This window comes from Triticum aestivum, chromosome 6D, assembly GCF_018294505.1.
Source record: "Triticum aestivum cultivar Chinese Spring chromosome 6D, IWGSC CS RefSeq v2.1, whole genome shotgun sequence".
NCBI lineage: Eukaryota > Viridiplantae > Streptophyta > Magnoliopsida > Poales > Poaceae > Triticum > Triticum aestivum.
The window spans coordinates 316,069,353-316,141,441 of NC_057811.1; the positions used below are offsets into that span (position 1 = coordinate 316,069,353).

A 72,089-nucleotide genomic window follows, 5' to 3' on the forward strand; every position below is an offset into this window, starting at 1 on the left:
CCGTTCCTAAATACTCCCTCCGTCCGGAAATACTTGTCATCAAAATCAATAAAAAGAGATGTATCTAAAACTAAAATACGTCTAGATACATTTCCTTTTATCCATTTTGATGACAAGTATTTCCGGACGGAGTGAGTATTTGTCTTTTTAGAGATTTCAACAAGTGACTATGACCGGACCTTACCAACATACTCAAAAAAGTAGTCCATAATTTTGATGTTACCCTCTTTTCTTGGCGGTGTAGTGCCATCTAGATACCTCATAAATAAATCAAGGAGAAATCTGACCCCTTCCTAAAAAGACATACGGAGCAAAATGAATGAATCTACACTCTAAAATATGTCTACATACACATTCGTATGTGGTAGTCCATTTGAAATCTGAAAAAGACAAATATTTAGGAACGAATGGAGTATAAGAGTAGACATGGAGATATATCTCCAGCATGGTCTACAACAAAAATGTGCTGGACTGGTTAGCGCCGGATGCTCGCAACGCGATGACATGAGTTTGAATTCTGTCTTTTAACTTTAGATTTTTTATATATTATATATTACTTATTTAATATATACTTCTTTTGCTACTGTACTGACAGTGGAACCCACAGAGTACTTAGAATACAAGATTAAGGATGGACTTGTTTCTTTTTAACTTTCTGTACGAAGATGTAGCCACCCTGCAAGTCACGTGTACACTGTACATGCAATTAACTTTTTATAGAGGGACAATCATACAGGCAATTAACTCAAATGGATTGGATGTCACTCTATTATTTCCAGCATAAGAGCATCTCCAACGGCAGCCGGAAAATTTCCTCCCGCTTCCTTCCGCGGAGGACGACATCAAACGCCAGCGGCATACATTTTCACAACTCTAACCAACCAGATGAAATTTGTGCAAACACTGACTGATTTCATATAAGCATGAAGGATTTCGTATAAAAAAGCCGGATCTTCATATAAACATGATGGATTTCATTACATTTACATGAACTAAGCGGTGCCAATCCGGCTCTCTTGGTATAATTAATACTCCCTCCGTCCGGAAATACTTGTCCTAGAAATGGATGTATCTAGACTTATTTTAGTTATAGATGTATACAATTTATCCATTCTTAGAACAAATATTTCCCGCCAGCTGCAGAGGGAGTACATAATCTAAATGGCCGCCCGCGGATCCCTTTGTCTTCCTCATGTCCGTCAGACACTTGCGGGGTCGACGAAGGTCCTCGGAAGAGACAAAGCAACAAAGAAACCACCTGAATGCGCAGTCATCGCCTCGGCGGTGGCCTTCATGGGTCCCAAGTGGCGGCGGTCTCCCGTGTTCTACTTCTCCTCGATGATGGCGGCGGACACGGAGAAGCTGGCCACCGACTCGTCGCTCTCCAGGCACCTGGCTTCTGTCTCTGCTTGCATGGCGCTGCCGCGGGCATGGGAGGCGCGCCCACAGACACGGGAGGCGCAGCCACCGCAGACAATAGTGGCGCGGTACGACGCGGCAGCGACGACGCCCGTACCGGCGTGCTCGCCGCCGTGCCGGTGTGGAGCAACTCGCCACTCCTCATCGAGCTGAACAGGAGCGGCGAGTTGCTGAACCACGCGCCTGCTTGGGGCGGCAACTGGCTCCGTCGGGCCAAGCGAGGTTGGTGAAGCACCGAGCGGCCTCGCCCGTATCCGGAGGGCTCGGCGGGCCACCCAGCCGGGTAATATGCCGGAGAACGGCTCCTCAGAAGCCATCGGAAGAGTGGAGAAAATGGTGAAGGAGGAGATGAGGGAGCGGCGGAGGGGTGCGATTCTTGCCCGCTGTCTGTCTGGCCTCGTGTAAATAGAGGGCGGACGGTAGGAGCTTGGCCGGCGTCTGGCCTTATTTAAACTGAGGGCGGACGGGAGGAGCTCGGCCGGTGGTGCGTTTAATTCCGGCCCGCTCATGAACGGACGTGTGGCCGGAGTAGGATTCTCGGTTTGCATGCGGGTTTAACGGAGGGGTTTAATGGAGGAGAGCAGGCGTGTTTAGCCGGGCGTGCAGCGGGCGGCGCAGTACTATTCGATTTGACAGCAGTAATGATCCGTCAAATCACAAAGGCCCTCGCCTCTCGTGAAACCGACCAAGCTAGACTGCCCCGCCCTCTAGCCTTTTAAAAAATGTATATACTCCACTTTTGTACAGTGGCAGTATCGATGGATTGCTCCATGGAGCAAAACTTGAAATTAGAAAAAAAGGTGGTACGTATAGAGAGCGCTCGTCGCCAAATTATGCATATAGTACTATTAAAAATGCTAGTCACAATAATGGTGTCCAGCACAACCCACCCCTCAAATAAAACTAAGCACCCTGGAATTCTTTGACAAAACTAAGCACCCTGAAATTCTTTGACAACTAAACTGCTGGCTACATGATGTTGGCCATATATATTGTACGTATATAATGTGAAGAAACGAGTGGTAGTACTATACCAACTAAAAGATGAAATGTAAGAAATACTAGTATGTACGTACTGAAGAGTTAAAGTAACGAGAAGAAACATAACATAGTTCTGTTGGGGGCTCAGCACAACACACCCCTCAAATTAAACTAAGCACACCTGAAATTAAACTTTGCAACTATTCCGGTAGACACTGCATTAGAACCACCATGAGCAACGACACTGCCACCTTACTCGGAGTCCTCGTCCACGTCCTCGACTTCGTCCTTGTCCCTCTTCCTCTTGGCCGATACTTCTTTGCTTGAACCGCACACTTGGCTCTTGCTCTTCATCCAACCCTTGTAGATATTGAAACAAAGGTAGCCATCCATTGCAGCGTAGTGGATGTGGTCTACATCTAGTACATTCCACTGGCATGCATGACGATGAAATGTGTAATGAGGTTTCTCCAGTTTACCGTACGAAGGATGAACCATGGCTCCTGCCAGGGTCAACATTGAAGGCTGGCCACCGGAGGGCAGCAGCCGATTCTTCTGGAGGTCGAAGGGGTTGCCTACAACGAGGCCTATCCGACCCAAGACTTCTTTGTCGTTCGTAAAGTCTACAGTAACGAATTTGACTAGGTTGCTCCCGGGGAAGTTCTTAAAATCCAGGCATTCAACGTCGGCATGGCATATGTGGTAGACCAAGCATAAGTCATGCACGCAAACCTGGATCACGGCGGGCTTCTTCCTCTCTTCGTACTTTAGATCCTTCTCTCGTCCCAGGACTGTGGTGTACTCAACATCTAGCCCAGCGACCCACTCATCATCTGAGTTTTCGAACATGCGTCTGAAGCGAGAAAGGCATCCTTTCACCGTCACGGAAGAACGGGTGTAGATGACGTCGAACTCATCGCCGGTGATGGTTCTAACCTTGTACTCACCGCCGATCATGGAGATTTGGGACGCCATGGATTTCGGAGGAGGGTTAGGATTAGTGGAACTGCCGTAATGTGAAAGGATGGGACGACTAGGAGCGAACCGCCGTAATATTAAAGGACGTGCGGGGACGAGTAGGAGCGAACTGTCAGCGTGCGAACGGCAGGGTAGTGGCTTTCCATTCTCCCATGATACGGGCTTCCGAGAGCCCTTGGATCTGAGATCGAACGGTTGCATGGCATGATTCTAGACCTATAGGTGAATATCCTATCCTGGAGGGTTATTCTGCAAATTTTCAGCAACTTAGCATGCGACCGTTCGATCTCAGATCCAAGGGCTGCCAGCAGCCCGTATCATGGTCGCGCCTACCACGACCGTCGCGTCGCTCGCGCCCTTGGAGATTTAACACGGTGCGTTAGGCTATCTAATGTTGGCATGTCACCACTTAGTCACTCATACTACAACAAGGTTAGCTATAAGGTTGGCTATAAGTGTATATTTTTTTAACTTCTCTCTATCTCTTTCTTCGTACTCCCTCCGTCCCATAATATAAGAACGTTTTTTACACTAGTGTAGTGCCAAAAACGTTCTTATATTATGGGACAGAGGGAGTAGTATTTATTGCATTTGCCAAGGAGTGACCTCTTCCAATGAAATGGTGCTTAGATGAGGTGCTAAGGGCATTAAATGGCTTAGCAATCAAGTCCCCAATGCATAGGTGCTTATTAGTAGTTTTTTGTTGCTAAGTTTGCTTCATTTAATTAGCTATAGACTCAAAATTGTCCTTTCACCTAGGTACACGCGCTTAGCACCGTTTCTTCCTTGGGTCACCAAACTAGTCTCTCTCTTCTTAATTAACTTGCCACATCAGACTTTATGCCTATGTGGCAAGCTTAGCACCTATAGGAGCAAGTAAGTACAATAGTGCGCTTTACATGGCATTTTTGCATATGTGGAGGAAAGAGAGGCAAAGAAAAAATGGAGAAGTGGGCTCTCATGCAAGAGCCAGCCTCAACTACATGGTGGAGCATTGGGAGAGGCACCTGTATGGAGGTGGTCAGGAATCGGGAGACTCACGCCGGTCGTAGCGCCGCAGTTAAAATGATAATGGCAAGTCAAATCACGGGGCCCCACATGTCCAGCAGTAACTTGCTGTCAAATCACACAGCCCTACGTTTGCAGCAGCCTACTCCCTCATCTTCTCGCGTCTCTGTCGAACCGACTAGGCGGAACTGCCCCGCCTACCGCGCAGGAAAAGCCCCACCCTTGACTTTAAAATAGTACAGTATACTCCCTCCGTCTAGGTGACCAAGGTGGAGAGGAAAACGAGAGAACTTAATGTTTATTTGCTAAGGCTGGTTGTAATGGTAGTATCATAGCTATATCATGCATGCCACCTAGGCAATTTTGATGAGGTGCCATAGAATTAAATGAAGAAAGAGAGAGTTGAGTATCATATCATGATATCGTATCATAATAAATGTTATGCTACTATGTGTCATACATGGCAATAAATAAAGTACTACTACCTCCGTCCTGGTTTATAGGTCCCCTTTGTAGTTTGTGCCAAATTTTGACTAAAGATTTAACTAACAAAATGTTAATGCATGTCAAGAAAAATTATCTCGTTGGATTCATATTTCAACATAGTTTTCAAAAATATAATGTTTGGTGACATGCGTGAACATTTTGTTAGTTTAATCGATGGTCAAAATTTGGCACAAAATACAATGGGGACCAATAAACCCGGACGGAGGTCAAAATACAATGATACTAATATATGATACTAAGCATTATTAATATCATTGCGTGCAACGAACTGACCACTGCATGTCATGTTTGATAGTCTCAAGTCATTAAAAGCATACACGCCCCACATCTTTGGTTGATTCCTCTATTTATGTCAAAAAATAAGAAACAACGTGAGAGTTAATGCACCGCGCCTATGTGTTTACTATTTGGTTTTCGTAAGATGACTTACTCACCTAGACGATGGGAGTATTCGATTTGACAGCGGGCGGCGCAGTTCCCGATACGGCTTTAATGCAGACGAGGGAGGGAGTAGCGGTTCCCGAAATGTTGAACGGCCAATGCATCCTCCTTCAATTAATGCATGAGGGAAGTAATGGGAGGAGGTTCAGGAAAAGAGGCTGCACGATGTGAATGCAACGCAGTTTGCCCTCATTGCCCTCATATAAAGGCGCCCCTCCATTCCAATGCATCTACCACATCGTACGCACCTAAGCATTTGCCTAAGCACCTACACTAAGCGCAAAAGAGCTCACTCCAGACCCATGGCGGCGATGCGCGTGAGCGGCCAGCGTCTGTGCCAGATGGTCCACGACGCCGGCCTGCGGCATGGCGCCGAGGATGGTCTCCAGACGGTGTTGGAGACCGGCTGATGGATGGTCGCCGTCGACGCCAACTACGACTCTCAGTTGGACCAGATGATCATTGCCACCAGCAATAAGTTCACCGTCCTCAAGAAGCTCGCGGACGACATCGCCGTACTCCTCCAGCCCGCGCACCCGGGCTCCTCATTGCCTGCCACCCTAATCGGCCTCCATGGCCGGAACCTCTTTCAAGCACTGGTGGCCCTGCGACTGCCCGCCGACGCCACGAAGAATGTCCACCTGGAGGTCGCGCTCGCCGTGAGGCGCCTCGCCCTGCAAGAATTCATCGATCTACACATCCACGTGTACGAGGAAATCGTGTACATAGGTATCTACAAGGCCAGTGAGGATGCTACGACGTTGGCTTTCCTCAACCGGCTGGAAGCCTTGGATGCCTTTGCTGAGAAGCACCTCGACCTTGCCACAAAAGCCGCCGCTCCTTAGCTGCCGGTCGGTGGCCCGGCGCACTAAGTTGAGGAGGAGGAGGTCGTACGTTCATGGATCCATCTTTCTTCTTGCCTTCTGTAACCACCACTGCGATCGCATCATCGTGGCCTTAATTCTTATTGTGATGTTGCATTCTTGTTCCAGTCAATACCGACATGTGCGATCCCTTTGCTTAATTATATGCATCACTGTTACTAGTACTCCATCCGTCAATTTATAAGTTGTGCTTACCTTTTCCATCAACTTCGTGCAACACGCGGGCATCTTGCTAGAAACACTAGAACATGTCGGACCGCGTGTGACCAAACCGACGATGCGCCAACCTAGTACTAGGTACCCTGCTTATCTGGCGGAAATAACCCCTCTCTAGCGTTTCCAATCGTTATTTCTATCTATCGATCGTGCCAAGGAGCGGAACCAAATGTTACAATTTATCCATGTTTCTCTACTCCTACTTTTTTCCTTATAAAAGACTCGGTTGGTGATGGTGGTGTGTCTGTCATCCATCGTTTCTGACCATTAGATCTGCATCTAACGGTTGTGAGGTAAGTTGTGGCATTCTTGCAACAATACCCACTTCTCTGCTCCAATTTGCAGAAAACCCCTTATTATCTTGAAAGCAACCACATCCCTCCCTCACCTCAACAAAACAGCCTGAGAAATATATTTTGAGTGAAAAGTACTCCCTCCGCTCCTAAATATTTGTCTTTCTAGAGATTTCAATAAGTGACTACATACGGAGCAAAATGAGTGAATCTACACTTCAAAATATGTCTATATAATCCGTATGTGACAGTCCATTTGAAATCTCTAAAAAGACAAATATTTAGGTACGGAGAGAGTAATATATTAGGAGTATATCAAAACAAGAGTGATTTCTTTCAAGTTTGTGAACAAGTACTACTATTCTACTACTTTGGATCCGTCGCAACGCACGGGCACATTGCTAGTAAAAGGAAAAGGTCTGCCGCGTTCGCGTCGCACCCCCACACGCCCGGGAATCGGGAGTACTCCATGGCCCGTCCGGCACGACACATAGCTTAGGGAAGGTGTGTTGCCTAGCATTTTCACTTTCATGTGGGACCGCCGTTGAGCAAACCGACTATTGGCAAACCGCACCCCGCCCGCCGCCGGGTTGGAAAACAGAAACGAGGGGAAGATCTAGCTGTAGCACGGAAGCCAAGAAATTTGGTGTCAGATGGGGCTCGTTGATAGAGTAGGAGCATTCCGTACTAGTACTACTCCTACTAGTACCAAGTTTGTACTCCTAAGAGCATCTCCAGCCGCGCCCCCAGGGAGGCCTCCCCAGGCGATTTATTGGCGCCGGTGCCAAAAAAAGGGCCCAGTCGCGCCCCCAGGAGCCCGATTTTCGCCGGCCTGGGCCGAAATCAGCGTCGGCGGACCCAGGCCGAACCCGGCGCGCTGGGGGGCGTCCGGGGGTGCCGGGGCGAGCGGTTTTGGCGCGAAAGAGCCGCGGGCCAGCCGCGTCAGCGACACCGCGTCTCGTCTTCCCCCAACTCCTCGGTTTCCCGCGGGGAATCAATGGCAAGGCTGCCGCCGGTCAGCCTTGCCATTGATTCTGATTCCTCACAGGCGGCGCGTCACGGGGCGGCGCGCCGACGCCTCCCCTCCCGCGCACGCGTACACACGGGCGCGGCGCGGCTATATAAGCCGGTGGCCTCCCTCGCCTCTGGCCACACCAGCCCTAGCCGCCCTAGCCACCGAGCTCTCCCTCTCGTGCGCCGCCGCCGAGCCCTCCCTCTCCCTCTCCAATTCGTACGCCGCCCAGCCCTCCCTCTCCCCCTCCCTGGCGCGGTTCGAGCGGCGCCGCCGGGGCCGCGACGAAGGAGGAGTCGTCGTCATCGGGGACAGCGACGACGACGACGCGCCGCCGCCACCCGTCCGCATTGGGGACGCCGGTCAGGGGTCCACCAGGGACGGCCGCGTCAAGGAGGAGAAGGCCGACGACGGCGGCGGCGGCGAGGATGGCGGCGACGACGGCGACTACTCGGCGTTCAGCGATTTTTTGTTTTAGTTTTAGTTATACTTGCTATGTAACCGCCGAACATGTCAATATATGCCAATTTGGCCGAAATTTAGCTGTGTTTAAACGAATTCGCCAAACTTTTTTTAAAAAAAATATTGCGCATCTGGGGGCGGCCCTGGGGCCGGCGACTGGGGAGCAACTCGCCCCCAGGCCCTTTTTTTGCGCCGGCTCGCTCTCAGGCGGCGATTTTAGGCGCCCCTAGGGGGCCAACGGCTGGAGATGCTCTTAGCTCAACAGCTCAACACGGCGCACGCCGCATGCCCTCAAGACGCTACACGACGGACGGCGTGCGCAACTGTAGCCGCGAACGGACGGACGAGGACCAGGGCGCACGGCCATGGCATCGGCACCGGCACCGGCAACGGGCCAGAGGCAGTAAAATCTTGCCGCTGCGTCGACCGTGCCCGTGCACGTAAGATTTGTGACCAGGAGACATGTGCATTAGCAAATTTGACACGGCACGGCGCGCGCAGGCTTGGAGCTTGGAGGCATTCTCCAAGTTTTTCCAGCGTGAAGCTGAAGATTTTTTAGTGAGCTAGCACACACGGATGATCGTTTAGTATGTTGACGTGGGATAGTGAATGGGTGATTCCCATGGAGGTTACGAAATAAATCAGCACACTGCAGGCCCGTGTGTTACGCACGCTACACTTTTGGTGTCGGCGAAAGAGAGAGGGTGGTGGATGGTGACCTGTTTTGAGGCCATGCCGCTAAGCAATCTAGATACAACCAAAAGTTCCGAATCCTAATCTCTTGGTATCAGAGTAAACTAGTGCTACTGTTAGGGACTGGGCTAGAGGATAGAAACTCGACTGTACAGAGACCAAAATCAGACAACATTGGGCACAATTCCTTTGTCGCTTTGTCCCCTTCGGGTCATGATCTTTCCGACCTTGAGGAGCCCATCACGAAGGATGAGGTCAAGGATGCAATCTCGACCCTTTCCGGAGACAAGGCTCCGGGACCCGACGGTTTCACCGGGAAAATTTTTAAGGTTTGTTGGGACATTATCAAAGATGATGTCATGCTCGTGATCAACAAGTTCTCCAAATTGCATGAGAAAAACTTTCACTGGCTCAACTCGGCGAATATTGCCCTCATCCCCAAGAAAGACGGTGCCGAAGACATATCGGACTTCCGACCCATCAGCCTGATTCATGCCATTGCAAAGCTCATTGCCAAAATCTTTGCAACTCGGCTAGCCCCTCACATGAACAATATCGTCTCCGTTGCGCAGAGTGCCCTCATCAAAACAAGGAGTATACACGACAACTTCCTGTATGTTCGCAATTTGGCCAGAAAGTTTCACCGTAAAAAAAAACCATGCTCCTCTTCAAGCTTGATATTCAGAAGGCATTTGACTCGGTAAAATGGGATTATCTAATGGAGCTGCTGGCACATCATGGCTTCCCGAGTAGGTTTCGAGGGTGGGTGTCGGCTCTCCTCTCCTCGGCCTCCTCCAGAGTCTTGCTAAATGGTGTTGCCGGCGACCCAATCAAGCATGGATGTGGCCTCCGACAGGGCGAACCTCTTTCACCGCTGCTCTTCGTGCTTGCCATTGACCCGCTGCATCGCATCCTGGAGAAGGCCACCTCTCAAGGTCTGCTACATCTGCTTGGCAGCCGCTTCACGGGCATTAGGGCTTCTCTGTACGCTGATGACGCGGCGATCTTTTGTGCCCCCATTAAGGAAGATGTCAGCTTCATTGCCAGCACGCTTACATCCTTCGGCCAGTCAACTGGGTTGGTCACCAATTGTGCAAAGAGTTTGGTTGCTCCCATCCAGTGCGCCAACCTGGACCTTGATGACATTCTGCAACACTTCCCAGTGGGGCGATCTTCCTTCCCAATTCGTTACTTAGGCCTTCCGCTTGTGATTCGGTGACTCAAAAGGATTCATTTGCAGCACCTTCTGGACAAAGCGGCCGGGAAGCTTGCACCATGGAGAGGGAGGCATGTGGCTATTGCGGGCCGAATGGCCTTGGTCAAGGCGGTTCTCACGGTGGTGGCCATCTATCATATAACTCCACTGGACCTTCCAGTGGAGGTGCTACAGAAGCTTGACAGGCTGAGGAAAGCTTACCTTTAGGCTGGCACTGACACCGTGTCCGACGGCAAATGCAAAATTAACTGGGAGCAAGTTTGTAGGCCAAAACAGTTTGGGGGCCTCAGAATCCTCAATCTGAAGAAGTTCGCCACCGCTCTCCGCCTTAGGTGGCTTTGGCTGGAGTGGGATGACCCGCCAAGAACATGGTGTGGTTCTGAGATCCCTTGTGGCAAGGAAGATCGGGACATTTTCACGGCTGCCACCAAGGTCACACTTGGCGACGGCACCAAGGCCAAATTCTGGGAATTCTCGTGGCTAGATGGCATCTGCCCCAAAGACATTGCCCCAAAAATCTTCGAGCTATCAAGAAAGAAGTGTGACACTGTTGCTTCGGCCATCAGAGATAACAACTGGATAAATTTGATTGACACAAGTACAGGACTCTCTCCTGTTCACCTTGAACAATTTGTTGATCTTTGGAACAGGCTCTCGAATGTCAATATCCAACCGGGAGTTCCGGACACCATTCTCTGGAAGCTATCCAATGATGGGCTCTACTCTGCCAAGACAGCCTACTTGATGCAATTTGTTGGCCATGTTCAATCCAACCTGCAAACCATTGTCTGGAAGGCTTGGGCACCCCCCAAATATTTTTTTTTTGCATGCTTGGTCACACAGAATAGGATCTGGACGGCGGACAGGCTTCAACGTCGAGGGTGGCCAAATTGCGATCGTTGCCCTCTTTGCAATCAAGTGCAAGAGTCCGCGGCGCACCTTCTGTTCAAGTGCCGCTACTCCATTCGGGTCTGGAAGGAGATCCTTACGTGGCTGCACCTAGATGTCGATATCACACATTGGATGATCTACGACAAGGTGGGTTCTTGGTGGGATGGGGTCCTCACCAACAATGTGTTGCCAACAAAAGCCCTCGCCTCCCTTCTTCATCTTGTAAGCTGGGTGGTTTGGAATGAGCGAAATGCACGCATGTTCAGGAACAAGGCGGCGCCGGTGATGGTGATCGTGCGATCTACTAAAGAGGAGGCTTCTCTATGGGCTCTGGCGAGCGCTAAACATTTGTGTAATTTGATGCCGGGAGAGTAGATCTTTGTAAATTTTCTCAGTTTTCACGGCGCGGGGATGTCGTTAAAACTCTCTCTTCTCCTTATTCAATGAAAATGGCAAATCTTTTGTCTCGTTTAAAAAAAACTCTACCTGTCCTTGTCAGTGCGTACAAGTAGAACAACCGCACATGCACCGGAAACATCACAAGCTGTATAGCAAATACTCCCAGGGGCGGCGCCAACGTGGGGTCGTGTAGGGGCGGCCGCCCCGGGTAAATTTTTGATACCTAGCACACACCTACTGCTTTGGCCTGGCCAATGGCCACCATGGGAGGCGAGAGAAGCTCTCCTGTACGTTCCGTCGGTGACGAAGTCAAGAGGAAGATAAATTGAGGAAAGAGAACGATTCGATAAGGTCAGATGGGCCAATCAGCCAGGCCCAGTAGAAGATGAGAAGAGCCCATTTATTTTCTGTACGCAGCCTTCGATCGCAATCCCGCTATTGATCGGGAGAACTTCTCTCCCAAGCTAATAAATATTCTTTTTTGCAAAATAGATAATGAATATTCCTGAAGTATTAAGTTAATAAGAAACTGATACAAACAATTTGCAAGCTAATGTGCCTCAAAGATTTAATCAAGCAGACAATGAACCTGCCCCGGCCCTTGAAAAACAAATTGACGAGTATACTAAAATACTTAACTTAATATTAATATGTCTTTTCACATGTTTTAGGTATCTATTAGACTTGAAGATTACAGATCTGGGGATAAAGCAGATGTCAGAGTTAGAGTTTATATAATTTTTTTTGTTGTGTTATATATATATATATATATATATATATATATATATATATATATATATATTTCTCCCAGTTCAAATTAGTTCAAGCAGGCATACTACTTGGCCAGTTAATTTTGTTAATTGTATTCTTTGATTGCATCGTGGTTTGGATTTTTCGCTTCCTTTATAAGTCCGCTCCGGGTAACTTCAAATTCTGGATCTGCCACTGAATACTCCTACCAATCATATCTGATATAACACTCAGATCAGACGAAGGCTAGATTTACATGGAGATTTGTACATGATCGGTTTCAAGTAAAGCACAAGAAAATTACAAACGATCGAGTAACCTCACTGCGTTTACACTCTGACTATACACATTCCATGACATCTAAAGCTCGCCTCCATTGAGTGCGGCGATTTGGTGCCCGGGCTCAGATGAGCCCGGGCGTGAACAGTACCTCAATTTAAAATACAAAAAAGGTTCAAAAAATTCCAAATTTTTTTGTGATGCAAGATGCTTCTGTGCGTGAACCCCGTGCAAAATTTTGTGAAGTTTGGACATTCAAGAAGCTCGTGGCAAAGAAGACAAATTTTGGATGTCTGAGATTCTTTTGAAAATCACACTGTTCATGCCTGATTTTGTCTTTTTTGCCACGGGGTTCTCGAATGTCCAAACTTCACAAAATTTTGCACGGAGTTCACACACAGAAGTATCTTGCACCACAAAAAAATTGGAATTTTTTGAACATTTTTTGTATTTCAAATCGGGGTACTGTTCACCGGGCTCATCTGAGCCCGTGCTCTGCCTTGAATTATCGGCCTCCATTCCCCAATTCTCCAGCAGAGGTTCAGTGGTTCCTTCACTTCAGCCCTGTCTCGTGCTACGTCTGAATGCCTCACTCCCATCAACGGTCCACACTGGCACTGCCATGATGCAAATGCTGATAAGAGTGTAGCAATCCGGTGAACCTACCCACATTTACTTAAATTAAGTAATCATTTTGCTATCGCTTCAAGCCTTCTGAGTATCGCCTTGGTGTTGGGCCTCAGCGACGGCGAAGGGCTGCAGCAAGCCGTGGCCAGCTCGAAGAAGGCGTTCAGCTTCCTCTCGTTCCCGGACTTCCTGCTCTGCCTGACGAGGTCCGAGCTGATCGCGTCGGAGATCTTCCTCTCGAGCACCAGGTTCTTGAAGGACGCCGGCAAGAAGATGTCGCGGGAGCTCGGCGCGCGGTCGTCGTGGCCGGCCGGCTCCTTGTGCGCGAGCATCTCCAGCAGCACCACCCCGAGGCTGTAGGCGTCGCTCTCCCTGGTGGCGTCCCTCATCTTGACCAGCTCCGGCGCCTTGTACCCCTGCGCCGCGGACGCCTCCAGCATCATTCCATCACACCAAATGCCGTGAACAAAGACGTCTACTTAATCGATCGTTTATGTCGTTCAAGAAAATCGTGAGAATAGTATCGTAGTACAAATGACAATGATGCGTGAAATACTAAAATGGGCTGAAAGTGCCAATATTGCAAATGGTTTTCGCTTGAAAAGACTGCACATGTGTGCATGTGCCTTCAATTAAGGCACACCAATGGCTTTTATTTCTTTGAAACAAGGCACAACAATGACTATGTTTACTACTGTTTGACAGACGATTATGCAACACTAACCACTGTTTTAACTGAACAACACACAGGACTGATAGTATGCCCCAATGATCACGATTGTGAAGGGTGATCTAATGACCTTATATAACATTAATAGCCAGGACCATTGCTTCAGGACAGTATCATGTGAGGTTTCAGGCTAACAACCAAAGCAGAGAAATGTTTCCTGCCTGGCCGCAGTATGCAATAATAAGAACCAGCGAAGATGGAATGGAAGTAAGAAATGAACTCTGTAACGTAACCGAACCTAACTATTGTAACACATCCCACATTGGCTCAAAAGTTCAAACTGATGGGCGTAATGATATTTGTTTAGGGAAAGCTGCTGATCTACCTCTCTTTTTTCGAACTCGCTTAGCAACTACGCCATGCTTTTCCCTTTGTGACGAAATGTAATTGTATAAGCTTATAATAATGTTTCATGTGTGATCTCGTCGCAACAAATAGAATAAGAAAAAGTTTCATTTGCAGTGTGGGCTCATGTGCACTTTTGACGTAGAAAAATTCTGCATTTCAAAATGTCAGAAAAAACATGTCGCCTGATTCACAGGAGCATTCTGTAATTTCTTACTGCTACGGAACGGCCAAAACAACAGTGAGTGATGCGCACTGACCTTGCAAGAAGCGGTGGAGCGAGCCGGCGGCGTAGAAGGGGTGCACGAGCAGCTTCTCGCCCCTCGGCCCGACGTACACGGCGCGGAGCGGCACGAGGTTCGGGTGGGTGACCGCGCCGATCCGGCGCGCGGCGGCGGCGGCCTCGTCGGCACCCACGGCGCACGCGGGCCGCACAGCCGTCTCCCCGGAGCGCATCGCCGTGCGGTACAGCATGCTGTGCGAGGACTTGGCCACCACCTCCCCGGGCGCCTCGAGGATGGCGGCCACCGACAGGCCCTCGCCGCCGGGGAACCTGACGAGCGCGTCCGCGCCGCCGTGGCCGTGCCGGATGTTAGAATCCCACTGGTATATTACTCGATCTAACACTCAACTCACGAATTCAGGTAACGATTTAGGGTTACAATCTCTGAATACAAGAATTGGGGGAAGGAGGAGGAAGGGAAGAGAGCCGCCGCCGGGTTCGTGCCGTGATCCACTGAATACCCTCCTCGTTGCCTCCTCTCCACTTACTTATAGCCAGCAACGCTTCAACATGTGCACAGCCCAGCCCAGCCCACATGCTGTCCACGGGCCAGCCCAAGTATGTGCGCCGGTTAGGAGGGCTCCTAACATCCCCTCCTCCTTGAAATGCGGCTTGCCCCCAAGCCGTTGTCCTGAAAAGCTCGCCAGGATCCCATGGTGCTTGAAGATCATCAATCATGTTGGGGTCGCCAGGGTAGTTGTCGCAGTAGTAACCATTGTTAAGGTGGACTTGAACGAGCTCGAAGAAGCAGTCGTAGTCACGGTGGTAGCCGAAGCCGGGGTAGATTTCGACAAGGTCGAAGCAGTAGTTGTGGCCAAGGTAGGCCCCCCCGAAGGATGTATAAGACTTGGAAGGCTCACACGGCCCTGATCCCACAAAAATTGTTGTACCTTGAACCCATCGAAGTCCATGCAGTAGCCGAAATGAAATGTAGCTGGCGTGGACAAGGTAGGCCGCAGTTAAGATGATGACACACCTTTCTCCCTCGAAGACCACTCGCCGAGCCAATTCGGGTAACAACGGCCATGCCATCCCTCCAGGATCCCAAGATATGTCCAACAGGTAGATGCCCCAGTCAGATCCAATCACATCCATATCATAATTGAGCATATAATCTGAATTGAGCCACAACAAAGAGCACCAATTGTTAGAAACATCAAGCCGTGAATTCAAAATGTCTAGGTGCTGGTCCAGAACTAGCATAAGCTCACACAGTATAGCTTTATATACATCAATTTCTGGAAGCTCCCTTGTCGGACTGTCGCTGAAACTACATAGGCCATAGAAATTTTTGAAGCGATGTGGTGCCATGGTCAGAACCACTACTAAGTCTGTGTGAGATGGTTGGCAAGGATACAACACCAGATGCCCAGCGCCATAGCAGCCTGCTACCATGTATAGGCCATCTGGTTGAGAATTGCCATCTGTATCACAATGGCCAGTCCCGCTAAAATCTTCTTGATGTAAACATTGCCACTGTACTGAAATGTTCCTGTGCCGCCTTGTGTCTGGCATTTTGTCAGTCCTAGGAAAAAGGTAACTGGGGAAAGAACTGCTGCTCAAAATGTGTGAATGTATATCTGCAGGAAGGCCATGGTTGCAGCTTGGCTGAAGGAACTAGAAAAATATGCAATATTCTGAACTTCACAAGCACACCACAATCTTTTGTTTGATCTGGTCGACGCCGCAGCTCATAATCAATGTTAGCAGAAGATAGTAGAACCAAGCACCGCATCATCACCACAACACCCAGGTTCAGATCACCCATAAGTTGCATTATCGGCTGACTCAGGATAGGCGTATCTCTCGGCGTCATGGGGATCCAACAAGCAAACTTCTCATAAGTACATGGTTTCAGTCGCGCACTTGGCAAATACCTCAAGGATGCTCTCCAAGATTTCAGATCATGAGATAAATACTGCATCGCATATGTAACCAGCGGTAGCAGCCCTGTATGCTTCAGAATCACTTCGTCAGGAGAGCAAGCAAATGACGGCCATGGCATAAGACAAGGCCTGCTAGCAGATGTTTCCTCTTGGAACTAAGTGGCCATGCAACTTTCCATTGAAAATGTTTAGACCAATTAGGGAAAACAGACAGAGTGTTGAATTTCACTCTTTTTGACCCAGCCTCACAACATTTGCTTGGCTCAGCGGAAACCAAGAAAGTGAGCTGCCCTTGTTCAGTGATGTTAGCTAGATCAAAAGATAGCACTGGCTCACACTGTATTAACTGAAAACCAAAACCGCTCATCCTATTCCAAGCACTGTGTTTCTTCGCACGCCGAAACTGATTTACAACCATAGGAGCAAGACCAGAATGATGCGTTCCCACAGCAAGAATAATAGTGCATGTACCCCATTCCAAAGGCCACTGTTTATTGTAAGAAAATAGCTTGGCATGCTTACGGTGACAGGAACCAACATTGTTCTGTTGCAAAGACCATAAGCACAAGGGCTCGATAGAGCTTATCTGGATGCAGTGTACATTGCGATTGCCCACAAGTTCTCCAGCATGACATGATTCCACAGGAAAGGTGCTACTAATCATATCAAGCAATTGGACAAACTGGAATGGATGCTCCATGAACTTCTTCACGGGAAACGGCCAAGGGATGGGTCGTACCTCCCTGCCATCTGCAAGGTCTCCCCAAAGTGATGGCCATGGCATCGGACGTATACGCAGCCCGTGGTGCCTTGTGGGCGGCAAATCCACGTCATGGTCCACGAACAGCTGCATCAGTTTGATGGATGAAACCTTGTTTGTCACAAGATGGGAGGTGTTGATGGAGATCAAAAATGAGGCATCGAGCTCCCCCACGCCGTCCTTGGAATCGATGTCGGTGGTGGACGCCCCGGAAGGAACGACCTCCTCGGTGATGCAGAAGGTGCCCGTGCTAATGGAGTGCGTTGGCCGTACAGCTGCGAGCTGCTCAACCTCATTGTCGTTGAGGTCGACCGCAGGCTTGACGAGATTGGTGGTGACCTTGTTGACGCTGTTGGTGGCGATAACTTGGTTCGAGCCATCCGTCGAACAGGTGATGTGCGCCATCGTGATGTAGGCAGGGGGCGCGCCGTGGATGACCTCGAGGACCTCCTGGGCCTTGGTGGTGGAGGGGACGCCGGGGAAGACGGCGAGCTCGGTGACGACTTCTGGAATTGCCGCCACCAATGTGTACTCGTCCGTGCCCACGACGGGGACACGGTAGTCCCTCTTTAGGGAAGACTTGGGCGATGTATCATGGACATGAGGCGGTGTGCTGGTGCTGGCTGCCGCAGGGATGTTGACGGACCCGACGGACTTGCCGTCATGACTAGAGATGGCCGTGGTGGAGTTGTTGAGGTCGACGACAGTGTCACGGTTGTCCTTGACGACGGTGGGTGAAGGAGACGCTGGGGCCGGCAACACGTCGAGTGTAGCGCACCACGTCTGCAGGCGGCAACACCGGTAGTAGATGCAGCGGCCATCCCAGTACGCGAACGCGTGCGCCGCCGCGTGCGCCGAAGTGAATCGGACGTCCACCGCCACACAAAGCTCTCCATCCTCTGATTTTGTTTGGGGATACACCACCAACTGCTCTACACCAAAAGGAGCGAAGAGGGAATACACTACATCAGTAGTGATAGGGTAAATCGCTTGCTCCACCACCATGCTGAGAACTTGATCTGAGGACATTTGGTGGCTAGTCATTTTGTCGAACAGGAAGAAGGCGATGACTCGTTGGGGGGGGGGGGATACCAGATGTTAGAATCCCACTGGTATATTACTCGATCTAACACTCAACTCACGAATTCAGGTAACGATTTAGGGTTACAATCTCTGGATACAAGAATTGGGGGAAGGAGGAGGAAGGGAAGAGAGCCGCCGGGTTCGTGTCGTGCAGCCCAGCCCAGCCCACATGCTGTCCACGGGCCAGCCAAGTATGTGCACCGGTTAGGAGTGTTAGAGTAGTCATTATGGTAGTTCAACTCAGTTTTGTACCCCTATCCCAAGTCGGTTTGTACTCTCTTATATACTCTTGTACGCCGCACCAAATCATCAATAAGAAACAGTTTTATTCAGCTTTCATGGTATCAGATACCGGTCCCAGGGTTTAGGGTATGGCTCCGCCAACGCCACCGCCACCGCCACCGCCGCCGCCCGGCTACTTCGAGCGCCGGGCCGCACTCATCGCCAAGGCTGCCAACGCCGCGGCCGCTTCTCTCTCGGCCCTTACCATAGCTCCATAAAACTACCCTGCATCCATCCTCGCCGCACCAATATCTCTTGCTGACACAATCTCCGACATCAGCCCCTACATCCCCATAGTTCTTGATCTCGCCGCCCACAACTACTACCATTGGAGACATCTCTTCGATCTCCACCTCGGCCGCTGCAACCTGCGCTCGCATGTCGCCGCCAACTGTCTTCCCCGCCCCGACGAGCCGCAATGGTTGAAAGACGATCTCGCGATCGTCCAATGGTTCTACACCCGCATCACCACCAAAATCTTCAACATGCTCGATTACGACGGCGCCACCGCTGCCAACATCTGGCACTCCCTCCGTCAGCTCTTCCAAAGCAACACCGACGCTCGGAAAAACGCTCTCCACACCGAGCTTCGCAATATGGTGCAAGGAGACGCCCCGGTGAACCTGTTCTGCCAGCGCGTTAAGACCATTGGTGATGAGCTCCGCGAACTCGGCGATACAGTTAGCGACTCACAGCTAATCAATATCGTCGTCGTCGGCCTCAGCGAAGACTTTGACAAGCAAGCCTCGTTCATACCGATGATACGGCCCCCTCCTACCTTCGCTGAAGTTCGTTCCTTGCTACAACTCGCGGCGGAAACACAAGCTCGCAAGGACTCTCGCCCCAAGGTCTTTCATGCTGCGGCTCATCCTCCTCTGCCGTCTACACCAGCGCCGCCTTCCAGGCCGGCTCCTGCCGCCGGGCCGTCCGCATCGTCATCTGTTCAACCGCCCCCAGGCTGGCGTCCTAGTCCGAACTACCGCGGCAAAAACCCTATCTACAGGCCGCCGTCGACTCGTTCGGTTCCGCCCACGACATCACCAGCACCGAGTCCTGCACCACCCACCAGTGCTCCATCTGCGGTTGCATGGCGGCCTCCTCATGATCCTTGGACGGGGCTTGTTCAAGCATGGCCCATGCCCTGGTCCGCTCCGTCCACCCTCGGTGCTCCGCCGGCATACTCAGGTGCCTGGCAACCCGGCCTTCGGCCGCCTACTGGTGCTCCCGGGGTTCTCAACCCCCGACAGCCGGCCAATGCCTATCACGCCGCCCCGACGTATGCTCATTATGGTCATTACAGCACCGACGACGGCGCCTACTACACACCTCAGCCGGCCGTGCTCCCGACGCCACCCCCACCACAGCCGGCCAATGCCTACTACACTCCCCAGCCGGCCCTACTGCCTTCACCATCGTATCCGCCGGCACTGCTTCCGACGCCACCCTCACCTGCGACGCCGAGCTAGGATCAAGCTGCCTTTCTCCAGGCCATGAATAACTTTGCTGCACAAGGAAACTCAGGTACGGATTGGATCTTTGATTCAGGGGCCTCTAGTCATATGTCTGCATCTAGTAATTGGTTATCTTCTTGCACTAAATCTCCTTTCCCTTCCATTATCCTTGGAGATGGATCATCTGTTCCTATATATTGTGTTGGTCAGGCTCAACTTCCCTCTTCCACCAAACCTCTTTTACTTCGCGATGTTCTAGTTGCACCCGCCCTCATTAAAAATCTTATCTCTGTTCACCAATTTACTTGCGACAATCTAGTTTCGGCTGAATTTGACCCTTTTGGTTTATCTGTGAAGGATTACCTGACCAAGGCCGAGATCGCTCGCTTCAATAGCTTCGGTGATCTTTATTCTCTTAATGGAGTTCCTGCCGCCACCCCTCCAACATCCATGCTGGCCTCCGTCGATCTCTGGCATCGTCGCTTGGGCCATCCCAACCCCGCCGTCTTAGCTTCTATGCTTAGTGAATTTACCATACCATGTAATAGGGACTCTCATAATTCTGTGTTTTGCGAGTCTTGTCAATTAGGCAAACATGTGTGTCTTCCCTTTAGTTCCTCTAGTTCTTGTAGCACTTATCCCTTTGAATTAATACATTGTGATTTATGGACCTCTCCCATTGCAAGTGTTTCGGGTTTTAAATACTACCTTGTTATCCTAGATGATTTCACCCACTTTGTCTGGACTTTTCCTCTACGCAACAAATCCGAGGTCCATTCTCTTTTCCTTAATTTTCAACGCTATGTGTCTGTTCACTTCTTCCTCCCAATTCGCTTTACCCAATGTGACAATGGTCGCGAGTTTGATAACATTAAAAATCGTACTTTCTTCTTACAACATGGCATCCTGCTTAGGTTCTCATGTCCCTACACCTCCCCTCAAAATGGTAAAGCAGAACGCTCTCTTCGCACCCTCAATGATATAGTTCGCACTCTCCTCATTCAATCATCTATGCCTCCCAAGTTTTGGGCTGAAGCCCTACACATGGCCACCTTCCTTCTAAATATTCGACCTTCCAAAACTAAACCCAACACTACTCCCTATTATTCCCTCTTTCTTTCCCACCCCGACTACTCCGCGGTTCGTGTTTTCGGCTGTCTCTGTTTTCCCAATGCCTACGCCACTTCTGCAAATAAATTGTCACCACGCTCTATCCCATGTGCTTTTCTCGGCTTCTCTGACGAGCACAAAGGCTATCGCTGTCTCGACCTTCACACCGGACACGTTCATGTCTCTCGTCATGTCACGTTTGCTGAGCACATTTTTCCTTTCTCACAACGCACTACTACACCATCCAACACCCCTAGCTCCGCAAACACCCCCTCTCCCCGTCCTTTCCAACTATATACTCCCCTACCTGCCGAACACAACTTATCACCACCACCATTAACACCCACCATAGCCAATCCCAACCATACACTCACCCCACCCGAGACGTCCCCAACACCCCCGACCCCTGCTCCCTCCCCAACACCCCCGGCCCCTACTCCCACTCCACCACCCAGCTCTGCTCCCACTCCACTACCCAGCCCTACTCCTTCGTCCGACTCTTCCGCTGCGCTGGACTCACCAGTACCCACCTTACCCCCTCGTGCTATTCCTACAGCAGCCCTGATTAATGATCATCGCATGCGTACTAGGGCCAAATCAGGATTTCATCAACCCCAAGACCGCCTAAACCTTCATACCTCCGTATCTCTCACTTCTCTTCCAAAGAATTACAAAACTGCTCTACTTGATCCCAATTGGGCCGCTGCCATGCAAGAAGAATATAATGCTTTACTTCAAAACAACACCTGGCAACTTGTTCCTCGTCCTCCCAATACAAATATTGTTTCTGGCAAATGGATTTTTCGCCAAAAGTTCCACTCCGATGGGAGCCTCTCACGATATAAAGCCAGGTGGGTTTGTCGTGGCTTTTCTCAGCAACAAGGAATTGATTACGAAGAAACCTTCTCTCCTGTTGTTAAACCTAGCACCATTCGCACCGTTCTTAGTGTTGCTGTCTCCTCTTCATGGCCCATTCACCAACTTGATGTTAAAAATGCTTTCCTCCATGGTTCCCTTCAAGAAACTGTCTACTGCCAGCAACCTCTGGGTTTTGAAAATCCATCCTTTCCAACTCATGTATGTCTTCTTCAGAAATCTCTCTACGGTCTTAAACAGGCCCCACGAGCTTGGTTTCAACGCTTCTCCTCCTTCATTCAAACAATAGGCTTCACTCCATCTCTCTCCGACACCTCTCTTTTTGTGTATCATCAAACTTCTGACACTGCCTATTTGCTTCTCTATGTAGATGATATCATTCTTACTGCCTCCTCTCAAAAGTTCTTAGATCATATTGTCTCTCTTCTTAGATCTGAATTTTCTATGACTGACCTAGGACTCCTTCATCATTTCTTAGGCATTGCTGTTGTTCGAGATTCCTCCAGCCTTTTTCTTTCCCAACGCCAGTATATTCTTGATCTTCTTAATCGTGCTGGTATGCTTGACTGTCAATCATCTCGCACTCCTGTCGATACTAGTTTTAAACTTTCGGCTACCGGTGAACCCTTTTCCGATCCTACTCTCTATCGTAGCCTAACAGGTGCTCTCCAATATCTCACCATTACTCGTCCTGAAATCTCTTTTGCTGTTCAACAAGCATGTCTCTATATGCATGATCCCCGGGTTCCTCACTATAATCATGTTAAACGCATTCTTCGGTATTTAAAAGGAACTCTCAATCATGGTCTCCACCTCAATAATTCTTCTCCAAACTCGCTTACCGCATACTCTGATGCAGACTGGGCTGGTTGTCCTGACACTCGAAGGTCCACTTCCGGTTTTTGTGTTTTTCTTGGTAACAATTTGATTTCTTGGTCTTCGAAAAGACAGGTTACAGTCTCACGTTCGTCGGCCGAGGCTGAGTATCGCGCTGTGGCACATGCCGTTGCAGATACAATCTGGATTCGGCAGTTACTCTCCGAGCTACACAGGCCTATTGAGCAGGCCACTATTGTCTACTGTGACAACATATCAGCAGTCTACATGACCAGCAATCCAGTTCAACACCGACGCACAAAGCATATTGAGATTGATATTCATTTTGTTCGTGAAAAGGTTGCTCTTGGTCAGGTTCGGGTGCTTCATGTTCCCTCTACGGCTCAGTTTGCTGACATTTTCACCAAGGCACTGCCTACTAAGCCGTTTCAAGATATCTGTTTCAGTCTCAACGTCGTCGAGCCTGCCGTTGATACTGCGGGGGGATGTTAGAGTAGTCATTATGGTATACGACTTCTAGTCCAAGTCAGTTTTGTACCCCTACCCCAAGTCGGTTTGTACCCTCTTATATACTCTTGTATGCCGCACCAAATCATCAATAAGAAATAGTTTTATTCAGCTTTCAAGGAGGGCTCCTAACACGGGCTGACCCCGAGGCGGTCGGCGATGGGGCCGAGGTACGGCCGCAGCGCGCCGAGGCGGTCGGCGATGGGCGCGAAGTAGGGCAGCAGGGTGCTCCGGGTGGCATTGTCGCGGCGGCGGAGGCAGTCCGGGACACGGAACAGGAGGCGGTCGAGGCGGAGGCCGCGGAGGCGCGGGCGGAGGTAGCGGTAGAGCAGGTAGGCGAAGAGGACGCCGAGTATGGGGAGCGGGATGGAGTTGGTCCGCCCCTTGTGCATCGGCTCGTCCGAGGCTCCGTCCGCCGTCGCCGGCTGTGCGTCTGCGCCTGCCTGCCTGCGCCTGGTTCTTGGAATAAACGAAAGGCGAAAGCAGTGGCGAAAATACTACACGCACGGATCTTTAAGGGGCTGCAACGGACCCCTTCTGGTGGTGGGGTTCGTGGCTCGGCCTCGCCCAGGATTCGAGGCAAAGCCCCTCGCTTTGGCGTGTGCTTTGCTCGGTTGCCTTGGTTTTTTTAAAGTTCGGTTGCCTTGGTTTTTGGCTTGGGTTCGAGCATTCAGGTATTTTGGTTATTTCAGTATGGGTAGTTCGGTTTATGGACAATTCGGGTATTTTGGTTATTTCGGTTCGGGTAGCTCAGTTTATGGATAATTCGGGTACTAAAAAATGGGAACCGGATTTTTTTCTGCCAAAAAAATACCCGAACCCAAATTACCCAAAATTTTGGTTTGGGTAATTCGGGTACCCAAAATACCCAAAATGTTTGGAGCACACATAAACTTTTGGTATGAATAATTCAAGTAGTATGGGTATTTTAGTTGGGATATTTAAATTAGTGCCCCTGGTTCCTTAGTTGTGCTCACTTTTCCCCACGCTCCAAACTTTTGCTCACTTTTCCCCTCTTCCTTAGCTGAAACTCTCACAAATGCTCATAGCGGGCGTTTGCCGTCTTGACCGTCCATTGACCGTTAATTGCTGACGAGTGGGGCCGAGTCTTCGTCTGACTGTTGCTTGCTGACGGGTGGGACCGCAAGGAGACACGTATTGGGCAGCTTGTCTGAATCTGAAACAAATCTAGATAGGCCGCACTGCACCGCGCCGCCCCTCCCCCTCCGCCGGCGTCGTGCCGCGTCCACCACAGTTGTTTCCTCCACCCTATGCCCCTATTCAGTTCGTCGGCGACGCCGCGTCTCCGCCAGATATAGCCCACCTCCCCACCTGGGATTACATAGCGATGTTGAGTGAGGATGGCCGGAATGCAGTCGACCGTGGAGATGATTGGGTGGAATCTGCGGCAGATAATTCATGGATTAAACCTGGGTAAGCATTGTTTCCTCTCGAATTGACGTTCTAAGTCGTATTGTAGGCCGTATTTGACTTCTGTTTGCTTGAATCGTTTGAATTTGTGCTCGATTTTACCCGGCTAACTGAAGCCTTTGTTTCCTTCAACAAAATAGGATTGATCCCGCGCTGGCTTTCCGGCTGGCGATTAGAATGGAAACTAGTGTGCTGCGTGGTACTAAACCGCATTTGATTTCATCATTTTTCTATCCCAAAGTGGTAGAAACCAGCATATCTTTCAAAGATTTGTGAGCTGAGCTCCGAAACACCTATCCCTGGAGTGATGCCGATGCTGTTGAACTGAATTACTTCAGCAGTGACGAGCAAAGATTTCTCCCACTAACTTGCGACGATCATATGCCGTTGCTTTTTGCTGGGATTGCTGGCTGCCGATTTGGTAAACTCCAAATCGATGTGCTTCAGCCACACGCAGAACGGGCGAAGGGGAAGGGAGTTCAGACATCATCTGTCTGTGCTAATAGCCAGCACCCCGGCACTCCTTGTAGGTCGACACCAAGTAAAGCAAGTGGTTCATGGAGCCAGAACATGCCTGCTGCCAATTCTGGTTCCGATTCAGCTGCTGCTTCTCGTGTACCTTCTGCAGTTGGTGTAGAAGAAGATGCAGAACCTGACGAGGCAGTGCCTACAAATGATGATGAAGACGAGATGATGTTTCCTGAACTGGTCGATGTAGCCAGTCAGCAAGCAGTGGATGACGAATATATGGAGGAGCCCATCAGCCAAGCTAGGTTTGATGACACTGACGATGAAGAGAAGGTGGAGAACATGGAGAGCTTAATCGAGGATGAATACGATGGTGATGACATGCCAACAATTGAGTGGAACAGGGAAAAACCTGAGCTTAGTGTAGGTACCATTTTCCAATCAATGGTGGACTATCGGAATGCAGTGACAACATGGTGCATTATATCTGAAAACACCTATAAGATTAAAAGGAGTGAGCCAGCAAGGTTCACAGTATTTTGTCCATATCCTAGGTGTAGGTGGAAGTTGCATGCATCTCGTATGATCAAGAGCAAATATATTCAGGTAATCCAAGTTCAGTTAGTAATTTAGTTTCAGATCATTGAGTAAGGTTTCTCAACTGTTTTTTACCCTTTTATTTTGTTTCAGATAAAGAAAAACCCACACAAGCACACATGTCCACCTGGAGGGGGAGGGGGGAAGGCCAAAACCAAGCTAGCAAAAACTAGGTGGGTGGCAGATGCTATATTGGATTGGCTGAGAGAAGAACCTGGACTTGGTCCAATAGCACTCCATGGGAAGCTTTTTGAGAAGTACAAGATATAAATTCCTTACATGAGAATTTTCAATGCTAAGGAAAGGGCTCTTGACAGAATTAATGGTCAATGGAATGACAGTTTTCAGCTGCTTTACACTTTCAAAGCTGAAGTGGAGATGGCAAGTCCAGGGAGTGTTGTAGAGATTGACAAGCATACAGTTCCATTCAAAATAAATGGGAAGTCATTGCAGAAGGAGTGCTTCAGAAGGGCTTTTGTTTGTTTCAAGGCTTGCTGGCAGGGGTTTCTAGATGGTTGCAGGCCCTATTTGGCTGTAGATGCTACACATTTGACTGGAAGATGGAGAGGACAGCTAGTAGCAGCTTCTGCAGTTGATGGACACAACTGGCTATTCCCAGTTGCATTTGGTGTGGTGGAGGCAGAGTCTGAGGAAAGTTGGGTCTGGTTTCTGCAGCAGTTGCGCAACATTATAGGCACACCCCCAGGTTTAGCTATACACACAGATGCTTGCAAGGGTTTAGAGAGTGCAGTGGAAATTGTATTCCCTGGAGTGGAGCATAGGGAATGTATGCGACACCTAGCGCATAATTTCAAAAAGAAGTTCAAAGGTAAAGTTTATGATGAGAACTTATGGCCAGCATCATACACATGCAGCAAAAGGAAGCATGCACACCATTTGAGAGTGTTGTATGCTCAAAATCCTCTTGTGAAGGAGTACATGGATGCACATCATGGTAAGGTGTGGTCAAGAAGCCAATTCAACGAAATCTGCAAAGTAGATTATGTGACCAGTAACCTTGCAGAATGCTTCAATTCAAAGTTCAAGTCAGTGAAAGGGCTCTTGTGTTGGAAATATGCCCTAGAGGCAATAATAAATGGTTATTATTATATTTCTTTGTTCATGGTAATTGTCTATTATTCATGCTATAATTGTATTGTCCGGAAATCGTGATACATGTGTGAATACATAGACCACAACCTGTCCCTAGTAAGCCTCTAGTTGACTAGCTCGTTGATCAACAGATAGTCACGGTTTCCTGACTATGGACATTGGATGTCATTGATAACGGGATCACATCATTAGGAGAATGATGTGATGGACAAGACCCAATCCTAAGCATAGGATAAAAGATCGTGTAGTTTCGTTTGCTAGAGCTTTTCCAATGTCAAGTATCTTTTCCTTAGACCATGAGATCATGCAACTCCCGGATACCGTAGGAGTGCTTTGGGTGTGCCAAACGTCACAACGTAACTGGGTGACTATAAAGGTGCACTACGGGTATCTCCGAAAGTTTCTGTTGGGTTGGCATGGATCGAGACTGGGATTTGTCACTCCGTATGACGGAGAGGTATCTCTGGGCCCACTCGGTAATGCATCATCATAATGAGCTCAATGTGACTAAGGCGTTAGTCACGGGATCATGCATTGCGGTACGAGTAAAGAGACTTGCCGGTAACGATATTGAACAAGGTATTGGGATACCGACGATCGAATCTCGGGCAAGTAACATACCGATTGACAAAGGGAATTGTATACGGGATTGATTGAATCCTCGACACCGTGGTTCATCCGATGAGATCATCATGGAACATGTGGGAGCCAACATGGGTATCCAGATCCCGCTGTTGGTTATTGACCGGAGAGGCGTCTCGGTCATGTCTACATGTCTCCCGAACCCGTAGGGTCTACACACTTAAGGTCCGGTGACGCTAGGGTTGTAGAGATATATGTATGCGGAAACCCGAAAGTTGTTCGGAGTCCCGAATGAGATCCCAGACGTCACGAGAGGTTCCGGAATGGTCCGGAGGTGAAGAATTATATATAGGAAGTCCAGTTTCGGCCACCGGGAAAGTTTCGGGGGTTATCAGTATTGTACCGGGACCACCGGAAGGGTCCCGGGGGTCCACCGGGTGGGGCCACCTGTCCCGGAGGGCCCCGTGGGCTGAAAGTGGAAGGGAACCAGCCCCTAGTGGGTTGGGGCGCCCCCCTTGGGCCTCCCCCCATGCGCCTAGGGTTGGGAACCCTAGGGGGAGTTCCCCCTTGCCTTGGGGGGCAAGGCACCCCTTCCCCCCTTGTGGCCGCTGCCCCCCTTGAGATCCCATCTCTTGGGGCTGGCGCACCCCCCCAGGGGGCCTATATAAAGGGGGGGGGAGGGAGGGCAGCACACAACAGCCTTGGGCGCCTCCCTCCTCCCCTGCAACACCCCTCTCTCTCTCGTAGAAGCTCGGCGAAGCGCTGCACGAGACCCGCTACATCCACCACCACGCCGTCGTGCTGCTGGATCTCCATCAACCTCTCCTTCCCCCTTGCTGGATCAAGAAGGAGGAGACGTCGCTGCACCGTACGTGTGTTGAACGCGGAGGTGCCGTCCGTTCGGCACTCGGTCATCGGTGATTTGGATCACGGCGAGTACGACTCCGTCATCCACGTTCATTGGAACGCTTCCGCTCGCGATCTACAAGGGTATGTAGATGCACTCCCTTCCCTTCGTTTCTAGTATACTCCATAGATGCATCTTGGTGAGCGTAGGAAAATTTCAAAATTATGCTACGATTCCCAACAGTGGTATCAGAGCCAGGCCTATGCGTAGTTACTATGCACGAGTAGAACACAAAGCAGTTGTGGGCGTTGAGTTTGCCAATTCTTCTTGCCGCTACTAGTCGTTTCTTGTTTCGGCGGCATTGTAGGATGAAGCGGCCCGGACCGACCTTACATGTACGCTTACGTGAGACTGGTTCCACCGACTGACATGCACAAGTTGCATAAGGTGGCTAGCGGGTCTCTGTCTCTCCTACTTTAGTCGGAACGGATTCGATGAAAATGGTCCTTATGAAGGGTAAATAGAAATTGGCAAATCACGTTGTGGTCATACGTAGGTAAGAAACGTTCTTGCTAGAAACCTACAAACCACGTAAAAACTTGCAACAACAATTAGAGGACGTCTAACTTGTTTTTGCAGCAAGTGCTATGTGATGTGATATGGCCAGAAGATGTGATGAATGATATATGTGATGTATGAGATTGATCATATTCTTGTAATAGGAATCACGACTTGCATGTCGATGAGTATGACAACCGGCAGGAGCCATAGGAGTTGTCTTTATTATTTTGTATGACCTGCGTGTCATTAAATAAACGCCATGTAAATTACTTTACTTTATTGCTAAACGCGTTAGCCATAGAAGTAGAAGTAATCGTTGGCGTGACGACTTCATGAAGACACAATGATGGAGATCATGATGATGGAGATCATGGTGTCATGCCGGTGACAAAGATGATCATGGTGCCCCGAAGATGGAGATCAAAGGAGCATGATGATATTGGCCATATCATGTCACTATTTGATTGCATGTGATGTTTATCATGTTTTTGCATCTTATTTGCTTAGAACGACGGTAGCAAGTAGGATGATCCCTTATAATAATTTCAAGAAAGTGTTCACCCTAACTGTGCACCGTTGCGAAGGTTCGTTGTTTCGAAGCACCACGTGATGATCGGGTGTGATAGATTCTAACGTTCGAATACAACGGGTGTTGACGAGCCTAGCATGTACAGACATGGCCTCGGAACACACGCAATACACTTAGGTTCACTTGACGAGCCTAGCATGTACAGACATGGCCTCGGAACACGGAGGACCGAAAGGTCGAGCATGAGTCGTATAGAAGATACGATCAACATGGAGATGTTCACCGATCTTGACTAGTCCGTCTCACGTGATGATCGGACACGGCCTAGTCGAATTCGGATCATGTTTCACTTAGATGACTAGAGGGATGTCTATCTGAGTGGGAGTTCATTAAATAATTTGATTATATGAACTTAATTATCATGAACTTAGTCTAAATCTTTACACTATGTATTGTAGATCAAATGTCCCACGTTGTCCTCAATTTCAACGCGTTCCTAGAGAAAACCAAGCTGAAAGATGATGGCAGCAACTATACGGACTGGGTCCGGAACCTGAGGATCATCCTCATAGCAGCCAAGAAAGATTATGTCTTAGAAGCACCGCTAGGTGAAGCACCAATCCCTGAGAACCAAGACGTTATGAACGCTTGGCAGCAGCGTGCTGATGATTACTCCCTCGTTCAGTGCGGCATGCTTTACAGCTTAGAACCGGGTCTCCAAAAGCGTTTTGAGAAACATGGAGCATATGAGATGTTCGAGGAGCTGAAACTGGTTTTTCAAGCTCATGCCCGGGTCGAGAGATATGATGTCTCCGACAAGTTCTTCAGCTGTAAAATGGAGGAGAACAGTTCTGTTAGTGAGCACATACTCAGAATGTCTGGGTTGCACAACCGCTTGTCTCAGCTGGGAGTTAATCTCCCGGATGACGCGGTCATTGACAGAATCCTCCAGTCGCTTCCACCAAGCTACAAGAGCTTTGTGATGAACTACAATATGCAGGGGATGGAAAAGACCATTCCCGAGGTATATTCAATGCTGAAATCAGCTGAGGTAGAGATCAGAAAAGAACATCAAGTGTTGATGGTGAATAAAACCACTAAGTTCAAGAAGGGCAAGGGTAAGAAGAACTTCAAGAAGGACGGCAAGGGAGTTGCCGCGCCCGGTAAGCCAGTTACCGGGAAGAAGTCAAAGAATGGACCCAAGCCCGAGACTGAGTGCTTTTATTGCAAGGGAAGTGGTCACTGGAAGCGGAACTGCCCCAAATACTTAGCGGACAAGAAGAAGGCCGGCAACACCCAAGGTATATGTGATATACTAGTAATTGATGTGTACCTTACCAGTACTCGTAGTAGCTCCTGGGTATTTGATACCGGTGCGGTTGCTCATATTTGTAACTCAAAACAGGAACTACGGAATAAACGGAGACTGGCGAAGGACGAGGTGACGATGCGCGTCGGGAATGGTTCCAAGGTCGATGTGATCGCCGTCGGCACGCTACCTCTGCATCTCCCTACGGGATTAGTTTTAAACCTCAATAATTGTTATTTAGTGCCAGCTTTGAGCATGAACATTGTATCTGGATCTCGTTTAATTCGAGATGGCTACTCATTTAAATCCGAGAATAATGGTTGTTCTATTTATTTGAGAGATATGTTTTATGGTCATGCCCCGCTGGTCAATGGTTTATTTTTGATGAATCTCGAACGTGATGTTACACATGTTCATAGTGTGAATACCAAAAGATGTAAAGTTGATGACGATAGTCCCACATACTTGTGGCACTGCCGCCTTGGTCACATTGGTGTCAAGCGCATGAAGAAGCTCCATGCAGATGGACTTTTGGAGTCTCTTGATTACGAATCATTTGACACGTGCGAACCATGCCTCATGGGTAAGATGACCAAGACTCCGTTCTCCGGAACAATGGAGCGAGCAACCAACTTATTGGAAATCATACATACCGATGTGTGTGGTCCAATGAGTGTTGAGGCTCGCGGAGGATATCGTTATGTTCTCACTCTCACTGATGATTTAAGTAGATATGGGTATGTCTACCTAATGAAACACAAGTCTGAAACCTTTGAAAAGTTCAAGGAATTTCAGAATGAAGTCGAGAATCAACGTGACAGGAAAATAAAATTCTTACGATCAGATCGTGGTGGAGAATATTTAAGTCACGAATTTGGTACACACTTAAGGAAATGTGGAATAGTTTCACAACTTACGCCGCCTGGAACACCTCAGAGAAATGGTGTGTCCGAACGTCGTAATCGCTCTCTATTGGATATGGTGCGATCTATGATGTCTCTTACCGATTTACCGCTCTCATTTTGGGGTTATGCTTTAGAGACTGCCGCATTCACTTTAAATAGGGCACCGTCTAAATCCGTTGAGACGACACCGTATGAATTATGGTTTGGGAAGAAACCTAAGCTGTCATTTCTAAAAGTTTGGGGATGCGATGCTTATGTCAAGAAACTTCAACCTGAAAAGCTCGAACCCAAATCGGAAAAATGCGTCTTCATAGGATACCCTAAGGAAACTATTGGGTATACCTTCTACCTCAGATCCGAAGGCAAGATCTTCGTTGCCAAGAACGGGTCCTTTCTAGAGAAGGAGTTTCTCTCGAAAGAATTGAGTGGGAGGAAAGTGGAACTTGATGAGGTGATAGTCACCCCTTCCGAACCGGAAAGTAGCGCAGCGCGGGAAAATGTTCCTGTGGTGCCTACACCGACTGGGGAGGAAGTTAATGATGATGATCATGAAACTTCAGATCAAGTTACTGAACTTCGTAGGTCCACAAGGACACGTTCCGCACCAGAGTGGTACGGCAACCCTGTCCTGGAAATCATGTTGTTAGACAACGGTGAACCTTCGAACTATGAAGAAGCGATGGCGGGCCCGGATTCCGACAAATGGCTAGAAGCCATGAAATCCGAGATAGAATCCATGTATGAAAACAAAGTATGGACTTTGACTGACTTGCCCGATGAAAGGCGAGCCATAGAAAACAAATGGATCTTTAAGAAGAAGACGGACGCAGATGGTAATGTGACCATCTACAAAGCTCGACTTGTCGCTAAGGGTTATCGACAAGTTCAAGGGGTTGACTACGATGAGACTTTCTCACCCGTAGCGAAGCTGAAGTCCGTCCGAATCATGTTAGCAATTGCCGCATACTATGATTATGAGATATGGCAGATGGACGTCAAAACGGCATTCCTTAATGGCTTCCTTAAGGAAGAGTTGTATATGATGCAGCCGGAAGGTTTTGTCGATCCTAAGAATGCTAACAAAGTGTGCAAGCTCCAGCGCTCAATCTATGGGCTGGTGCAAGCATCTCGGAGTTGGAACATTCGCTTTGATGAGATGATCAAAGCGTTTGGGTTTACACAGACTTATGGAGAAGCCTGTGTTTACAAGAAAGTGAGTGGGAGCTCTGTAGCATTTCTCATATTATATGTGGATGACATATTATTGATGGGAAATGATATATAATTCTTGGAAAGTATAAAGGCCTATTTGAATAAGTGTTTTTCAATGAAGGACCTTGGAGAAGCTGCTTATATATTAGGCATCAAGATCTATAGAGATAGATCAAGACGCCTCATTGGTCTTTCACAGAGTACATACCTTGACAAGATATTGAAGAAGTTCAGTATGGATCAGTCCAAGAAGGGGTTCTTGCCTGTATTGCAAGGTGTGCAATTGAGCACGGCTCAATGCCCGACCACGGCAGAAGATATAGAACAGATGAGTGTCATCCCCTATGCCTCGGCCATAGGGTCTATTATGTATGCCATGCTGTGTACCAGACCTGATATAAACCTTGCCGTAAGTTTGGTAGGAAGGTACCAAAGTAATCCCGGCAAGGAACACTGGACAGCGGTCAAGAATATCCTGAAGTACCTGAAGAGGACTAAGGATATGTTTCTCGTTTATGGAGGTGACGAAGAGCTCGTCGTAAAGGGTTACGTCGACGCTAGCTTCGACACAGATCTGGATGACTCGAAGTCACAGACAGGATACGTGTATATTTTGAATAGAGGAGCAGTAAGCTGGTGCAGTTGCAAGCAAAGCGTCGTGGCGGGATCTACATGTGAAGTGGAGTACATGGCAGCCTCAGAGGCAGCACAGGAAGCAGTCTGGATGAAGGAGTTCATTACCGACCTAGGGGTGATTCCCAATGCGTCGGGCCCAATGACTCTCTTCTGTGACAACACTAGAGTTATTGCCCTTGCGAAGGAGCCCAGGTTTCACAGGAAGACCAGGCATATCAAGCGTCGCTTCAACTCCATTCGTGAAAGTGTTCAAAATGGAGACATAGATATTTGTAAAGTACACACGGACCTGAATGTAGCAGATCCGTTGACTAAACCTCTCCCTAGGGCAAAACATGATCAACACCAGGACGCAATGGGTGTTCGATTCATCACAATGTAACTAGATTATTGACTCTAGTGCAAGTGGGAGACTGTTGGAAATATGCCCTAGAGGCAATAATAAATGGTTATTATTATATTTCTTTGTTCATGGTAATTGTCTATTATTCATGCTATAATTGTATTGTCCGGAAATCGTGATACATGTGTGAATACATAGACCACAACCTGTCCCTAGTAAGCCTCTAGTTGACTAGCTCGTTGATCAATAGATAGTCATGGTTTCCTGACTATGGACATTGGATGTCATTGATAACGGGATCACATCATTAGGAGAATGATGTGATGGACAAGACCCAATCCTAAGCATAGCATAAAAGATCGTGTAGTTTCGTTTGCTAGAGCTTTTCCAATGTCAAGTATATTTTCCTTAGACCATGAGATCGTGCAACTCCCGGATACCGTAGGAGTGCTTTGGGTGTGCCAAACGTCACAACGTAACTGGGTGACTATAAAGGTGCACTACGGGTATCTCCGAAAGTGTCTGTTGGGTTGGCACGGATCGAGACTGGGATTTGTCACTCCGTATGACGGAGAGGTATCTCTGGGACCACTCGGTAATGCATCATCATAATGAGCTCAATGTGACTAAGGCGTTAGTCACGGGATCATGCATTGCGGTACGAGTAAAGAGACTTGCCGGTAACGAGATTGAACAAGGTATTGGGATACCGACGATCGAATCTCGGGCAAGTAACATACCGATTGACAAAGGGAATTGTATACGGGATTGATTGAATCCTCGACACCGTGGTTCATCCGATGAGATCATCGTGGAACATGTGGGAGCCAACATGGGTATCCAGATCCCGCTGTTGGTTATTGACCGGAGAGGCGTCTCGGTCATGTCTGCATGTCTCCCGAACCCGTAGGGTCTACACACTTAAGGTCCGGTGACGCTAGGGTTGTAGAGATATATGTATGCGGAAACCCGAAAGTTGTTCGGAGTCCCGGATGAGATCCCGGACGTCACGAGAGGTTCCGGAATGGTTCGGAGGTGAAGAATTATATATAGGAAGTCCAGTTTCGGCCATCGGGAAAGTTTCGGGGGTTATCGGTATTGTACCGGGACCACCGGAAGGGTCCCGGGGGTCCACCGGGTGGGGCCACCTGTCCCGGAGGGCCCCGTGGGCTGAAAGTGGAAGGGAACCAGCCCCTAGTGGGCTGGGGCGCCCCCCTTGGGCCTCCCCCCATGCGCCTAGGATTGGGAACCCTAGGGGGGAGTTCCCCCTTGCCTTGGGGGGCAAGGCACCCCTTCCCCCCCTTGTGGCCGCCGCCCCCCTTGAGATCCCATCTCTTGGGGCTGGCGCACCCCCCCAGGGGGCCTATATAAAGGGGGGAGGGAGGGTAGCACACAACAGCCTTGGGCGCCTCCCTCCTCCCCTGCAACACCTCTCTCTCTCGTAGAAGCTCGGCGAAGCCCTGCACAAGACCCGCTACATCCACCACCACGCCGTCGTGCTGCTGGATCTCCATCAACCTATCCTTCCCCCTTGCTGGATCAAGAAGGAGGAGACGTCGCTGCACCGTACGTGTGTTGAACGCGGAGGTGCCGTCCGTTCGGCACTCGGTCATCGGTGATTTGGATCACGGCGAGTACGACTCCGTCATCCACGTTCATTGGAACGCTTCCGCTCGCGATCTACAAGGGTATGTAGATGCACTCCCTTCCCTTCGTTGCTAGTATACTTCATAGATGCATCTTGGTGAGCGTAGGAAAATTTCAAAATTATGCTACGATTCCCAACATCTTGTTGTGGCAAGCATTTGACAAGATGAGGCAAATGATCATGATAAAGATGGCTCTTCGCAAAAGAATTGCAGAAACACAATATGTTGGTCATCAAATGCTCCCATCACTGATTAAGGCATTGCACTTGAAGGCAAGAGGACTGAAGATGAAATGTATTCGATCTGGTACATATGAGGGAGAGGTTACATATACTGACACTAAAAATAGGGTATGGAGGTATCCTGTGAACCTAAGTACTAGAGAATGTACTTGTAGGCAATGGCAGATCCGTGGGAAGCCATGCATACATGCCCTACATCTGATGACCGTTATCGGGGGTGCAGATGGTGAAGTTGATCAATATTGCTCTGAGTATTTCTCTGTTGCCAAATTTATGTCTGCTTATGCTGACAATGTGCCTGCACTATTGGGGAAAGATCAATGGAACATAGTAGATCCAGGGTTCAAACTCCACGCTCCTGTCATTACTAGACCACCAGGAAGACCAAGGAACCAGAGGATTAGAGCAGGTGAGGAGGGTCGTCTACCAAAGAAGCGTGCTTGCAAAAAATGTGGAGTTCTGGGGCATATTGCTAGGCTTTGTACCAATGCAGTGGATGCATCATTTGGAGAGGAGGAAAGATGGACAGCAGCCAATGCTGAGGAGAATGCAGCAGCAATGGAGACTGAAGATGCAGTGGAGAATGCAGCAGCAATTGAAGCAGTGGAGAATGCAGCAGCAAATGAAGCATCTTGGTATGTGTCTGCACCCTTTGTAGAATGCAGCTGCCCTTTTGTTTGCATTTGTTGTCTTTTTTGCCTATGGCTTATAATTTTATTTACCAGCTCTAGGGAGAAAAGGCCAAGAGATGAAAAAGTAGAAGATTTTGAAACCATGGCCTTTGATGGTTTTGAAGCTATAAGAGAGGAAGAGGAGGGGCTAATTTTTCCAACTGTGCCTTTAAAGATTATTGAACCCATAGATGACCGTCAAATGGTCGTCAAGTGCTCGGCGAGTGGAACTACTCCATCAACACCTCCACGGGGAAAACCCCAAGTAAAGCCCAAGATCAAAAGGAACAAGAGTCTGAAAGAAAAGAGCATCTCAACTAGGGAAACCAGGAGCAAGACGGTGAAGCCAGCTGCAAACACAAGGAGCAAGTCGAAAAGGAGAGAAGTGGGAGGCGCAGATGGATCTGTAGAAGAAGAGGCAATGGAGGGCAGTTTAAATAGCCAGGAGAGACGAAGTGGGTACATGCGCAAACGGCGTAGATCGTGACTCAGTGCGTGCGTGAACCGATGCGATCATAAATGTGTGAACTTGAATCCATGCGAACGTGCTTTGCGTGCTCTGCGTTGGCGGCTGCCTGCCTCCCCCTTCTGCGTGCTCTGCATTGGCAGCTGCCTGCCTCCCCCTTCTGCGTGCTCTGCGTTGGCGGCTGCCTGCCTCCCACAACTGAATCGAGCGGCACTCGTGCAGCGTGAACCGATGCCTCGACATAGACGCGAGCGTGCGTGCAGCCTGCCCCTTCTGCCACCGGCACGTATGCCTGCGACGCGTGAAACGACGCTGCGGAGCGACTAAATCCACCGGCAACCGGGCGGCAAGGATCGATGCGTGCGTCTCGGCGTGCATGCATGCGTTTAGGTCTAGGTCACTAGATGCATGCGTGGCGGTGTTCGCATGCATAGCAGGCTAAATCGATGCCAAAGCCGGGCATGCATAGCAGGCTGCATCCATCGATAGAAGGCTTTTTTAATTTATTCCCAACAAACTAACGGGCCCGTCCTATGAACACAAACACGGCCCAACCAGCGAAGCCACAACCACAGTCAACAGAGTCCAACGTGGCCCCACAAGTCAGTTAACGGCCAAGACGGCAAACGTCTGTTATGAACATTTGTGAGAGTTTTAGCCAAGGGAGTGAGGAAAAGTGAGCAAAAGTTTGAAGCGTGGGGAAAACTGAGCACAACTAAGGAATTGGGGGCACAGATGGAATAAGCCCTAAATAATTTTATATGTGTAATCGTGTCCCTTCCTTGGTAACTTCAGGGAAACACATAAAGGATCTGTTTTCGGAATAAGCTTCTGTGATGCTGATGACTCATCATTTCTAACCTGGGGGTTACATTTTTCTCTTCTGTCCAAAATATGCTACTTTAAATAAGCAATTTCATTGGATACAAAATTGCATTTGGTAATTCAGGTCTGATGGTAAAGTCAAGACTTGGAGCATTTTGTCACGTCCTACTGATGCGTCACACTTGATGTAAGGTTCTTAGGTTTGAATTTTTTATCACACAAGATTTGCATCCCCTAAGTATTGATATTGATGTGTATGTTAAATTTCGTATTAGCTTGCATACACCACGAAAGGACACAGACCTTGTTGCCAGTAGACCCAAAGACAAGATGGTGAATGGAGTTGATTGGACCAGGTACAATTCTTGTCCCGGTAGTACGACAGTCATTTTCGTGTCACATGCTTTATTAGTCATTTTTCATAAGTATTCTTAGAGACTAGATGGGTTGGTTAAAAAAACCTAAATGATAACGCCCACACGTGTGACACTTCTCAACACGCCCACACGCTCTCTGATGCCACTCGATCCATTTGCACAAATTTTGAAGCAGTTGCCATCTGGGTGGAGAGCCACGTAAGCACCCAGTGTCGTGTGGGTGAACCGCTCCTCGCCCACACAGACACCATCCAGTCCATTAGCGCACGGCTGCTCGCGTTGCCGTGTGGGTGAACCGCTCCTCACCCACACGGACACCGTCCAGTCCATTAGCGCACGGCTGCTCCCATTGCCGTGTGGGTGAACTGCTTTTCGCCCAGACGACGCTCGCACGGTGATAGATCGCAACTACAGTTGTGCATATGTGGCAACTAGTTAATCAGACACGACAACTATGGTTGACCATACATGGCAACTATGGTTTGACCACACGTGGCAACTATTTAATCACACATGGCAACTATGTTTGATCATACATGGCAACTATGGTTTGACCACACGTGGCAACTAGTTAATCACACATGGAAACTATGGTTTGATCACACGTGGCGGCAACTGTTAATTAGACATGGCAACTATAGTTAACCCGAACGAGACCCAAAAAAACGAAACTTGTCATCCAAAACAGAGAAGTTGCCATGCTTTACAACTAAAGTTGCCATGCTTTACAACTAAAGTTGCCATCTCCGGGTAACTAAAGTTGCCATCAAAAAATGTCAGGGCGGAATTGCTTCATGCCGCATGTGCGGGGTGGGGGTGAGTAGTTGTTGGTTCGGCTGTTGGGGAACGTAGTAATTACAAAAAAAATCCTACGCACACGCAAGATCATGGTGATGCATAGCAACGAGAGGGGAGAGTGTTGTCCACGTACCCTCGTAGACCGACAGCGGAAGCGTTATCACAACGCGGTTGATGTAGTCGTACGTCTTCACGATCCGACCGATCAAGTACCGAACGTACGGCACCTCCAAGTTCTACACACGTTCAGCTCGATGACGTCCCTCGAACTCCGATCCAGCCGAGTGTTGAGGGAGAGTTTCGTCAGCACGACGGCGTGGTGACGATGATGATGTTCCACCGACGCAGGGCTTCGCCTAAGCTCCGCAACGGTATTATCGAGGTGTAATATGGTGGAGGGGGGCACCGCACACGGCTAAAATATCGTATATCAAGTGTGTCTAGAGGTGCCCCCCTGCCCCCCATATATAAAGGAGCAAGGGGGAGGCCGGCTGCCCTAGGCGCGCCAAGGAGAGAGGGGGAGTCCTCCTCCTAGTAGGAGTAGGACTCCCCTTTCCTAGTCCTACTAGGAAAAGAAGGGGGGAAGGAAAGAGAGGGAGAGGGAGAGGGAAAGGGGGCTGCGCCCCCTCTCCTAGTCCAACTAGGACTCCTCCTGGGAGGGGGCGCGCCACCTCCTGGTTGCTGCCCTCTCTCTCCCCTCAAGGCCCACTAAGGCCCAATACTTCCCCGGGGGGTTCTAGTAACCCTCCGGCACTCCGGTTTAATCCGAAACTTCTCCGGAACACTTCCTGTGTTTGAATATAGTCGTCCAATATATCAATCTTTATGTCTCGACCATTTCGAGACTCCTCGTCATGTCCGTGATCACATCCGGGACTCCGAACAACCTTCGGTACATCAAAACATATAAACTCATAATATAACTGTCATCGTAACTTTAAGCGTGCGGACCCTTTGGGTTCGAGAACTATGTAGACATGACCGAGACACCTCTCCGGTCAATAACCAATAGCGGGACCTGGATGCCCATATTGGCTCCTACATATTCTACGAAGATCTTTATCGGTCAGACCGCATAACAACATACGTTGTTCCCTTTGTCATCGGTATGTTACTTGCCCGAGATTCGATCGTCGGTATCTCGATACCTAGTTCAATCTCGTTACTGGCAAGTCTCTTTACTCGTTTCGTAATACATCATCCCGCAACTAACTCATTAGTCACAATGCTTGCAAGGCTTATAGTGATGTGCATTACCGAGTGGGCCCAGAGATACCTCTCCGACAATCGGAGTGACAAATCCTAATCTCGAAATACGCCAACCCAACAAGTACCTTTGGAGACACCTGTAGAGCACCTTTATAATCACCCATTTACGTTGTGACGTTTGGTAGCACACAAAGTGTTCCTCCGGTAAACGGGAGTTGCATAATCTCATAGTCATAGGAACATGTATAAGTCATGAAGAAAGCAATAGCAACATACTAAACGATCGAGTGCTAAGCTAACGGAATGGTTCAAGTCAATCACGTCATTCTCCTAATGAGGTGATCCCGTTAATCAAATGACAACTCATGTCTATGGCTAGGAAACATAACCATCTTTGATTAACGAGCTAGTCAAGTAGAGGCATACTAGTGACACTTTGTTTGTCTATGTATTCACACATGTATTATGTTTACGGTTAATACAATTCTAGCATGAATAATAAACATTTATCATGATATAAGGAAATAAATAATACTTTATTATTGCCTCTAGGGCATATTTCCTTCAGTCTCCCACTTGCACTAGAGTCAATAATCTAATTCACATCGCCATGTGATTTAACATCAATAGTTCACATCACCATGTGATTAACACCCATAGTTCACATCGTCATGTGACCAACACCCAAAGGGTTTACTAGAGTCAATAATCTAGTTCACATCGCTATGTGATTAACACCCAAAGAGTACTAAGGTGTGATCATGTTTTGATTGTGAGATAATTTTAGTCAACGGGTCTGTCACATTCAGATCCGTAAGTATTTTGCAAATTTCTATGTCTACAATGCTCTGCACGGAGCTACTCTAGCTAATTGCTCCCATTTTCAATATGTATCTAGACCGAGACTTAGAGTCATCTAGATTAGTGTCAAAACTTGCATCGACGTAACCCTTTACGATGAACCTTTTGTCACTTCCATAATCGAGAAACATATCCTTATTCCACTAAGGATAATTTTGACCGCTGTCCAGTGATCTACTCCTAGATCACTATTGTACTCCCTTGCCAAAATCAGTGTAGGGTATACAATAGATCTGGTACACAGCATGGCATACTTTATAGAACCTATGGCCAAGGCATAGGGAATGACTTTCATTCTCTTTCTATCTTCTGCCGTGGTCGGGCTTTGAGTCTTACTCAATTTCACACCTTGTAACACAGGCAAGAACTCTTTCTTTGACTGTTCTATTTTGAACTACTTCAAAATCTTGTTAAGGTATGTACTCATTGAAAAAACTTATCAAGCGTCTTGATCTATCTCTATAGATCTTGATGCTCAATATGTAAGCAGCTTCACTGAGGTCTTTCTTTTGAAAAACTCCTTTCAAACACTCCTTTATGCTTTGCAGAATAATTCTACATTATTTCCGATCAACAATATGTCATTCACATATACTTATCAGAAATGCTGTAGTGCTCCCACTCACTTTCTTGTAAATACAGGCTTCACCGCAAGTCTGTATAAAACTATATACTTTGATCAACTTATCAAAGCGTATATTCCAACTCCGAGATGCTTGCACCAGTCCATAGATGGATCGCTGGAGCTTGCATATTTTGTTAGCACCTTTAGGATTGACAAAACCTTCTGTTGCATCATATACAACTCTTCTTTAATAAATCCATTAAGGAATGCAGCTTTGTTTATCCATTTGCCAGATTTCATAAAATGCGGCAATTGCTAAACATGATTCGGACAGACTTAAGCATAGATACGAGTGAGAAACTCTCATCATAGTCAACACCTTGAACTTGTCCAAAAACCTTTTCGCGACAATTCTAGCTTTGTAGATAGTAACACTACTATCAGCGTCCGTCTTCCTCTTGACGATCCATTTATTCTCAATTGCTTGCCGATCATCGGGCAAGTCAACCAAAGTCCACACTTTGTTCTCATACATGGATCTCATCTCAGATTTCATGGCCTCAAGCCATTTTGCGGAATCTGGGCTCACCATCGCTTCTTCATAGTTTGTAGGTTCGTCATGGTCAAATAACATGACCTCCAGAACAGGATTACCGTACCACTCTGGTGTGGATCTCACTCTGGTTTACCTACGAGGTTTGGTAGTAATTTGATCTGAAGTCACATGATCATCATCATTAACTTCCTCACTAATTGGTGTAGGAGTCACAGGAACAAATTTCTGTGATGAACTACTTTCCAATAAGGGAGCAGGTACAGTTACCTCATCAAGTTCTACTTTCCTCCCACTCACTTCTTTCGAGAGAAACTCCTTCTCTAGAAAGGATCCATACTAAGCAACGAAATGTCTTGCCTTTGGGTATCCTATGAAGACACATTTCTCCGATTTGGGTTTGGGCTTATCAGGATGAAACTTTTTCACATAAGCATCGCAACCCCAAACTTTAAGATACGACAACTTTGGTTTCTTGCCAAACCATAGTTCATAAGGCGTCGTCTCAACGGATTTCGATGGTGTCCTATTTAGAGTGAATGCAGCCGTCTCTAAAGCATAACCCCAAAATGATAGCGGTAAATTAGTAAGAGACATCATAGATCGCATCATATCTAATAAAGTACGATTACGACGTTCGGACACACCATTACGCTGTGGTGTTCCAGGTGGCACGAATTTGTGAAACTATTCCACATTGTTTTAATTGAAGACCAAACTCGTAACTCAAATACTCTTCTCCATGATCAGATCGTAGAAACTTTATTTTCTTGTTACGATGATTTTCCGCTTCACTCTGAAATTATATGAACTTTTCAAATGTTTCAGACTTCTGTTTTATTAAGTAGATATACCCATATCTGCTCAAATCATCTGTGAAGGTCAGAAAATAATGATACCTGCTACGAGCCTCAATATTCATTGGACCACATACATCTGTATGTATGATTTCCAACAAATTTGTTGCTCTCTCCATAGTTCCGGAGAACGACGTTTTAGTCATCTTGCCCATGAGGCACGGTTCGCAAGCATCAAGTGATTCCAAAATCACATCAGTATGGAGTTTCTTCATGCGCTTTACACCAATATGACCTAAACGGCAGTGCCACAGATAAGTTGCACTATCATTATTAACTTTGCATCTTTTGGCTTCAATATTATGAATATGTGTATCACTACGATCGAGATCCAACAAACCATTTTCGTTGGTGTGTATGACCATAGAAGGTTTTTATTCATGTAAACAGAACAACAATTGTTCTCTAACTTAAATGAATAACCGTATTGCAATAAACATGATCAAATCATATTCATGCTCAACGCAAACACCAAATAACACTTATTTAGTTTCAACACTAATCCCGAAAGTACAGGGAGTGTGCGATGATGATCATATCAATCTTGGAACTACTTCCAACACACATCGTCACCTCGCCTTTTTACTAGTCTCTGTTTATTCTGCAACTCCCGTTTCGAGTTACTACTTTAGCAACTGAACCAGTATCAAATACTGAGGGGTTGCTATAAACACTAGTAAAGTACACATCAATAACATGTATATCCAATATACCTTTGTTCACTTTGCCATCCTTCTTATCCACCAAATAGTTGGGGTAGTTCCGCTTCCAGTGACCAGTCCCTTTGCAGTAGAAGCACTTAGTCTCAGGCTTAGGACCAGACTTAGGCTTCTTCACTTGAGCAGCAACTTGCTTGCCATTCTTCTTGAAGTTCCCCTTCTTCCCTTTGCCCTTTTCTTGAAACTAGTGGTCTTGTTAACCATCAACACTTGATGTTTTTCTTGATTTCTACCTTCGTCGATTTCAGCATCACGAAGAGCTCGGGAATTACTTTCGTCATCCCTTGCATACTATAGTTCATCACGAAGTTATACTAACTTGGTGATGGTGACTAGAGAATTCTGTCAATCACTATTTTATCTGGAAGATTAACTCCCACTTGATTCAAGCGATTGTAGTACCCAGACAACCTGAGCACATGCTCACTAGTTGAGCGATTCTCCTCCATCTTTTAGCTATAGAACTTGTTGGAGACTTCATATCTCTCAACTCGGGTATTTGCTTGAAATATTAACTTCAACTCCTGGAACATCTCATATGGTCCATGACGTTCAAAACGTCTTTGAAGTCCCGATTCTAAGCCGTTAAGCATGGTGCACTAAACTATCAAGTAGTCATCATATTGAGCTAGCCAAACGTTCATAACGTCTGCATCTGCTCCTGCAATAGGTCTGTCACCTAGCGGTGCATCAAGGACATAATTTTTCTGTGCAGCAATGAGGATAATCCTCAGATCACGGATCCAATCCGCATCTTTGCTACTAACATCTTTCAACATAATTTTTCTCTAGGAACATATCAAAAATAAACACAGGGAAGCAACAATGCGAGCTATTGATCTACAACGTAATTTTCAAAATACTACCAGGACTAAGTTCATGATAAATTTAAGTTCAATTAATCATATTACTTAAGAACTCCCACTTAGGTAGACATCCCTCTAATAATCTAAGTGATTACGTGATCCAAATCAACTAAACCATGTCCGATTAACACGTGAGATGGAGTAGTTTCAATGGTGAACATCACTATGTTGATCATATCTACTATATGATTCACGCTCGACCTTTCGGTCTCTGTGTTCCGAGGCCATATCTGTATATGCTAGGCTCGTCAAGTTTAACCTGAGTATTCCGCGTGTGCAACTGTTTTGCACCCGTTGTATTTGAACGTAGAGCCTATCACACCCGATTAACACGTGGTGTCTCAGCACGAAGAACTTTTGCAATGGTGCATACTCAGGGAGAACACTTTATCTTGAAATTTTAGTGAGAGATCATCTTATAATGCTACCGTCAATCAAAGCAAGATAAGATGCATAAAGGATTAACATCACATGCAACCAATATAAGTGATATGATATGGCCATCATCATCTTGTGCTTGTGATCTCCATCTCCAAAGCACCGTGCTCGTGATCTCCATCTCCGAAGCACCGTTATGATCACCATCGTCACCGGCACGACACCTTGATCTCCATCGTAGTATCGTTGTCGTCTCGCCAACTTATTGCTTTTACGACTATCGCTACCGCTTAGTGATAAAGTAAAACTATTACATGGCGATTGCATCTCATACAATAAAGCGACAACCATATGGCTCCTGCCAGTTGCCGATAACTCGGTTACAAAACATGATCATCTCATACAACAAATTATATCACATCATGTCTTGACCATATCACATCACAACATGCCCTGCAAAAACAAGTTAGACGTCCTCTACTTTGTTGTTGCAAGTTTTACGTGGCTGCTACGGGCTTAGCAAGAACCGTTCTTACCTACGCATCAAAACCACAACGATAGTTTGTCAAGTTGGTGCTGTTTTAACCTTCGCAAGGACCGGGCGTAGCCATACTCGGTTCAACTAAAGTGAGAGAGACTGACACCCGCCAGTCACCTTTAAGCAACGAGTGCTCCGAACGGTGAAACCAGTCTCGCGTAAGCGTACGCGTAATGTCGGTCCGGGCCGCTTCATCTCACAATACCGCTGAACCAAAGTATGACATGCTGGTAAGCAGTATGACTTATATCGCCCACAACTCACTTGTGTTCTACTCGTGCATAGCATCAACGCATAAAACCAGGCTCGGATGCCACTGTTGGGGAACGTAGTAATTACAAAAAAATTCCTACGCACACGCAAGATCATGGTGATGCATAGCAACGAGAGGGGAGAGTGTTGTCCACGTACCCTCGTAGACCGACAGCGGAAGCGTTATCACAACGCGGTTGATGTAGTCGTACGTCTTCACGATCCGACCGATCAAGTACCGAACGTACGGCACCTCCAAGTTCTACACACGTTCAGCTCGATGACGTCCCTCGAACTCCGATCCAGCCGAGTGTTGAGGGAGAGTTTCGTCAGCACGACGGCATGGTGACGATGATGATGTTCCACCGACGCAGGGCTTCGCCTAAGCTCCGCAACGGTATTATCGAGGTGTAATATGGTGGAGGGGGGCACCGCACACGGCTAAAATATCGTATATCAAGTGTGTCTAGAGGTGCCCCCCTGCCCCCCATATATAAAGGAGCAAGGGGGAGGCCGGCTGCCCTAGGCGCGCCAAGGAGAGAGGGGGAGTCCTCCTCCTAGTAGGAGTAGGACTCCCCTTTCCTAGTCCTACTAGGAAAAGAAGGGGGGAAGGAAAGAGAGGGAGAGGGAGAGGGAAAGGGGGCTGCGCCCCCTTTCCTAGTCCAACTAGGACTCCTCCTGGGAGGGGGCGCGCCACCTCCTGGTTGCTGCCCTCTCTCTCCCCTCAAGGCCCACTAAGGCCCAATACTTCCCCGGGGGGTTCTAGTAACCCTCCGGCACTCCGGTTTAATCCGAAACTTCTCCGGAACACTTCCTGTGTTTGAATATAGTCGTCCAATATATCAATCTTTATGTCTCGACCATTTCGAGACTCCTCTTCATGTCCGTGATCACATCCGGGACTCCGAACAACCTTCGGTACATCAAAACATATAAACTCATAATATAACTGTCATCGTAACTTTAAGCGTGCGGACCCTTTGGGTTCGAGAACTATGTAGACATGACCGAGACACCTCTCCGGTCAATAACCAATAGCGGGACCTGGATGCCCATATTGGCTCCTACATATTCTACGAAGATCTTTATCGGTCAGACCGCATAACAACATACGTTGTTCCCTTTGTCATCGGTATGTTACTTGCCCGAGATTCGATCGTCGGTATCTCGATACCTAGTTCAATCTCGTTACTGGCAAGTCTCTTTACTCGTTTCGTAATACATCATCCCGCAACTAACTCATTAGTCACAATGCTTGCAAGGCTTATAGTGATGTGCATTACCGAGTGGGCCCAGAGATACCTCTCCGACAATCGGAGTGACAAATCCTAATCTCGAAATACGCCAACCCAACAAGTACCTTTGGAGACACCTGTAGAGCACCTTTATAATCACCCATTTACGTTGTGACGTTTGGTAGCACACAAAGTGTTCCTCCGGTAAACGGGAGTTGCATAATCTCATAGTCATAGGAACATATATAAGTCATGAAGAAAGCAATAGCAACATACTAAACGATCGAGTGCTAAGCTAACGGAATGGGTCAAGTCAATCACGTCATTCTCCTAATGAGGTCATCCCGTTAATCAAATGACAACTCATGTCTATGGCTAGGAAACATAACCATCTTTGATTAACGAGCTAGTCAAGTAGAGGCATACTAGTGACACTTTGTTTGTCTATGTATTCACACATGTATTATGTTTACGGTTAATACAATTCTAGCATGAATAATAAACATTTATCATGATATAAGGAAATAAATAATAATTTATTATTGCCTCTAGGGCATATTTCCTTCATCGGCGTGTGGCACGAAGTAGCTGCGCCCGGGCGTGTGGGCAGTTCTAATGTTCACCCACATAGGGTCGTGTGGGCTGCCTGCTGGGTATGCCACATAGGGTTGTGTGATCGGGTGTCCATCGTGCCACACGTGTGGCAGTTATCGGCGTCGTAAAAAAAGGCATGGATGACCAAATCCTTACCTTTCCATTGAAGCTACAAGTCTGCAACATTCCATTTCGCAACGAGATCCTCTACTCTAACCTTGAGTGTACGAGTAGGCAGCATGCATGCATTGCAAGAATACCAGTAGGCGCTTTGCAACGGAAGTGTAACAAACCCTCAGAAGTGCTGTTTTCTTAAATATGAACAGTTGAATGTTCAAACCATTCTACCAACTTGATCTGGAAATTATTTACACCTTTCTCGCAATTTGAAGGCGCGCAACCGTGTAGTTGAGTACGTATCTGTTGCAATCAGCTCCTGTACTGGATAAAGTTAAACTAGTTACTGCATGAATCACCGGAATGCTCATTAGCCTAAAATGTTGTACTACTATGAATCTTCTATGTTTCTCTTAGTGCAGAAGTGTAACAAACACTGATGATTTGTCAAGCAGTCTGTTTGCTTAAATATTCAGCATCGAATGTTCAAACCATTCAGTCTACTTGATCTGGAAATTATTTATACCTTTCTCGTAATTAGTTGAAGGCTTGCGATCAATATACACCATATTTTGCGTTGCCTGGATATTTTAGCTATTCTTTTTCAGTCCACCTTTTAAGGATCTGGCGAACAACTATATCGCGATTGCTAATGAAGACCGATCAATAACGTTGTGCAATGTGAGGCCTACACTGGTGGTAGGTTTTATATTCGACAATATTATCTTGTAGTCGACTTTTTTATAATTATCTAAGGACTGTACTTGTGCGCAGGATAAAATCTTTCATGATATTGGCCAAGTGGGGTTAGTCTTATGTGGGCATAAAAAGAGTGTCACTTGTCTCAGATGGTACCGAGTGGTAAGAATTGCATTTTGAGTTTTCTTTAATCTGAACAGGAGTGTTGAATGAGGCTAACTGTTTTAAATTTCAGCATCCTGATAAAAAACTCCGTCTAGCATCAAGCTCTAGAGATGGAACAATCAAGGTGTGGTGTCTCCAGAGATCAACGGAACCATCTTCATCGCAAAAGAAAAAATGAGCACAACGAGATGCTCATATCAGCATTCACGTGTTCAGGCTGATATCATCACCCAACTGTTGAGCTTGTTTTATTGCTGTGATTGTTGAAGACTAGGTAGTTTGAGTTAGAAGGTGTTTTTCCCTCCAGCTTTTGTAGTGTAACCTGATTACAACATTATTAGATACCATTAAAAATCCTGCTTGTTCTGGTTGCCCCGTAATCTGATAATACTGTTTCAGATGACCTATGCTACAAGTACGACTAAATTTGTATGAAGTTGGCACAATTAGACTTATCTAGTTTTGCGGGCCATAGGAAGTAACACTTGATTCTCTTTGGTCGTACAAAAATCAGACGAAGAATACCTTTGATTTTTATTTGATAAAGAGCATTTTTATCAACTCAAAATGTAGCATCAAACGGATGCTTTGGATACATAGCATGAGCTACACCCGGGCTTTGCATGACTGAGATACACAGCCAAATTGTCAAATGCTTACAAACTGATAAAAGATAAATAACATTCGCCAGACATATTGACAAACTGATAAAAGATAAAAACATCTAACATATTGACAACACTAGAGTCATATAGGACAGCCACTGCCTCCCTAAAAAAAGGATCGACACTATGCTTATATCAAAGGAGGTGGTGTACCGATCCGGAGATTATGTTGTCACCCATGTTGGATAAAAACCTCCTTGGCCACTCGCTCCAACCGCATACACACCAACTTAAACAACATTTGGTACTCGGTTCGGTGAAGCGTAGACCACGTATGAAGCGAGTGCGTACATCGAAAAATAACCTACTAAGAAGATGCATTTTGGCCCGCGAAAATCAAATCATTTCTACATAGTCAAAGCTCGCATAATAAGGCACACACTCCCATCCTTATTAGCGTTTTGAATCTATTTGGAATACCGTCCAATCAATGACCAAAAATATTGGCAACACTTGTGGGCAGATACAAGTTGGATGATATTTGGATGACTGGCCACATAGAACATGCAAACTTGCATTGGAAAAAGAGGTGTTTGATTGTCTCATCACGAGTACAAAAACTACACATCCTGCTTCCTTGCCAATTGCGACGGGCGAGGTTATCTTTGGTCTGCACAACTCCCATTCAAAGATACCACATGAAGATTTTTAACTTTTAGTGGAATCTTCGACATCCAACTGGGATCTCTGGATGCGTGAGCGCATGGTACATAGAGTCCACTATGAAGGACCCCGATGTAGTGAGATTCCAGCGAAACACGTCTCGTTGTTCTGTTAGGTTAATCGATTCCAATCGAGATATTAGATTTGCCATGACATAAGACGCAGGCCAATAAAATCCCGCCTGAATGAAATATCCGACGGGAATGAGTGAAGCACCTACGCAAGTGTGTCATTCTTATCGTGAACAATGCGGCACAAACCTGCATATTGTTCTCGGAGGCTGGCATTGCCTAGCCAATTGTCCTCCCAGAAACGAATCTCTGACCCGTCTTTTATTGCGAAGGATCCAAATCGGAAAAGATGTTTCTTCGCTGCCATTAGACCAGCCTAAAAGTGCGAGTAGCCAGGTTTCCAATAGGCTCGGGACACCGTTTTTGGCATAGAAACTTGTTGTGCAACAGTGTTTGCCAAACGTCATCCTCAATAAGTAGTTTGAACAACCATTTACTAAGGCATCATTCTTGACCTGCAGACCATGAATGCCAAGTCCACCTTGGTCTTTCGACCTACAAACCACGTTCTATTTGACCAGCCTGTACTTTTTCTTTTCACTGTCTCCTTGCCAAAAAAATCTGGATCAGAAATAATCCAGCCTCTGCAAGACCCCTCTTGGGAGTTGGAAAAGGAAAACATACAGAGAACCATATTTGTGAGGATAGAGTTGATCAAGACCATTCGTCCTTCAACAGAGAGCAACTTGCCTTTTCAACTGCTCAACTGTTTCTCTAAGCGATCCTCTACATGTTCCATTCTGCATTAGTGAGACGCCGATAATGAATCGAAATTCCCAAATAATTAATCAGGAATTGGCTGTGCGCATAACCAAACAAGTTAACGTAATCAGTCGCCGCTTCACTAACTTCTCCAAAGCTGAATAATTCACTTTTATGGAAGTTAATTTTAAGACATGATATTTGCTCAAACACTGAAAGCAACAATTTCAGGTTTCGAGCATTATCCAGGTCATGTTCAATAAAAAAATTGTATCATGAGCATATTGCAAAACATAGAGGCCGCCGTCCACAAAATGTGTCACTACTCATGTAATCTGATTGTCCTTGTTTGCGCGATAAATTAGAATGGCCAACATATCAACAACAATGAATAACATTGGAGACATGGGGTTGTCGGAATCAAATCAGATGGATCTCGGGTGGGGGACTCCGAGCTGGTGATCTTGGCTAGATGGTAACATGGCAAAGAGGAACACGATGTTTTACCCAGGTTCAGGCCCTCTTGAAGAGGTAAAAACCCTACGTCTTGCTTCTGTTGTATTGATTGTGAATGGGGTACAAAGTACAGGGTGATGTAACACCCTTGGTGTCATACTACAATGATCTCCTCTCTAATGACCCCATGTCATCATGATTTGCCAAGCTTAATTGTCACTTGATCAAACCCAAGTCAAAATCAAATTCAAAATGCAATTCAAATTTTATTTCTTCACACTATCGAACAAAAATGTTTGTATGGTGGAAAATAATCACTATATAATATTCTTGTAGAAACTAACATTATTTGAGTTGTTAGAATGCCCCTAAAGTATTTAAAACTGACCCATCAGAATCAAATCAGACGGATCTCGGGTGAGGGACTCCGAGCTGGTGATCTTGGCTAGATGGTAACATGGCAAAGAGGAACACGATGTTTTACTCAGGTTCAGGCCCTCTTGAAGAGGTAAAAACCCTACGTCTTGCTTCTGTTGTATTGATTGTGAATGGGGTACAAAGTACAGGGTGATGTAACACCCTTGGTGTCATACTACAATGATCCCCTCTCTAATGATCCCATGTCATCATGATTTGCCAAGCTTAATTGTCACTTGATCAAACCCAAGTCAAAATCAAATTCAAAATGCAAGTCAAATTTTATTTCTTCACACTATCGAAAAAAAATGTTTGTATGGTGGAAAATAATCACTATATAATATTCTTGTAGAAACTAACATTATTTGAGTTGTTAGAATGCCCCTAAAGTATTTAAAACTGACCCATCAGCACCTACCCACACATTTAAATTCAAACCAAAATTCAAATAATTGCAAATGCCCTCTAAACTTTTTGTGCAACCCTAGAGTATTGCATCCCCTTTTTGGGCATAGTTTCATAACTAACAAAATTCAATTGATCACTAAAATATTTAGAAAACAGTGGCCAATTTGGAATACAGAAAAGATAAAAGAAAATAGAAAAAGAAGTCGAGGGTGACCTAAACTGCTGGGCACTATGGCCCATCTAGCAAAGAGGCCGGCCCAGCCCACCTCCCCTGTCCTTCAACCACGCTACACGGGAGGTAGGGGAGGCGGGCAAATCCTATTTGGCGCTTATGCGCCAGTTCGCCAACTGGTGCCTGGATGCGCTTCTAATTGGGCCGGCCCGTTTTGTTCTTTCTTCCTGGTTTTCAAACGCAAACATTTAAATTCAATATTCTTGTAGAAACTAACATTATTTGAGTTGTTAGAATGCCCCTAAAGTATTTAAAACTGACCCATCAGCACCTACCCACACATTTAAATTCAAACCAAAATTCAAATAATTGCAAATGCCCTCTAAACTTTTTGTGCAACCCTAGAGTATTGCATCCCCTTTTTGGGCATAGTTTCATAACTAACAAAATTCAATTGATCACTAAAATATTTAGAAAACAGTGGCCAATTTGGAATACAGAAAAGATAAAAGAAAATAGAAAAAGAAGTCGAGGGTGACCTAAACTGCTGGGCACTATGGCCCATCTAGCAAAGAGGCCGGCCCAGCCCACCTCCCCTGTCCTTCAACCACGCTACACGGGAGGTAGGGGAGGCGGGCAAATCCTATTTGGCGCTTATGCGCCAGTTCGCCAACTGGTGCCTGGATGCGCTTCTAATTGGGCCGGCCCGTTTTGTTCTTTCTTCCTGGTTTTCAAACGCAAAAAGTGTGAGGAGATGGGGAGTCGAACGCGCGACCTCTTAGTCGCAAGTGCACGGGCATAGCCACCAAGGCATCATCCCGGAATGTACTAATTAGTTCTTTCTTTGCTTTTTACTCGTTTTTTAGATTGGTTTCTTTTTTATTCTTTTTCTTTTTTCTCATCTTTCTTTGTTTTATTCAGTGCACGTTTTTCTTAATTCGTGAACCTATTTTTCAAATTCGATGAAATTTTAAAAAAAATCGATGAACTTCTTAAAAAAATCGATGAACTTTTTTTAAAATTTGTGAACCTTTTTTCAAATGCGATGAACTTTTTTTCAGACGGGATGAACTCTTTTCAAATTCGATGAACTTTTTTTCAGATTTGTGAACCTTTTTTCAACTTTGTGAACCTTTTTTCAAATTCGATGAACTTTTTTTCAAACACGGGATGAACTCTTTTCAAAATCAATGAACTTTTTCCAAATTCAATGAACATTTTTCAAAATCTATGAGCTTTTTGCAAATTTGATTATCTTATTTTCAAATTTAATGAACTTTTGTTCAAGCTATAAAGTAAAACGTACAATATTTAAGAAATTCGAAAATCCAAGTTATAAAGTAAACTGTATTATTATGTGCAATAAATAGCGCGGCTTCTATGGTTCTTATAGTGTTCGCGTTTGATTTCAATCACTAGTTATCCGATGTTGTAGTGGTTAGCTGAAAAATCCCGCTGCGTACCGGTGTTAGTTCGAGTCGTGGTTCTACCAAATTTATTTTTGCGTTATTTTTTCGCGATCGCTCCGTCTGTGGGCCGGCCCACTTGGCGCTGCCAGTAGGCGCCGGTTCGCTTCCCCGACCCGTTGTCCCTTTTTCAAAAGGAGGCAAAGCAGAAAAGGTGCAAGGCGGGGATTCGAACTCAGGTTCTCCAGGTTGTGAGACCAGCGCACCAACCACTGAGCCAAACGAACAATGTGCCAGCATACTTCTTTTCACCTATTTATTCTTTCTCGGCCGTTAATCCTTCAGTTTTGGGAAGCTTCTCCCAAACCGGTCTTCTTTAATTTGGAACGGTTTTTTCTATTATTTGTTTACTTTTCTTTTTCCTTTTTTTGTTTCTTTTTTTATTTTTACTAAATGCGTGAACTTTTTACAATTTGTGTTTTTTCAAAATCGATAAACTTCTTTTTTCAAAATCATGAACTTCTTTTCGAAATCGATGAACTTGTTTTCAAAATCGATGAGCTTTTTTCAAAATCGATCAACTTTTTTTCAAATCGGTGAACTTTTTTAACAAATCAATGAACTTTTTTTTCAGAATCGACGAACTTTTTCGAAATTGATGAACTTTTTTAACAAATCGATGAACTTTTTTTAAAATCGATGAACTTTTTTCGAAATCGATGATTTTTTTAACAAATGAATGTTTTTTTTCAAAATCGATGAACTTTTTTCAAATCAATGAACTCTTTTTCATATCGATGAACTTTCTTTTCCAAATCCATGAACTTTTTTCACTTGATGTTTTTTTCAGAATGAACGATTTTTTTCAAAATATTTTCAAATTTATCAAAAAAACCCACTAAAGTAAATGGTACTTGTGCAATAAATTTGCGCGGCTATAGGTGTTCTTAAACTTCCGACCTGCAATTCATCACTAGCGCATCGTAGGTCAAGTGGTTATCCATGCTTGGTCCTGGTTGGTTCCTAAAATCTTATTAGTGCACACACACTTTCTGGTTGAAACGAGTGGCCGGCTCGTCAACGTATGATCGCGTCGCGATCGCATCGCGCGAGCGCCAGGTGCCGCCTGGTCTGTTTCCTCCCACCGCGCGGTCGTGGGCGAGTTGTCCTTATCCGACCCAGCGCGGGACCCACGTGTAAGCGACTAGAGGGAGATCGTGGACAGCGGTTTCGAAATGCGAGCCGTTCTCTCCCCCATTTCCTCCGCTGGCCGTGGCATTCCTGTTCCTCTCCTCCCTTTTCGTCTCGCTCTCGCCCCGCAACTGCGGCGGAATCGCGCCGCGGCTCTCAAATCGCCGACAGATTCGTTGCTGGACTGCGCGGGGGGGGGGGGGGGGGGGGGTTCACTGCTGGCCCTCGCCAGCGTTGCAGGTACCTACTACTGTCCTCCCTTTCTCTGTCTCGTCGCCGGGGGTCTAGGTCAGGTCGAGGTTGTCGATGGCGGAAATGGTGGGCTGGGATTCCTAGGGTTCCTATGGCATCAACTGCCTCGTATGGTCGATTTGGTGTAGACGTGTCGTGTGTGCTTCCGTTCAACTCTCCTATACTTGGATTTGTGCGACAACAAGGGACAATGGTGGTGGGGATTCATGGTGGGAGGGTGCGTTGGTGTCGGTGGAGTGGTTGTTGGGATTTGCAGTCGAGGCAGACGTCCGCGGGGGCCTTCTGTTGTCCTTCCCCTCTCTGTGTCGTCGCCGGGGATGAGGCCGTGTCCAGGTTGATGGTGGCAGATGTGGCGGGCTGCATAGGGTCCCTTTTCGTGCTTGCTTCGATTCGATCTTCATACGCTTTGATTTTGTGCGGTTGCAAGGGGTAGTGGTGGTGGGGATTCATTACTGAGTGTTTTTTTGGTCATGGCCGAGTGGTGCTTGGGATTTTTGCGGTTTGAGGTACGGGTGCGCCCAATATACCATGTTCTGGTCCTCGCTGTGGTTTGTTGTTGGTAGATGATGTCCTAGATGTGTGCAATGCAATGACTGATTGAACTAGTTTTTGGTTTAGTTGCACAAATTTCTACCCAGTTGGTTGCATCCCTATTTTTAGTTGGCTGTTCACATGTTCTGCACTTTGCATTAGTTGTCATGCTTAGTTGGCTTCCTATTTGTACTAGGTTGATTGTCTATATGTTGTTCAGATGCACAAGTTGCCTGCTCAGTTGGCTGCATCCCTATACTAGTTGGCTGTCCACATGTTCTGCTCTCTGCACTAGTTGTCATGCTTACTTTGCTTCATGTTTGTACTAGGTTGGTTGTCTATATTCTGTTGAGTTGCACAAGTTGCCCTACTTCCGTGTTCGAGTTGCTCCTGTAGGTGCCCTGCTGGTGCACCTACGTGTCCATATATTCTAGTTGCCCAAGAGATTAATCACAGTTGGTGGATAGCCTGTCATTTTTTGTTGCATACTTGTCTATATATTTCTAGTTGGATATACATTTTTTTGTCCCAGTTGCACAAGTTATCATACTCAGCTGGCTGCCTTTAATTAACTATTTTCTGCCTAGTTATTACTTGCCTCAGTGAAACTAGTTGGCTTATATGCTGTCCAGTTGCACAAGTTGACTGCCAAGTTGGTTGCATCACTGTAGTAGTTGGTTGTCCACATGTTCTACAATTTTTTGCACTAGGTGTCTTGCTTATGTGTAGAGGCCTGCAGATCAAAGCAACATTTTATGGTTTTTCTAGCTTGCTTTGCGCATCTTCTAACTATGTTTTTTGTCTTGTATATTTCCCGCAGGCTAAAAATGGTTATAATAGGAGGAGATGCGGATGTCAATGAAGAAGATGTATTTTTTTCATTTTTTCGGTGTCTTTGAGTTTTCAAAGTGCGTTATATCGACTAGAGGGGGGGGGGGTGAATAGGCGATTTTTATAAATTCTTCACTGAGGAATTTGTGGGTGAGGAAATTCCTTAGCGAAGAACTACTTGCAGCGGAATAAGTACTCAAAAGTATGCATAGCAGAACACAAGCATGGTCATCATGATGAAATGAAGACAAGCACAGAGTACAGAAAGCGTAAACACAGGATAACACAGGATGAAGACAAACAGACTGAAGAAATTGAACTGAGGAAATTGAGAAAGTCTTCAGTCAAAGTCTTCAAACACAGATATGAACAAGCATACAACACAGTAATGAGGAAATGAAAGAGTTGAGGAAATAGAACCAGTAGGCTTGGTGAAGACAATGATTTGGTAGACCAGTTCCAACTGCTGTCTCAGTTGTACGTCTGGTTGGAGTGGCTAGGTATTTAAACCTGAGGACACATAGTCCCGGACACACAGTCCTCACCGTATTCTCCTTGAACTAAGGTCACACAGACCTCGCCCAATCACTCGTGGTAAGTCTTCAGATGACTTCCAAACCTTCACAAACTCGGTCACTCGGCGATCCACAATTTCCTCTTGGACGCTCTAGACCATGACGCCTAACCGTCTGGAAGAAGCACAGTCTTCAAAGGTAACAAGCGTCGGATCCACACAGGATCAATCTCTTCAGTGATGCTCAATCACTTTGGGTTTTTAGGTGTTTGGGTTTGGGTTTTCCTCACTTGATGATTTTCACTCAAAGTCCTCGGAGGATGGGATGCTCTCAATTGACAAGTGTCAATTTCTCTCGGAGCAGCCAACCAGCTAGTGGTTGTAGGGGGCGGCTATTTATAGCCTAGGGAGCAGCCCGTCATGATAAGACATAATTGCCCTTCAATGATATGACCGTTAGGTGGGTAGATATTTTGGGACAGCTGGCGCATAGCACAGCAACGGTCGGAAATTTGAGTATCAAATTCCTCAGGGCTATCATGTTCCTCACTATGTAGGCAATCCGCACTGGCGAATTCCTAACTCCTCAGTCAGAACAAATTCCTCAGAGACCAGAAGAACTTTGTCTCTGTCACTGAAGAACATGACTGAACTGTATGAGATTTCCAATGGCTTCACTCGAAGGGATTGGTTGGTGTAGGATTTTGAGTTGAGCATCACATGGAAATTTTTCCTTAGTATTTCCTCGACCCCCTTTAACAGTATGGTGTTTCGTATGACTCAAGAAAGAGAAAATGAAACTACGAAAACAAAAGTCTTCACGCTTCATGTTCCTCAAATGAATACCAAGTCTTCAAGGTCACACCAATTTCTTCACTTTCAAAGTCTTCAGAAAGTCTTCAGAAATCCAAAGTCTTCAGTCGAAGAACTTCATTTTTAGGGGTCGACTTTCTCTGTAAATATCAAACTCCTCATAGACTTATAGACCTGTGTACACTCATAAACACATTAGTCCCCCAACCTATAAGTCTTCAATACACCAAAATCACTAAGGGGCACTAGATGCACTTACAATCTCCCCCTTTTTGGTGATTGATGACAATATAGGTTAAGTTTTCAACGGGGATAAACATATGAAGTGTAAATACTGATATTGAGGAATTTGATTGCAAGATATAGAAGAACTCCCCCTGAAGATGTGCATAGTGAGGAATTTGCTTTTGAAGCAATGCACATTTGAAGAGTTGAATCATGGAGATCTCCCCCTATATCTTGTAGTTCATACACGCATTTGACATAATATATGAAGAATTTGAGATGCATGATGAAATATGATGACTGATGTAATTCAACATGTGTGCAGTAACATTAACGAGGAATAAGCATGCAGAAGAAACAGCAAAAGTATCAGGCCACCATAGAGTTTAAGCTTACAACTCGATCCAACAAAGTCATCAGAAGAACGAGAGTTGTAACTTAAAAAAACGCCCATATAAGATAGACCCGCTTGAAGACTAACTCAAATTTCTCCCCCTTTGTCATCAAATGATCAAAAGGGTTGAAAATAAGGACTAACGCCCCTGAAGAATATCAAAGTGATGAAGGAGCGCCAGCGTTGTTGGGGTCGTTTGTTGATGTAGGGCCTGCCGCAGTGTCATCCAAATCTTCATGTTCATCAGTGTCACGTGATGAAGAATAGGAGTTGGCCACCAAGAAAGGAACCTTGACCTTCTTGTACTTCTTCGGAGGAGGTGCAGCCCAGTCAAATTCTTCCTTGAGACCCATTTTCTTTAGATCTTCTTCACCATATATGTGCGACAGAACAGCCCAGGTGCGGTTGAGGGTTTCATGAAGGTAGTAATGGTTTTTCTTCACTGCATTGTGGGTAGCAGTCATGTTGTGAAGAATTGAACCAAACTGACGTTTGACCCATTTGTGATTGCGATCAACCTTCTGGTGAAGACTGAGGAGAAGCTCACGGTCAGTCATCACCCTGGGTGCTGTGCGTTGAGGATTTTGCTTGGGTGCGTTTGCGGCAGAGTCATGAGTGGCAGAGTCATCATTAGTGGAGTAGGATGCAGCCTTGCGAAATTGACCATCCAATGGACGAATGCCTTCATCAATTATAGCCGTAGCCTTGCCCTTTTCATCAGCTGAGGAAAATGTCCGATTGAGGACTTCAATCGGGGGCAAGTAGCTGCAATGGTTCAGTGTATCAGCTTTGTAGTTGAGTGAAGACCTTGTTCTGATGAATCTCATAATCCACGGTGCATAAGGCTTCAACTCAAACGGTGACATTGCGACATTGGCCAGAGTCCTCATGAAGAAATCATGGAAGTTGACGGGAACACCATGAATGATACTGAAAAGCAGATTCTTCATGATGCCAACGACTTCTTCTTCATTCGAGTCGTGGCCCTTGATAGGACTCAATGTCTTCGTCAGAATGCGATAGACAGTCCAAGGCACATACATCAATTCCTTCACAAGGAATTTTGTTCTTGGGGCCTGACCTGGCTTCAAAGGCTTCATCAGCACTTGCATATAGTGATCTGTAAGCTCAGGTTCATTGTAGACGCAACAAGCACCTTCAAGGGGCGGACTGAGAGGCAAAGCATGAAGCAATTCAGTAGCTGGTGCTTTGTAGTGAGTGTTTTCAGACATCCAGTCCAGCACCCATGAATTCACGTCTTCAGAGTTGCCGGTGATGTGCAGAGTTGCATAAAATTGAAGAATTAGTTCTTCATTCCAATCACATATGTCAGTGCAGAAATTTAACAGTCCAGCGTCGTAGAGAACACTGAGGACTGGCCCGAAGCATGGCAGAGATTCCATATCCATGTGAGGAATGTGCTCATGATTGAAGACTTTGTCTTTGTTGAACAGCACTGAGGAATAGAAATTTTCCTGGCTGGCAGTCCAGAAACACCTCTTCCTTATGCTAGTAGAGTCATAAGGGTTGTAATCAGTGAAGAATACGTGCTCGCCAAAGAAATCATCAGCCTTGAATTTTTGCTTCCTTGAGAATGGATCCTTTGGCTTGGGAAGTGGAGTGTCAGTCAGTTGCATGATGACCTCAGGAATCGCAATCTCAGGTTCTTCAGGCTGAGGAATTTCTGGTTCCTCTTCAGTGGCAGCCTAGTTCTTGAAATCTTCATTTTCATTTTCTTCAGCACTAGCGACTGGAATGTCTTCATGAGCTTCATCAGATCCCATTTGAACTGTAGTGGCTGGGGACTGAGGAATTTGCTGTAGTGGAGTGAAGAGTGGAGAATTGGGGTGCTGACTTTCCCGAAAGTCATCATTCATCACTGGTGTGGTACAGCCAAAGTCCACATCTTCTTCTTCAATTTTTTCAACGCCAGCCTCTTCAGCAGTAAACTGAGGCATAAGCGAGGAAACTGTGGGGGTTGAAGGGATTTTATCCACTTCAATTTCTTCATCCATCTACTCCGACGAAGCAGCAGAAGGATTTTCTTCATCAGATCCGCTAGGGATCACATATTCTTCATCAAAAGGGATGATTTCCTTTGATGGCATGGAGGAAACTGGAACAACACCAATTGGATGAGCAAATGAGCTTGTCAATTTCTTCATCTTCTTCGGTGCTGAAGAATCTGAAGGAGTTGATGCTTTCCTTTTCTTCACTGCTGCACGCTCTGCAGCCTTGGTCTTCTTCACATCTGATGCAGATGGAAGGATTGGAGTTGGGGTAGGCGCAGGAGGAGCAGAGGAATGTGGTTGATTTACTTCAGGCACAACTGATGCAGTTGCCCTGACCTCTTCATTTTCTTCAGGCGCACCACTAGTGGGTGCCCTGGCAATTTCTTCAGCGGCTGGAATGCAGTCATTAGCCCTGGAACTCACATTTTCTTCAGCAGCCTGATTGTCATCAGCGGTGCTGGCATGTTCTTCAGTTGGCTGAGCAGATGCTTCAGCCTGAGGAATTTCTTGTTGCGATGGGGCTGCAACATTTGAGGTGAACATCTTAGTCAGTTTGACAAACCTGACCTTGGCTCCTTTCCAATCAGCATAGTAAGTATTGAAATCATCGTTGAGGACTTTGATTTCAGATTGGATCTTCACAACTTCATCAGTTTTCATAGAGACAACGTTGTTCTTCAGGAACTTCTCCTTCCTGTACTGTGCTTTCTTGAGCTGTCTGGCCTTCTCAAATTTCCATTTTTCTTCTTGGATGAAGGCAGTCAGCATATGACTTTGACCAGGAGTCAGCTTGAAGTCAGGCATAGGAGTGTTTGGGTCCTTGTGCCAGAGGTCAATGTAGTCGAGGATCAACTTTGGATCCAAAAGCAGTGGCACATTTGTGCCCTTGGCTCTAGCGGCCCTGACTTGCCTGTCTTTGATGATTTCAGCAAGTTCTTCATCATCAGCTTCATCTTCTTCAGACGGCACTTGAAAGGCGACCTGCCTCTTGTGAGGACTTGGGTGAGAGCATCGTCCAGCAGTGGTCTTTGTCTTCAACAGAGATGGTCCTGTTGAAGAATTTGGTGCAGCTGAGGAACTAGCTGAAGCTCCTGAGGCAATGGAGATGCCTGTAGTCCTTGTTGGAAATATGCCCTAGAGGCAATAATAAAATGGTTATTATTGTATTTTCTTGTTCATGATAATTGTCTATTGTTCATGCTATAATTGTATTGACTGGAAACCGTAATACATGTGTGAATACATAGACCACAACATGTCCCTAGTGAGCCTCTAGTTGACTAGCTCGTTGATCAATAGATGGTTATGGTTTCCTGACCATGGACATTGGATGTCATTGATAACGGGATCACATCATTAGGAGAATGATGTGATGGACAAGACCCAATCCTAAGCATAGCACAAGATCGCGTAGTTCGTTTGCTAGAGCTTTTCTAATGTCAAGTATCGTTTCCTTAGACCATGAGATTGTGCAACTCCCGGATACCGTAGGAATGCTTTGGGTGTACCAAACATCACAACGTAACTGGGTGGCTATAAAGGTGCACTACAGGTATCTCCGAAAGTGTCTGTTGGGTTGTTACGAATCGAGACTGGGATTTGTCACTCCGTATGACGGAGAGGTATCTCTGGGCCTACTCGGTAATGCATCCTCATAATGAGCTCAATGTGACTAATGAGTTAGCCACAGGATCATGCGTTACGGAACGAGTAAAGAGACTTGCCAATAACGAGATTGAACGAGGTATGGGGATACCGACGATCGAATCTCAGGCAAGTAACATACCGATGGACAAAGGGAATTGTACACGGGATTGATTGAATCCCCGACATCGTGGTTCATCCGATGAGATCATCGTGGAACATGTGGGAGCCAATATGGGTATCCAGATCCCGCTATTGGTTATTGGCCGGAGAGGTGTCTCGGTCATGTCTGCATGGTTCCCGAACCCGTAGGGTCTACACACTTAAGGTTCGGTGACGCTAGAGTTGTTATGGGAAATAGTATGTGGTTACCGAAAGTTGTTCGGAATCCCGGATGAGATCCCGGACATGACGAGGAGCTCTGGAATGGTCTGGAGGTGAAGATCGGTATATTGGACGAAGGGTATTGGAGTCCGGAATTGTTCCGGGGGTACCAGGCTATGGCCAGCATGTCCGAAAGGGGTTTCGGAGGCCCCGGCAAGCGTTGGGGGGCCTTATGGGCCAAGGGGAAGGGGCAAACCAGCCCACTAAGAGGCTGTGCGCCCCTCCCAATCCCTCTCACGTAACCAGGAGAGGTGGGGGCGCCACCCCTAGGGCAGCCGCCCCTCCCGGCTTGGGGGGGCAAGTTTCCTAGGGGGTGGGGGCGCCCAAACCCATCTAGGGTTTCCCCTGGCCGCCACCTCCTCCTCTAGATCCATCTAGAGGGGCCGGCCCCCTCTCCCCTTCCCCCTATATATAGTGAGGGGGTGGGAGGGCAGCCACACCCTTCCCTTGGCGCAGCCTCTCCTCCTCCAACTCCTCCTCCTCCTTCGTAGTGCTTAGCGAAGCTCTGCCGGAGAACTACGAGCTCCATTGCCACCACGCCGTCGTGCTGCTGGAGTTCTCCCTCAACTTCTCCTCTCCCCTTGCTGGATCAAGAAGGAGGAGACGTCCCCGGGCTGTACGTGTGTTGAACGCGGAGGCGCCGTCCGTTCGGCGCTAGATCAGATCCTCCGCGATTTGAATCGCCGCGAGTACGACTCCATCAACCGCGTTCTTGTAACGCTTCCGCTTAGCGATCTTCAAGTGTATGAAGATGCACTCCCTCTGTCTCGTTGCTAGCATCTCCTAGATTGATCTTGGTGACACGTAAGAAAATTTTGAATTATTGCTACGTTACCCAACAGTGGCATCATGAGCTAGGTCTATGCGTAGATTCTATGCACGAGTAGAACACAAAGTAGTTGTGGGCGATGATTTGTTCAATTTGCTTACTGTTACTAGTTTTATTTTGATTCGGCGACATTGTGGGATGAAGCGGCCCGGACCGACCTTACACGTACTCTTACGTGAGACAGGTTCCACCGACTGACATGCACTTGATGCATAAGGTGGCTAGCGGGTGTCTGTCTCTCCCACTTCGGATCGGATTCGATGAAGAGGGTCCTTATGAAGGGTAAATCTCTACTTCTAATGGACGAGTTGGTTGAATAGTCCCACCATTTTCGTCTGGGTTTTTTTTCGTCCGGTTTATTTTCGTTTCACCTTCCATCATCATATCCCCACGTTGATTTTTTCATCCTTCCAATAAAAACTTCCTTAACATGTGCAAACTTTCCTAACCAAATATGTTACAAACGGGAAGATACTAATATCACGTTACCAAACAATAAACCCCATTTTCATGAAAATCAATTCAAAATACTAACTTTCCTAACACATCGATTCTTACCTTAATCTTTCTACTCCTAAACTTCTCTACTCCGTAAGTCGTTCGTTCCTACATCTGCCCCATCGATCGAACTCTCCATCCCTCACCGATTTTTATTCCCGTGAAACCGGTGAAAGAAAAAAAAATCCTCCCCAACGCTCACACCCCACCCCCATTACCCTCCTGCCAGCGACGCCGCCCCCGTTCCCCTCGGACGCCATGGCGGCCGCAGCCTCCTGGTCCTCCTCTGCACGCATCATCGCCTGCAACACCGCTAACCACGGTCTTCACTGGCGTCGTGATGGCCGCGACCTCCACCCAGAGCCATCCGCCGTTGGGCCCTTATACCCCCTCCCGAAGGGATCCACCACGGACAAGGGAACGGCCGCTCTTGGGCGTCGGGATGTGGTCGTCGCGTGGCGCGGCATGATAGGCTCTGGAGTTGGTCGATGACCCGGAGTTCGCCATTGTACCGCCCAGAGGCCTCCTCGGCAAGGCCGCCTGAGCCTGCGCAGACGCTTGGTGGACCGCGGCTGAATCTCCATCTACACCTTCACCCCGGCATCCACCAACAACAAGGACAACGCCAGAAACTGGTAATCGCCATCGCGGAACCATGGTTCCCGCCCTCGGCCGTCCAATGTCTTTCTCGTCTGCGACCTCCGAGACCTCCGCCGGTGGCGACGAGAACGGCGGCCCGTAGCAGCCCCCCAAAAGCACCGGTGCACCACCACGACAACAGAACCTTGTTGCTGCTGCTCGGCATGGATGACAGCCCCTCCAAGAGATGGATAAGCTCTCGTGATCCCCACTCCACACCTCTCATCCCTTGAATTCGCATCCCCTCCCATCTCGGTCCCGCCAATGATCTGATCCGGAAGCCGGCCACGATCCAATCCCCTGAATTCCTATCCGCCCCCGTCTCTCGTCTAGCCGCCTCCATCTTGGGTGTGGCAGCGCTGCTAACGTCGTTGCGACCTCCCTCAATTGCAGGTTCGGCCTTCCTCGTCTCCATGCTCGACCGACGAGGTGGTCTTCGTCCCGAGCCGTGGTGGGGTGTTTCTGGTTGTGCTACTGTTCCTCCTTCTGTTCCTCCCGAAATGAGGAGGGGTAGTGCCTGCTGTGGCTCAGCAGGATAGCATAAGCTTGCCCATTTTCTTTTGTGTTTGAATCAAATCTGCTGGTTCTCAGTTTTATATGCACGTACCAATCTTGGTCTTCTGTATGCAGGGTACCCTCCTGATGGCTGATGATGTTTCACAACCTCTTCTGCAGATTTTCAGAATACCGAGGGAAATATTGCGTTGGAAGGATCCCGGGTTGGCGGGGGCGGCCAGACCAGGTGGCAAATGCGATGCACAAGTTGAGGAGCGAAGGTAAAGAGGAGAGGCCACGACAACCCGAGCAGCAGCGAGGGGATGGATCAGCGGCCGGGCAGCTGCGTCGACCCGAGCAGTTGCGAGAGCGAATGAAGCTGCAGCTGCACGGACAAGCTTGTGGAGATGTTAGTATGCACGCATGCGTCCATGATTTGGAGCACGCCTCTGGCCTGGTAGGATTCTCGCTCTGCCCCGACCTCAAGGGCGTTCGTCTATCTGTGTTGTGCTCGGGGCGATGCACTAATGCAGGTGTGGTTCTTCAGCTTTTCTTTGTCTTTTTCTTGGTATGTATATCTCTGAATCTTGTGAGCCGTGATTTTCATGCTGCCATGTATGCCATTGTGTCCTGTATAATGATTCTTCTTATTATTTTTGAATGGCATAATTATTCTTATTGAGGCACTGCCGCTGCCTAATTTGCTTATAGAAATAACATACTAATTAATACAGGGAGAGAGTACGACTTTTAAAACAATCTGCAGTACCCGTGAGCCTGCTCATAGGTAGATATCGATACATTTTGTAGCTTCCATTCTTGTTTTCTCTCATTGAAATTATGGATTTGGAAACTAACCATGGAGTGTCTAGATTGCCTGCTATATTACCAAGTGCGCTGAAGGAAAAGCTGCTGCCACTGTGGATGACCACTTTAGGTGATATAATTCATGTTTGCTTTGTTGTTTCAGTAACTTCCTGTAGCATATTGGTTCCATCTTTTTTTTTTTGCATCATGGTACATTATTCTCATCTTGATATATATCATTTGGTCAACTGAAGATTTGAGTGCAGGGTAGAATTCTTGGTTGATTTAAGAATTTCGTTGTTGATTAGTTGGCCAACAGACTTTTATGAAATTCAAGGAGTCATTTAGTGTACTATATGTCATATTTGTCTTATTTCTATACTCACAATATTTCCGCATCATCTGAACAAATGATGCTAAATTGATATAATCATTTTGGATCAGTGTCATCTTCTCAATGCTGAACAGCCAAAATATATACATAGTGAGCAGTCCGCCGCACATGCTCATACGTCATATTTATGTACTGTTTAACACGGCAAAAATTGGTCAAACATTTAAATATTTCTACTGTTTAACACAGCCAAAGTATATACATAATGATCAGTCCTCCGCTGCACGTTAGATCCAGCCTCCCTCCCTTGACACCATTCTTCTTACTTATTATTATTTCTTTTAAAAATATCTTTAGTTTTATTTTCTAGATACTTCAATTCATTCGTATATGGACTTCCATCGCACTACGAGGATGATCCATGGCTGGTCGCGGACGATCACCTGCGAGGACGATTCATGGCCGGTTGGGGATGGTCAGTTCCATCACACTGCGAGGAGATGATTCATGGCCGGTCGGGGATGGTCACCTACGGTGAGCACGAGTACCTCCTCCATATCCTCCCTATACTAGCACCCTTGGCGATGAAAATGACAACCAGGAGAATCCCTCCTTCACACCTCTTTTCCATCTCTGTCAGATTGTCCTCTCCAGCAAGGTGTCTATGCATGAATCATATTTAAACATCGATGAAAGTTTTAACTTCCTGCAAATTTTGGTGATGAAATAACATTGGTGGACGTCTGGACAAAAAGAAAAAAACGATGCTCCAAAATGCTTCCGAGAACGAATCTTCTGGAGCGTCGAATTTTTTTTGCCCAGACCTACACGAATGTCATTTCATCAAAAACATTTGCAAGAAGTTAAAACTTTCATAGATGTTTATAAAAAATCAGATTTTTTTTATTTTTTATGTGTTTTTGGATTTTACTGTTCATCAAGGAGCATGTGAGCTCGGGTTCAAATACTCCACGTCCTCATATTTATTCCTATTCTCCTTTTGTCATTTTTTACATCTAGGCATATAGTGTTTTGCTGTGTCTCAAAGTTTTACCTTTTTAAAAGTGATATGTGTTTATATTTTGTGGATGTTTTTGTTGCTGGTATATATTCTCAAGTGATAATCATCATATCTTGTCAATCTCTATGTTATGAGAGGTATAAAAATATAATCGGATCTAAATTTGATAGTATGCTACCTTGGCCAATATACTGCATCATGTGAATGTTTCTCGTTCCCAAAAGTGCACTATATCTGGCCTCTCTGGCCACGAAGGCTGCAAGGTTGCACCTTGGAGCTCAAAATTTGGTGTCTTCGCATTGAAGGATCCAATCCATCGACTTTGGAGTTTGAACATGTCACTTGTGATGGGGAGAGGAAGAGATGACTTGCATACACTGGACAATGAGTGTGTTAGCAGCGTGGTGGCTCAGGACTGTACAAGTTGTAGTAGCCCCTTCCCTTATAAATGTTTTGTTTTGATTGGAAGCACCTTATAATTTAGCTAATATATGGATTTCATTTACATCGTCTGTCCAAGTATGCGAGGCCCATGAGATGGGCATTAATCACTTCTCTTTTGTCTCAGTATTTTGATAGGGGACCTATGTATATGGAAGGAGTTAGTATCATGTAAATCGTATCACCAATTTAAGGATCCTCATGTTTTCTTACTTTTCAACAGTTATTTGTGATTTTGTTCACAAGTTTTCAATTTCATTCTGTAGAATGAAGATAATATTTTTGTTGTATTTTTTGTCCATGTAGAGGATACAAGACATTTAATCAATTAATGAAATAATGAATTAACTTACGTATGTGTATGTTTATGCCTCGCTCTTTGTCCCTCCTAGCGAGAGGGCGACGATAAGGACGGTTGTCTTCGGGTGTCCCCCAACGTGGTTGACGGGTTGGCGGTGTGAGGAAATGTGTGACTATGGAGGGAGCTCAACAATTGGGCTACAATGACAGGAAGAAAGGATGTTATGGGAAGAGAGTGGTTGATTGCAAATAAAGTGTTAGCTATGTTGCAGCGATTGTCCACACAACTGAATTTTGGAGAGCCTACCGGCCGTCCGTTTGACATCCAAACATGCCCAAATATACAAAGGAGAAATGAGCTTCGACCTTGAAGACAACTTTAGTCATTTGTTTAATTCATTTATATGCATTGTATTGTAGCCCGTAGCAACGCACGGGCGGTCTACTAGTAGCAATTGGCATATCACCGTTGTGGCTTTTGCGTAGGTAAGAAACGTTCTTGCTAGAAACCCATAGCAGCCACGTAAAACATGCAACAACAATTAGAGGACGTCTAACTTGTTTTTGCAGGGTATATATGTGATGTGATATGGCCAAAAGGATGTGATGAATTATATATATGTGATGTATGAGATTGATCATGTTCTTGTAATAGGAATCACGACTTGCATGTCGATGAGTATGACAACCGGCAGGAGCCATATGAGTTGTCTTAATTTATTGTATGACCTGCGTGTCAACGAAAAACGCCATGTAATTACTTTACTTTATTGCTAACCGTTAGCCATAGTAGTAGAAGTAATAGTTGGCGAGACAACTTCATGAAGACACGATGATGGAGATCATGATGATGGAGATCATGGTGTCATGCCGGTGATGAAGGTGATCATGCCGCGCCTCGAAGATGGAGATCAAAAGGCGCAAGATGATATTGGCCATATCATGTCACTTTATGATTTGCATGTGATGTTTGTCATGTTTACATCTTATTTGCTTAGAACGACGGTAGCATAACTAAGATGATCCCTCACTAAAATTTCAAGAGATGTGTTCCCCCTAACTGTGCACCGTTGCGAAGGTTCGTTGTTTCGAAGCACCACGTGATGATCGGGTGTGATAGATTCTAACGTTCGCATACAACGGGTGTAAGCCAGATTTACACATGCGAAACACTTAGGTTGACTTGACGAGCCTAGCATGTACAGACATGGCCTCGGAACACAAGAGACCGAAAGGTCGAACATGAGTCGTATACTAGATACGATCAACATGGAGATGTTCACCGATGATGACTAGTCCGTCTCACGTGATGATCGGACACGGCCTAGTTGTCTCGGATCATGTATCGCTTAGATGACTAGAGGGATGTCTATCTGAGTGGGAGTTCATTAAATAATTTGATTAGATGAACTTAATTATCATGAACATAGTCAAAAGGTCTTTGCAAATTATGTCGTAGCTTACGCTTTAGTTCTACTAAGATATGTTCCTAGAGAAAATTTAGTTGAAAGTTGATAGTAGCAATTATGCGGACTGGGTCCGTAAACTGAGGATTGTCCTCATTGCTGCACAGAAGGCTTATGTCCTTAATGCACCGCTCGGTGTGCTGAACCTCGAGCGTCGTTTGTGGATGTTGCGAACATCTGACATACACGTTTTGATGACTACGTGATAGTTCAGTGCGTAATGTTAAACGGTTTAGAATTGAGGCACCGAAGACATTTTGAAACGTCGCGGAACATATGAGATGTTCCAAGAGCTGAAATTGGGATTTTAGGCTCATGCCCACGTCAAGAGGTGTGAGACCTCCGACAAGTTTCTTAAGCCTGCAAACTAAGGGAGAAAAGCTCAATCGTTGAGCATGTGCTCAGATTGTCTGAGTACTACAATCGCTTGAATCGAGTGGGAGTTGTCTTCCAGATGAGATAGTGATGGTTCTCCAAAGTCACTGCCACCAAGCTACTAGAGCTTCGTGATGAACTATAACATATCAGGGATAGATATGATGATCCTTGAGCTATTCGCGATGTTTGACAGCACGAAAGTAGAAATCAAGTAGGAGCATCAATTGTTGATGGTTAGTAAAACCACTAGTTTCAAGAAGGGCAAGGGCAAGAAGGGATACTTCATGAAACGGCAAATCAGTTGTTGCTCTAGTGAAGAAACCCAAGGTAGAATCCAAACCCGAGACTAAGTGCTTCTGTAATGAGGGGAACGATCACTGAAGCAGAACTACCCTAGATACTTGGTAGATGAGAAGGCTGGTAAGGTCGACAAAAGTATATTGGATATACATTATATTAATGTGTACTTTACTAGTACTCCTAGTAGCACCAGGGTATTAGATACCGGTTCGGTTGCTAAGTGTTGGTAACTCGAAATAAAAATCTATGAAATAAATGGAGACTAACTAAAGGTGAGATGACGATATGTGTTGGAAGTGTTTCCAAGGTTGATGTGATCAAGCATCGCATGCTCCCCCTACCATCGAGATTGGTGTTAAACCTAAATAATTGTTATTTGGTGTTTGCATTGAGCATAGACATGATTGGATTATGTTTATCGCAATATGGTTATTCATTTAAGGAGAATAATGGTTACTCTGTTTATTTGAATAATACCTTCAATGGTCTTGCACCTAAAATGAATGGTTTATTGAATCTCGATCGTAGTGATACACATGATCATGCCAAAAGATATAAGATAGTAATGATAGTACGACATACTTGTGGCACTGCCATTTGAGTCATATTGGTATAAAACGCATGAAGAAGCTCCATGTAGATGGATCTTTGGACTCACTCGTTTTTGAAAAGATTGAGACATGCGAACCATGTCTATTGGTATATATGCATGAAGAAACTCCATGCAGATGGATCGTTTGGACTCACTTGATTTTGAATCACTTGAGACATGCAAATCGTACCACATGGGCAAGATGACTGAAAGGCCTCGTTTTCAGTGAGATGGAACAAAAGAGCAACTTGTTGGAAGTAATACATTTGATGTGTGCAATCCAATGAGTGCTGAGGCACGCAGTGAATATCATTATGCTCTTACTTCACAGATGATTTGAGTAGATTCTAAGTATATTTACTTGATGAAATACAAGTCTGAAGTAATTTCAGAGTGAAGTAGAAGATCGTCGTGACAAGAGGATAAGATGTCTATGATATGATCATAGAGATGAATATCTGAGTTACAAGTTTGGTACACAATTAAGACATTGTGGAAATTGTTTCACAACTAATACCGCCTGGAACACCATAGTGTGATGGTGTGTCCAAACATCATAAATGCACCCTATTGGATATGGTGCATACCATGATGTCTCTTATCGAATTACCACTATCGTTTATGGGTTAGGCATTAGAGACAACCGCATTCACTTTAATAGGGCACCACATAATTCCGTTGAGACGACACCGTATGAACTATGGTTTAGAGAAACCTAAGCTGTCGTTTCTTAAAGGTTTGGGGCTGCGACGCTTATGTGAAAAAGTTTCAGGCTGATAAGCTCGAACCCAAAGCGGATAAATGCATCTTCATAGAATACCCAAAACAGTTGGGTATACCTCCTATTGCAGATCTGGAAGCAAAAGTGATTGTTTCTAGAAACGGGTCCTTTCTCGAGGAAAAGTTTCTCTCGAAAGAATTGAGTGGGAGGATGGTGGAGACTTGATGAGGTTATTGAACCGTCACTTCAACTAGTGTGTAGCAGGGCACAAGAAGTTGTTCCTGTGGCACCTACACCAATTGAAGTGGAAGCTTATGATAGTGATCATGAAACTTCGGATCAAGTCACTACCAAACCTCGTAGGACGACAAGGATGCGTACTACTGCAGAGTGGTACGTAATCCTGTCTTGGAAGTCATGTTGCTAGACAACAATGAACCTACGAGATATGGAGAAGCAATGGTGGGCCCAGATTCCGACGAATGGCTCGAGGCCATAAAATCCGAGAGAGGATCCATGTATAAAAACAAAGTATAGACTTTGGAAGAACTACTTGATGGTCGTAAGGCTGTTGGGTGCAGATGGATTTTAAAAGGAAGACGGACAATGATGGTAAGTGTCACCATTAAGAAAGCTCGACTTGTCATTAAGATGTTTTCCGACAAGTTCAAGGAGTTGACTGCGATGAGACTTTCTCACTGGTAGCGATGCTAAGAGTCTGTTGGAATTATATTAGCAGTTACTGCATTATTTATGAAATCTTGCAGATAGGATGTAAAAAAAAAACATTGTTTCCTCGACGATTTTCTTGAGGAAAGGTTGTATGTGATACAACCAGAAGGTTTTGTCAATCCTGAAAGATGCTAACAAGTATGCAAAGCTCCAGCAATCCTTCTAAGGACTGGAGTAAGCATCTCGGAGTTGGAATGTACGCTTTGATGAGATGATCAAAGATTTTGGGTTTTTACAAAGTTTATGAGAAACTTGTATTTCCAAAGAAGTGAGTGGGAGCACTATAGAATTTTTGATGAGTATATGTTGTTAACATATTGTTGATCAGAAATGATGTAGAATTTCGGGAAAGCATACAGGGTTATTTGAAAAGTGTTTTTCAATGGAAAACCTGGATTAAGCTACTTGAA

At 46.4% G+C, this 72,089-nt stretch overlaps 1 long non-coding RNA gene and 1 pseudogene across 1 annotated transcript; one reads left to right on the forward strand and one right to left on the reverse strand.

Annotated features, from left to right (window-relative positions):
- Positions 1 to 12,348: 12,348 nt before the first annotated feature.
- On the reverse strand, positions 12,349 to 18,543 carry LOC123144851 (uncharacterized; annotated as a pseudogene).
- A 45,076-nt stretch (positions 18,544 to 63,619) lies between these two features.
- LOC123144852 (uncharacterized) lies at positions 63,620 to 67,388 on the forward strand. Its single transcript, XR_006471995.1, has 2 exons — positions 63,620 to 64,088; positions 64,768 to 67,388. It is a non-coding gene; the product is annotated as an uncharacterized lncRNA (long non-coding RNA).
- Positions 67,389 to 72,089: the final 4,701 nt, after the last annotated feature.